General features: G+C 40.4%; 2 protein-coding genes across 9 annotated transcripts in view; one reads left to right on the plus strand and one right to left on the minus strand.

Moving 5' to 3' along the window:
* Positions 1 to 618: 618 nt before the first annotated feature.
* sorbs2a (sorbin and SH3 domain containing 2a) lies at positions 619 to 55,948 on the minus strand. 6 transcript variants are annotated; one of them, XM_085356851.1, is made up of 26 exons: positions 55,521 to 55,948; positions 46,018 to 46,169; positions 36,172 to 36,227; positions 34,152 to 34,178; positions 33,899 to 34,023; positions 31,870 to 32,286; positions 28,720 to 28,846; positions 28,181 to 28,356; positions 25,941 to 26,007; positions 25,136 to 25,186; positions 24,790 to 25,006; positions 24,535 to 24,649; positions 22,836 to 22,907; positions 18,100 to 18,156; positions 17,240 to 17,289; positions 15,181 to 15,356; positions 11,381 to 11,457; positions 11,050 to 11,096; positions 10,547 to 10,661; positions 10,308 to 10,436; positions 9,528 to 9,722; positions 7,840 to 8,880; positions 6,558 to 7,019; positions 5,653 to 5,690; positions 4,346 to 4,452; positions 619 to 2,967 (listed from the first exon to the last, which is right to left on the minus strand). In XM_085356851.1, exons 3-26 carry the CDS (start codon positions 36,179 to 36,181, stop codon positions 2,906 to 2,908), a joined length of 3,960 nt encoding a protein of 1,319 aa, XP_085212977.1. In that variant the 5' UTR covers positions 36,182 to 36,227; positions 46,018 to 46,169; positions 55,521 to 55,948; the 3' UTR covers positions 619 to 2,905. The 6 variants fall into 6 exon arrangements, with proteins under 6 accessions (XP_085212977.1, XP_085212976.1, XP_085212981.1 ...); XM_085356850.1 differs by having other exon boundaries at positions 11,050 to 11,147; XM_085356855.1 differs by lacking the exons at positions 36,172 to 36,227; positions 46,018 to 46,169; positions 55,521 to 55,948 and adding exons at positions 6,009 to 6,092; positions 12,910 to 14,742; positions 35,386 to 35,783 and having other exon boundaries at positions 11,050 to 11,147.
* Positions 55,949 to 70,983: 15,035 nt separating this feature from the next.
* Positions 70,984 to 72,089, plus strand: part of tlr3 (toll-like receptor 3) — a 6,285-nt gene continuing 5,179 nt past the window's right edge. The window contains exon 1 of one of the 3 annotated variants that reach the window (XM_085356856.1): positions 70,984 to 71,250. In XM_085356856.1, coding sequence (XP_085212982.1) covers positions 71,077 to 71,250 — 174 coding nt within the window. In that variant the 5' untranslated portion in view covers positions 70,984 to 71,076. Of the gene's footprint in view, positions 71,251 to 71,316; positions 71,462 to 72,089 lie in introns of those variants that run through there. The other 2 variants (XM_085356857.1, XM_085356858.1) reach the window with 2 other exon arrangements.

Here is a 72,089-nt window from a genome sequence, read left to right on the forward strand (position 1 = left end):
GTCAGCTAGCACTAATTAGTAGGTACTCGTGTCCATCTAAATTATATGTCCTACCTTAGCTAGGGCAGGCAACAATAAAATAATTCAAGTCTGAGAGGGAGCGACCCGCCTCCAGCTACTCTGGGCTCTGTTTTCTGGTTTAAAAAACAAAAGAAAAAGCATCCGACACAAGATTTCTCCAACCACAGGGCTTTTCACCGGTTATACATTGGTAGTTTCCAGTAGTCGTGTATACGTTGTAGCAGTTTACTGTCACCAGGGGGCGGTGTCCATGACAATCGGTCTGTTGGTCCTTTAGCTTAGCGTCTACTGAGAATAGGGCTGAAGTAATAATAGACAAAGACCTTCTTAGTAGTGAAGTGAAACCAAGTGTTAAAAACGGTTTAAACGGTTGTTCTCTGCAGGTGCTTCCTTTGCTTTTCGTGCTGCTCTTTTGATGTTTTACGTTTTAATGAAGGGGGAAAAACCCTTCATGCTGAATTCTGACGTTACTCGCTTTCGTATTCCAGCCCACATTTCTATCAATCAGCTTTCAACCTATGCTTAATGTGAGCACCTAAGAACATCTGTGTAGGTTGTATACCCAGAACTTTTCACTCTGTTCAGTCCAATACCGATGCAAACCGCTTTGCAGTTTTTAAATTCTGCTTGACGTCAAAAGTGAACATTAATTCACGCGTGTGTCCTGTGACCTTCTGGTAGGAGAGGATTTATGCCAGGGATTTCTAGATTTCTGCCTATGGCACCTGAGATTTTCATTTCAGGTGGATGACATAATCTTTTTCTGTTGAGCTGAAAGAAAAAAAATTGTTGGAATATTTGATCTACCAGCTGGATTTTATTAGCAATACAGCCCCTTAAAATCATCCAACAAGTCCTACAAGAAATACTCAGGTCCAAGAGTGTGCATTGAGTTCAATAATAACATGAATAACATAAGATTTACACCTTCATACACGTATAAACATATCAGCAATCAAATTCATCTCCTTGCTTCGAATTTGTTCTTACGCTCGTATCAAAGGCAGGCAGAGGGCCTAACGTTTAAACACTGAACACTTTGTATGTTCTCTGCACACTTTCATACACTTTCTAAACTACATATGCATAAATTATTCTTTTTGTTTTTGCATCACAGGTTTACATATACATGGCTATTAAATTAGTGAGCTGGATTTAAGGCAGCGATCACCAACTCTACTCGGTCTACCTACAGTAAATTCACTTTAAATACCCCACCAACGTAAAAACGACGAACTGGAGCAAAGAAAATCCTACGAGCCCGGCTACACGAGACGTTCTCAGAAGAATGCGGGTTAGCACCACTGATGATGCGAAATGGAAAGAAAGAGGAAACCAAACGTGATGGTGGATGAGAAAAAGCCGACTTTATAAAGCAAGTGGATGTTGGCCATTTTACAGCTCACATACAAAAACAAAAAAAGGCTTACAAAAACACGACACGCTCACACTCGCACACAGTGAACTCACGCCGGCTGAAATGGTGAATGACAGAGAGTGACGTGAAGGACAGTGAATGATAAAATATTTTAAGGTGCTTTTACATCGTTTTGTTGTCAGTGTCCATTCTTTGTGAAGAAAACAAAACAGAGATCAGTTACTGAGAACGACACGCTAAGATGGAAATTGCCAATCATTTCACAACAGTACAAACATGAGTAATGACACACTACCCACTCACTCTGACAACAGCTATAAAAGATCCAACAGCAGTTCTGTGATTTCCAAAGGTTTTCAAAATTCCCGTCCTGTATCTGACTTAAATAAATTCATCATAAAACAACAGTAAGTTCTTTTTAGCCCATTAACCATTGTGTTTTTGTTTTTCTGTAATCACTCAGAACCTGGACTTTGAATAATGATGACCATAAAATAACAATCATTCAAATGTAAGTTAGGTACTGTTAAAATATGCTTAAAAAAAATCCCAAAAAAAACAATGTGGTGCTCCATTCTTTCTAAAAATCATCGTATAACACAGTGAGACCAGCCTTCGTCTTCTAATAAATATAATACCTAAAAAAGGTCAGTAACCTTTCTGCATACACTTTCAACACACTCCTCTCCCCCGAAGCCAGGCGCAGTCAAAATGACCTCTGCTGTGTAAAATCTGAAGTGAGGTTAAAAAAAGAAACCAAAGAGATTGTTTGTGATCAAGTTCAGTAAAAGTGCTTCAATTCTAACGTGAAAATAACTGAACAGCAACAACGTGTTTACTAATCTGGAGCTAAGTCTGTGATAGTGTTTTTCTTCACGTCTGCAGTATTTAAACTTATTGTTCATTTTATTAAATAATATCCCCCAAAGTAAAACAAAAAAACATTTGCTGAACCATCCTTTTACCTGGCATGATGATGCAACACGTTGGCTCCTAATTTGCCAAAACACATCTGGCCTCTGACACAATACTGCTTTCCTTTAACACTCTCTGCACTAAATCTTTGTGGAGACATCTGTAAATAAACACTGAAGTTAACTATAAGTGATTTAAATTTTGAGTTACTGGAGAAAAAAAAGGTATTCTTGGTGATCTTAATGTCCTTAAACAACTGAAAAAGAAAGGAAAGCATCACTGCAGATATACTTCCGTTATTGTCAAAAGTCAAAGGTCACTGGGTGCAGCACAAATCTTCGGTTCTCCATAATAGAAAAATAAGGGTAAAAAGATAAGTTTAAAAAATGCGTTATTACTTTATAGAAGTCTTCCATTAAAGATGGCTAGTTAGAGCTAAGTATTTTGTCTGTGTGAAGCTGACAAGCCACACACATACACGCAAACACAAACGTGTGCTGCAGGTCTTTGTTGATGTCCTGCGGGTGCTGTGCTGAAGAGGGCGATGAACGGGTCATAGAAAGGGGTGGGGTCAGCGGGAGTTTGGAATCATTATAGCTGCTTCACGTAGTTTCCTGGGAAGGTTCCAAACAACTTGCTCCTTCGAGAGGTCCCTTCACAAACACAGAACAATGAAAGGAAACTGTCAGGGCTGAAACACGACTATGGCACAAATGTCAGCTGTAGTCTAGAAATCTGCCAACTGTGGAGATTCAGAACTACACCAACATTTAAGCAGGTTTCATTTTTGAAAAACAAAGAAATGACACTTAATCTGTGCTCAGCTGTGAGGGATATGGTTGTTTTGTCTTCTCCCCCAGTCAGTGCTGAAGCCACACTGACATCTAGTGGTGTGTCTAGTTTTTCTACATTTTTATGCTTTAGTTTTCCTCTATTTTTTAGAAGGTTTTAGGTCGTGTTTGTCTTTACACCCTGACTTTAGACATTAAATTAAGGAGGGGGTCCAAAGTTGGTGTTCTCAAATCACATTAATTTCATGGTCCATTCGGTCCATTGTAACTGACTAAACCTTTAACTCATACATTAGTAATGGTTAAAAAGCTAGAAACCAGCACAAACACAACAGGAAAAAATAACAAACAAAAGCACAAAATGCACTGTATAAAGTGTAAAAGTTCCTTGAGGTAAATTCTGTGATTTTTGTGAGTATCTATAAAATTATATCGATTTTTTTGATATATACAGTGGTGGACAGAGTTATCAAATTCCTAATTTAACTGAAAGTAGTTCAGCACTTTATTGGAGTCATTATCAAGTTAAACATTGACTGTATTTATTTTCTGCATTCTTCCTGCTTATTCAGTCAGTGCGCTCATTTCTGCTTCATTTATTATGACAATTATCGACGTCTTGCTGGTACTTCCTTAATTCTTTGTGCCACAGATTGAACAAAGTGCTGTGGAAACATTCCTCAGAGATTCCAATCCACATTGGCACAATGACATCAACAACCTGCATGCTGCAGCAGAAATCATTTTTTCAATCTTCTGATGTCCAATTTTTCTGAGCCCATGTAAATGGTAGCATCGGTTTCCTGTTTTTAGTTCACAGGAGTGGGTCCCTGTATGGTCTTCTGCTGCTCTTTGTATTCAGAGATGCTCTTCTGCATAACTTGATTATAATGAGTGGTTATTTTAGTTACTGCTGACCTCCTATTAGTTGGAAACAGTCTGGCCATTTTCTATTTTTCAGGCTGTTCTGCAGAGATGGTTATTTGGGAAAATCCTGTACATTTTCATCAGGTCCTCCTGATCATTACTACATGCCTAAATTCATTGAGATGCTGCCATGTGACTGGATGATTGGATTTTATACATTTATAGAAGAGGCAGGCAAGTGTAACAATATAATTCTACTACTTTATACACTTATATAGTGATAAACTCACTTTTAGTTCATCATGTGTTTGGCTCAATGCGTTTTGTATTTCTATCTCTATTACTTTTGTTGGCTGATGTCTGTTCATCTTACCAACAAACCAGCCATCATCGCACTTCTCCATCACATCAACGACGTCTCCCTCCCGCAGCTCCAGCTCATCCTCATTGCGAGGCATGTAGTTGTACAGCGCCTGGTACCTGGGTTGGAAAAGATTAGATTTTTATTCTTTGGCAAGTATTTCTTCACTATTAAGCAGAGATGGGCAGTAACGCGTAATCTGATTACTTTTTTCAAGTAACGAGTAAAGTAAGGGATTACTATTGCAAAAACGGTAATTAGATTACAGTTACTTTCCCGTAGGAACGCTGCGTTACTAAAACCGTGATTTTTTGCGAGAATGTCTCACGACAGTGACGTAAGCGAGTGCGCCGTTAGTGACAACAGCTGTGTGCAGATCAACAATGGATCACATATCGATTGTGGGAGAGAGTATGAGCGTGCAGCGTTTAAAGCGTGGAAGTACTGACCTTACTTTGAGTTTGATTCCATAAAAAGTGACAAAAACATTAGCGTCCATCGTGCGTGGGAAGAAAAATTCTTTTTACAGCGAAAAAACCCCCAAAACTTCCAAGCAAGCACCGAGTAGCTACGACGTAATGGGAAACTCACAGAGAAACTCGCGGATTCTTCAACTGACCGCGGCACACCTGCACCAGGGTAAACCTCCGCCTAACCCACTCCTGCTTTACAGGTGAAAATAGAGCAACAGGACCGCTGAGTCTTTGACTTTATTTATTTCCTGCTGTGTTTTACTTGCATCTATTTGAAAGAGTGAGTGTAAACACAAATTATTTTTTATTTTATGTGCTGGAATGTGCAGAAAATAGGTTTAAATGTTAAACTAATTCAAGTCAGAGAATGTTGCATATAATTTAATTTTTGCTTGATGCATAAAGTTAAAAGATTAAAACTGATAAAACAAGTTTAAAAAAGAGACTTTTCCATTTGATCACATTTTGTATGATGGATTATGCAGAAAAAGTAGAATTGGGCTGAAAGATCTATCGCTTTATCACCTATTCAGGTTGTAAATCGGGTTTTTAAAGAGTAACTAAGTAACTAAGTAATTAATTACTTTTGAAAATAAGTAATCAGTAAAGTAACGGGATTACTTTTTTGTCGAAGTAATCAGTAATTAGTTACTGATTACTTTTTTCAAGTAACTTGACCAACACTGCAGTTAAGTACAGCTAATTTAAACTGGATGGGTGCAGTTGTTTTGATTACAGTTAATGCCACACACACACACACACACACACACACACACACACACCTTTTAAAGCACAGAGAAAGATGTTAATAGCAATTCAAAAAAAAATTAAAATCATACTACTTACGGGTCTCCTCCACCGTGGAGTGCATCTTGTACTGACCGCTGAGTTTTAGAGACAAAGGGAGAAACACAAATGATTAACACAAATTTGTGTTTTGCCATTTGTGGAGCTTTTGTTTAGTGTTTGAGGAGAAAAGATTTTAGCAAGTTTTTTTGCTCTAAGATACTTTTGATTTTTATCTTCTCACAAAGTGAAATTATAAATCATCATATGACAAAAGAACAAAAAGAAATGAACCAAAAAAAGCATACTGTAGCACGTTATCAGTCATGAATGATATGGTTATTCCCAACATCTCCCTCCTGCACAGAGACAGGAGTGCACTATGAGCATGGTTGAATGAAGACATGCCCCCCTACCCTTCGACCTCTAACGGGTGACAGATAGGACCTCCGGGACAAGATGGGGCTACGAGGGGGTTTACCACCAACAATTGGATCCTGCTTAACAGGCAGAAAGACCAGAAGCAACACACCTATAATCTTTAACAGTAACCAACAGCAACCTCGACTCTGAGCTCTGCACACAGACAGAGAGTCTAAAGACATGCTGTAAAACATCATCAACATGCTGATGCCAATAAAAAGCCTCCTAATCACAACACAGTACAGTTACAGCTCACAACTCTATTAACAGTTATTCAAGCATGTATTCTGCTGCCTCTAAAATCATCAGCTGGGTACTTACATGTTAATATAATGAGAATTAGTGCCTGAAACTAACAGTACTGCTTGCATTGCATCTATAAATCTGATTATAAATTGTAATTAATCTTTGATATATATAACCAATCAGTTACTTCTCAATTCAGTTCACGTCTTAGTAGTTAGAGAAATACACTATTATGAGAGTTCTTATCATCCTCATCACCACAAATCAACGGCATACTCGTTACATGCCAGCTTTACCTTCACCTTAGGCGACCTACGTCCTTGATGTGGTACAGTTGGGGCAGTGGGGGGACAGCGCTGAGTGGAGGGTGGAGGGGCAATGTTAGCGGGAGGAAGGGGAAAATTTGGCTCTGAGATGGGACATGTCGTGACCGGACTAGAAAGAAAAGGAGAGCTTGAGGGGTGAGAGACAGACCGCTGAGAGGGATCGTCTGGAGGGAAGTGGAGGGGAGGTGGTGAGACAGATGGAGAAATTGGAGGCAGCAGTGACGTTGTGAGCTGAGGAAGGGACGGAGGACGAGGGGAGGCATGGTCACAGGAAGGGACGATACTACGATTGTGCTGCTGTTGTGTGTGGGAGAAAGAGGATGAAGGGCAAGCAGAGGAAAAAGAAGTGGAAAGCAGGGAGGTCACAGGGGGTGGTGTGGAGGGGGAGGAGGGACCATTGTGGGGAAACTGAGTAGATGGAGACACTTCAGCCTACGGGGTAAAGACACACATGTGAATACTCAAGTGTAATCACGGGATGAGCTGTTCTGTTTGTGATTTACTAAACCCCAGACGGGACATGGAGGAAAGTATAATTAATATTTATATATATATATATATATATATATATATATATATATATATATATATAAAAAACAAAAAAAAAAAAAACAATCTTGTGATAAGTATCCTAATTAACAAAAATATATCCACTAGTTTCCACTGAGTATGAGATGTTTCCAAAAAATCTTGTGATCAGTGTTGAATGGAAATAAGAACACAAGTCTATAATGCGCCCTAGACTAGACTAGATAACAATAATAAAAATAATGTATTATTTTTTAAATCAGATGCCAAAAATAACACAATTTTTAAAAAAACTGGAAAGAGAACTCAAGTGCCTCTTGAACACTAAATACACCCCCCCACCCCAAAAAAACAAACAAACAAACAAAAAAAACAACAACCCTGGGTGTACTGCACCTACAGGAGCTGCTCGGCCATGGAAACCAATGCCAAGAAGCTCCTGGTGAACAGTTTCTATGCTGATGTTAATGCCAGAAGAGGTTTGGAGCTCTGCAGTCAGCATAGTGCTAGCGACTTATACGCACTATGCGCCTCAGCATTTTGCAGTCGCGCAGCAGGAGATGGGAGAAAACAAAACAAAACATAAAAAAAGGACGATGGGACACACTTGCTAATTTTGGCGGGGAATGACATCATACAGTATATTAACTTAATTCCTCAATGTCCCTTCTAAGGCCCTATAGCATTTCCAAACTCAACAGATGTAGTGCACACCATGCTGTACCTGTGGGCTGTGCATCTGATTTAAAACTCTAACATCCTGCTCTTTCTCACTTCTAGCTTCATCGTCTTCTTCAATGAACAACTCAGTGTATTCCTTTGCTTGTACTGACGGTGGTCTATGTGAGTCAAAACGTTGCCCATTCACATTTTTTGACTGCTCTCCCCACGAAACACATAGGGGCTCCATTGTTACAGGCTTGTGAAGCTGCACTGCTAACTGAAAGCTGCCTGTTGAGTTGCTTGCAGGAGTGACCGCTGGGGGCTTTACGTCCGACTGATGGGATTCTTCCGCTTTTAATGGGAAGAGCCTGCTTTGGGACGTTTTGGTCAGCTTAGCTGCTGAAGAATCTACTGGAGATGATCTCAAAACATCACCATCATCTGTGCTGCTGGAACCATCCAAAAACATGCACAACAGCTCATCATAAGGGTCTTTGACTTGCAGTTTAGTGTCCGGGGTTTCCCTGCTTTTGTTTACTCGTACTGTGGATTTGTGCTCTTGTGCAGGAGGTGTGGCTGATTTTATCGGCTCTGATAAAACCTCAGGCGTAGTAATTCCTAAGTTTGAGTCTTCCTCAGTGATATGCAGTCCTCTGCCACAGTTATATTGAAATGAAGAGTCAGGCAGTGGAGAGGTTAATGAGAAATGGGGGTCTGGAGGAGGAGGAGTAGGGGGGGAGATGGGTGAGACAGCTGTGGTGTGACCTAAACTGAGGTTTGCGTCTTTAAAAGTGGGCGTTCTGGAAAATTCTTTGCAGGCTGTGGTTGCTAGGGATGACAAGGTGAAACTTTTTTGTGGCTGTGCAGATGAGAGTGCTTTGGGCTCTTGAGCCTTTAGGAGAGATGCAAGGTCAGAGGGGAGAGGAGGCGGTGTGGGCGGCAGAGGGGTGTTCGTGAGGGAGCGAGCTTGAGTGGATGCTGACGGCTCCACTGTGAGGGACAGCCACTCGGTGGTGATGGCTTGCAGGTCAAGGCTTCTCAAAGAGGGGTGAGGGGAGGGGGGTTTGTGGGTGGTGGGTGGTGGAGGTGGATGATAGAAAGGCTCCATGAAAATAAAGCAAAAAAAGAAGGAACAGTGGGTGATTTATGAAACTAGAACAGAGACGTGCTGTGTGTTTTTATGTACGTTTTGACTCTTCAAGGTAGAACAGAAGACTTACTATAGTTAAAGTATTCACTAATTACTAGACTACCGTTACACCAGAGGGAAGTTTTGGATCTTTATTTTCTTTTTATTTGGGGTGCAAGTTGATAACCAACAGCTTTTTTTAAGATGAAGAAATACCCCCCAAAATCACATCTTAATGAATTTATGAAGCCCCTGAAAGAGATGCATTATTTACATTATTGCACTGTCGTACAGTCAAGTAAAGTTTATTTATAGAGCGCATTTGAAAATAAACAGTGTCCTCTGTAATAAACTTTGACTATACATACATCCCATACAACTGTGAGGAAAACTGCATAAAACAGGAAATAAAGAGACCATCACACAAACACGTGATTTTAAACAGTAACAATGTAATTTAACAATAATTAGGCTCTGATTACTTATAACTTTGATAAAATAAATAATAAAAGCCAAGTTCAAGTATAACTTAATCAATATCTTCAAGGCACAAATCTGATCTGAAGTTGCTCTATTGTTTTTTGTGGCTTGACGAGTAAGCAGGCTCTAGACTCTCTTACCTTGACGGGTGTGGAGCTTGGTGTCCTGTTGCTGGGGTAACCATGTGGATCTATGTGATGGGCGGAGCTTTTGGATGGAGATCGCTTGACAAGGTCAACGTAGGACACAGGAAAGATCCCCTGTTTGGTTGTGTCTGGGATTTTCCCCTCATACCAATTCTGATCCACCTGCCTTATCACAATCACTCTCTCACCCTGCACACATCAGACACACCAACAACACACAAACAAGGCACTTAGCTGCAAATCAGGAACGGTGGAATGAACAGGACCCCACAGCAGGTCCTCTCACACTTACTTAAACCACAATGTGGCTTTTTTCCCCATGTCATTTTACATCATTTTGTCCCACTCTTCTTAACGGCGTTGCTTCAGTTCTTTGTCATCAATTTATGCGCATATCATTATGCACTTTCTTGCTTTTGACTCAATCATTGTAACACATCGATTCTTTTCTTTTTCAGCCTTTATGTTATAAATTTGCTGCTGTGCTTGAGATCATTGTCCTGTTGCATGGCTCAGTTTTGGCCTAGCTTTAGGCCTCAAATCTGATATGAATAGAGGAATTTATACAATATGTCTGCTTTATCAAACTGCATTTGATTAGAAGTTCCTTCCTATGGAACAGAGAATACCGGGAATTTAGTTCTTCAGAGGACTGCATTTTTTTTTACTACAATTTAGTAACATCTTTACCTTTAGATATAACTGCAAAAGCCAGCACTTCAAATATTTAAATCAATGACAAAAACATTATAAACATGCTTTAAGTTGAAATACCTTTCTCAGTGACAACTCCACGTTAGTATCAGCGTTAAAGTTGTAGCGGGCCACTGCCTCTCCAATCTCTCTGACATGTACTGGAGGAGGAGGACGGATTGGCTGCTGCTTCTCTGAAGACGGCATCTTCTGTAAATGTGTGAAAAATGGTGTAAACCTGTATGCGTGTCATGTTGGAGGAGATGCATATTCAAATACAACCAAGCCATATTCAGACCAGAAATCAGCAGCCGACTTACCTCTACATATGCTATAGGAAATATTCCCACTCGCCCACGGTGTTCTCCTTCATACCAGTTGTTATCTATCTGCCTGATGATGTTCACTGCATCACCCTTTTTAAATGTCAGCTCCCTGTAACACAGTTTTATGAGTGAAGGGCCTCTGCATGCATCTTTCATCCACTGCATGGACATAACATAGCAGCTGAACAAGACACGGTGACTTCTGCAGCACGAGCATCGGTGACAAAATGTCAGCCAGGAAAGCAAAATAATATAAGTAATAAGAGCAAAATAATAAGAGACAGCAATGCAGAAAGCAGCTTTATTCATGCATACATCTAAAAGAAAAAAAAACCCCATCAGATTATGGTGGTAAGGTGTTATACTGGTATACATGAAAGCAATATTACAACTACAAAATGTAAATAAAGGACATTGAGTTTGCTGACGTGCAGTTAGATGTCTGCGTTCTTAGACTCGGCTCTCTCACGCGTGCACTCTAAGCTTGTTGTACTCACTTGCTCGTTTGTGCCTTAAAATCATAAATGGCTCTTGCAGGTTGTTTCTGATGGAGGAGAGAGAACAGAATAAGTTGTGTCATCTGTTTATGGGAGACCTAAAAGAGTGGAGTGAGAGAAAGAAAGCCCACAAGCATTACCAGGTATATGAAACACGTATGTAACATAATTATTTTGAATTTTTAAGAATAAATATAAATATCAATGTGCTACAGAACTGGGAAATTAAAGACAAAGACGTTACCCTTTTGAGCACATTGATTACATGTTATTTGAGAGAAATGCACCGTGTATAAATGTGTTAAGTGCACCACCAGTTCCAATGTTGTACCTCTCTGTCAGGAGTGGGTCTTCTGTTCTGGGGTGTGTGGCGTCCATCCAGTGTGGAACTCCTGGAGATGTCCTGGTCTGTGATTAGCAGAGACACATGAAAAGGTTCACAGGAGTTACTAAGCGAACATGCCACATCACCTACAATACAAAGTGTGATCTGGGAAACAGTGATGATGCCACTCAAACAGGTAAATGAGGGAATGGAAGCTTGGGTCATAAACAGGTGTGTTTTATTTGTTTTTCATTGGAGAAAACAAGGTGATTGGACAACAGCACAAATAGACACATGCGATGCTACAAAATACCCGGAAAACAAAATGAAACACGGGGAATACAGAGCAAAAAAATATGGCAAACAACAAAAACGTAGGATCAAAAGGATTACGGGAAAGAAAATGACCTGGTAATAATGCGATAACTATAAATAAATGTTTGAAACAGACAAATGATACAAGAAAAACAAAATGCATTAAAAAAAAAAAAAAGGAACATTCACAACAATTTACCCCAAACATCAACCTTGTCTCTTAGAAGTTATATTTCTTTACAAATAAACTGAAATAACAAATACGGTTTGAAGGAAACTGTAACCAGATTATTATTTCTTACTCTGAACATGAAAGTAGATTTTTTGAACACATTCACTGACAACACATTTAAAACAAAAGTGTTTGATCAATATCCACCTGAAGTAACTACACATCCTGTTCTGTTTTGTGATTTGAGGTTTAGACACTGCCTAAACCCAACTATAAATTCAAGTCTACACGTAAACCTCGGCTTCTGGTGAGAGAATTCAATTCTTTGTATAGCCAAACTCCAAAATCCAGTTAATGACTCGTTCATTAGGAGCCTAAAAGTAAGGTGTAAAGAAATATTACATCTTTGAGACAGGATTACAGAGCAATATACTGTAAATTCTCAAATATCTGTCTTCCAAAATTGCAGAAAACAAAGCCAGCATTTGAAACAATCCCTCTCCTGTTTCAAACCCTTTTCATCAGTGCTAAAACAGACTTATTATACTTGGACCATGTTATTTGTATCCCTCACTGTACTTTTGTACTATTTCACTGTAATAGTTCAGCTTCTCCACTGTTTTCTTCATCTGTTCATTGAGGATCTGCCAATAAAACTCCACATTCTGTGCAGTGTTTCAAATTAAAGCAGAAGCACTGTCCTCTTATTTTACTAAAAAAATAGCAGGAAGCTTCACTCACATTAACTTAACAAAATAAACAAATAGCCAGATTTGTCTCGAGAATTTACAGTAAATGGGTCTTAATCAATGCCATACAATTAAACAGAAAAGCATGGTAATGGAAGTGTCGGCAGATCAATGAGGAGAACTGGGCAACGAGTGCAGACAAAACTGAAAGAGACACTGAGATAAATGTAAGTGGATGTATATGTGCCTTCGTGTATTTATGCTTGTATGCATGCATGTATTTGTTGTGAAACACACTCATGTTAAGTGACTGCTAAGTGTAGTGTGTATCTGAGGTGTTACATGTGTGTTATTTCCACCTGAGTAACAGAGACCATTTCCATTGCCCTGCTCCTCTCCATAATCATTGTTGTTTGAGGTCTCCAACTGTCGTCCATAACAGGCACTGATTGGTGACTGTATCCGTGGTGACTGTAACCGTGGTGTTGAGGGCTCTCCTCTATATGAGGCATACCCAGTGGGGCTACTGTCTGGGTACAACGATGCAGAGGAGTGACCGCCGTGCCAACACCCCCTCCTTCCCCGCAACGAGGAGCTGCGTTCTGGCACATTTGGCAGCAGTTCTGCCAAGATTCTTCTCAGGATGCTATCATCAGGTGCCCGAGGGTTTCTGTGGCCTCTCTCTGCTTGAATGTGCTCATATATGTCTCTCAAAGCTGCATCTAGCGCTTCGTAAATTGCCTGTTTAGACTTGGGTCTGCTACCTCGACCTCCGCCCCCACTGCATCTTCTAGAGGTAGGTGGTGAGCCCTTTTTCCTGCGGAAAGGCACTGGACTGACCAGGAAGGCCAGCTTGGACATTGATTGCTGGGATTGTGAGCTCTGGTTTTGGGAATGGCTGCTGCGGGTCTGCTGTGAAGGTCTCTGGTGCTCCTGTCGCGCGCGTTCCCGCTCATGACGTATCATGGTTGTGAAACGGGTATATGAAGCCGGGCAGCGGCCTTTGCAGGTGCTGATGAGATGGCGGTGTTGGTAGCCTTGGCTCTGACCAAGACTCTGGTGACCAGGATGATGGTGGTGATGGTGGTGGTGGTGACGGAGGTGGTGGTGATGGTGGTGGAGGGTGGAAGAGCCGTATAGGCTCTCAGAGGAGGTTAGTGAGCAATGGTCAAAGTCACTCTCACTGCAAAATGACGAGCCTTCAACCTGAATGAAGTCACTGAGGTCAGAGGCAACAGCGTCTTGTTCACTGTCAGAATAGTCTGGGTTGGCTTGGGGGCCTTGGAGAACAGGAGGAGCGGGGAAGGACCGTCCACGCCCGGGGTCTGGTCCAACACGAGGCTGTCCCTCAGGGGGGCTACGAGGTCGGTGTAAGTGATCCATGGTTTGAGGTACTGTTCCACTGTTTCCATTGTTGTCTTCTTCCAGTAAAGACTCTATTGAAAAACGGCGTTTTGGATAACTGGGTGTGACACCACCACCACTGCTAGCTCGAGATGATGAGCCACCTGGTGTGGTGGTGCCTGAAGGCACCTCGCCATCACCCAAGTTAGGCATGGATTTGGATTTCTGAATAAGACGCTCATATTCAGAAATGCGGTTTGGCACCATATCACGTGGCACTTCCACACCCCAGGAGGGTGTCCAAGGAGAGAGGCGATGCCGAAGCAGATGAGGCTGACGCTCTAGATCCAGGATGCGCGCACGGACCGACCGGATGACTTCAGATGGAATTAGCTGAGCTCTGTCGATCTGGTGCATCTTTCGATAGAGCTGGAGAAAGCCCGGCGAGTCGTGTGCTCGTCGTCGATGGAGACGGGGTAATGAACGAGTAGATGATGATACTGTGGAGAGATTTCCATCGCATACCAGTGACCCAGCACTCTCTGAGCGGGTAGCATTTCGTCCACCCGAGCTAGAACGCCCATCGTTGAGTAGGTCATCACAACTGCGTGACTTTAGCTTGGCAGGAGAAGCTGGCGCTTCCTCTGCACTGCTCCACGTCTCAGCATTCTGGCGTTTTGTCTGCCAGCTGTTCTTACAACAGACAGACTGTTTGGAGGAAGAGCTGCCATCTTGGCTGCCATCCTCATTTGAATTGAGAGGGTCAGATGGGACTGGGGGAACAAAGGGCTGCTGATAAGGACCTGGAGAGGTCAAACTGTTTGAATACATGCTGCATGCGTCCCCACCTTTTAGATGTCCAATAGAGAGCAGCGTGGTGAGAGAGAAGAAGGAGGAAAGCAAGTTAAGAAATAATACCCAGCAAAACAGTAGAAGAGCTGGGGAGAGGGAGAATAAACAGGAGAGAAGAATGGATGGAAAAAACAGATGACTTGATGTTCTTTTTTTTTTTCCTTCAGACTTCCACCAATCAGTGAACTTTAAGGTTTATACCAGAAAGGCATCATATTGCAAAAAACCCAACAAAATCATATAAGCACAGTTCACATGCATGTGTTGGGAAAAGAAGGGAAAACAAACACAACCTGACCTAGGGTGAGCCTTTGGTGGCTAAACAGTAATGGTAACTTTCTTCTGGATTTGCCAAACAGCAAAATACAAAAAAATATCTCTTTTCATGAAATACCCAGAAGTGAAAGAAGCTGCATCTGTGAAAGCGTGGCTACCTTTGGCTCTGGAGGGTGAGGATGGTGAGGAACGAATGACGGGTTTCTTTAGGCTGCTGCTGGGTCTGTAGGCATCCACTGGTTTAGGGGAAGTTGCAGCTCGGCTCTGAGATGGAGCATTCACTTGGGAGCTTGACGGCTCAGACTTCCTTCTCTTCCTGTAGTCACTGGCAGCACTACAATAAAGAATGGGCCAAACAGTCAGTGAATCCAGTTTGCAGAAGGCGAATACAGACACTATAAATCTCCTGTGGGAGCACTGTTTATTTACCAAAGTCATGAGTAGTTGAATTGACAACAGGCAAAAAATAAATAAATTAAAAGTAACCCAGTAGTTTTAAGAAATAACCTCTTTTGTAAGAAATGATGCTACTGACAAAAGGAGATGTTAAATTTACATAGAATATGTCTGTGAAGGTTCTCAGTCATCCAGGTCATCGTAGTCAAAGGAGCTTGCAAAGAAAAGTGTCTGGACTTCTTTAAGTTGCTTGAAGACGTTTCACCTCTCATCCGAGAAGCTTCTTCAGTTCTAAGGTCAAATGGTGGAGAGTCCCAGATATAAAACTAGTGGGAGTAACCCCCCACAGAGGGACAAAAGGACCCCCTGATGATCCTCTAATCGCCTGAGCCAAGGTGTGAGACTGGGTGTGGGTCCCAATCAGCCAGAGTTTCGGGTGTGTTCATTGTGAAACCTGGCCCCACCTTATCATGCGAATTCCTGAGGTCAGATGGCCCAGGATGTGAGTGGGCGTTAAGGCGTCTGGGAAGGGATCTCAAAACTGGATTATAGATGGCAGAGAGTTGGTGTCGTAAACCCCCGCCTCTGTTCAAAGATGGTCGCTCACAGTGGACATAGATGGCTTCTTTCACTCCTCTTTCAAACCATCTGTCCTCTCTGTCCAAAATGTGAACATTGGCATCCTCGAAAGAGTGTCCTTTATCCTTAAGATGCAGATGGACTGCTGAGTCTTGTCCTGTGGAGGTGGCTCTTCTGTGTTGTGCCATGCGCTTGTGAAGTGGCTGTTTGGTCTCTCCAATGTAGAGGTCTGAGCATTCCTCGCTGCGCTGTACAGCATACACCACATTGTTAAGTCTGTGTTTTGGCGTTTTGTCTTTCGGGTGAACCAGTTTTTGTCTGAGCGTGTTACTGGGTCTGAAATGCACCGGGGTGTCATGCTTGGAGAAAACTCTCCTGAGTTTTTCTGATACACCGGCTACATAGGGGATGACAATGTTGTTGCGTCTGTCCTTCTTATCCTCCCTCGCTGGTGTCTGGTCTTCTTTTCTGTGCCTCTTTGCTGACTTTAAGAAGAAGAAGGCCCGAAGAAGGCCACTGAAGAAGCTTCTCGGATGAGTAGTGAAACGTCTTCAAGCAACTTAAAGAAGTCCAGACGCTTTTCTTTGCAAGCTCCTTTGACTTTACATAGAATACTTTATAGGTTTTATATATTGAGAGAATGTTAAAATCACTATGATCAATATGAAAACCTTGAATACATTTCTAGTATATCTAAGATCATCATACAAAGTACCAGATTATACTTAAATCCAAAAACAAAACAAAGGGAATAAAGTAACTTGAGTTTTAAATGTTAAAAATCCAAGGGGGCTTTCTGTTCAGGACAGTTAAATAAATGACCCGGCCTATTCATCACATCCCCGCTCTGCCCTCTCTCTTCACAGAGTATAATGCATCTGAATAAGCAGGCCATTGATGAAAGGGAGTGGGATGAGGGGAGGAATGGGGGTTGAGGGAAGGACAGGAGGTGAAGAGCAGCATCAATAGGTTTGCTGGGTTCATTTATTCTGGCTCAGCTCATGAAAAAAAAAAAAAAACGAGGCAAAGCGCCCTACCATCAGTGACAAAAGCAAAATTAAGACTTCACAAGTCATCATTTACTGCACACGCACGAGATGTTTGTGCGAGCGACAATATGAGAAAGACCTTAGTTTTTCTACTGAGCTGAATCACAACACGGACAGCTGCTGGTGAAAGGATGGGGGAGGGGGAAGAGGGGATGAGGGTGATGCAGAGGAAAATAAAAGAAGCAGCAGTTACCTTGCAGGTCTCTCTGGAGCCTTGTCAGCAGGAGTGATGTGGAGGGATGTCTGGAATAGGGCAGACAACAAAAGAGAAAAGTGAGCCCCGCAGGAACAAAGACTTGAGGCAGAGCAGCTTACAATACACAGCCTGCATGCGGTTGTTGCTGTGCCACACTCAAAACACTCCCCCAGCGTAAGGCGCAATGGATGCTGGTTCCACATGGCACACCTGACCAAGAAGAGGCCCTGCTGGTGCACACATACCGAAGACAAATTTCTGGTCTCTGTCGTGCTGCTCTGAAGGATGATGGAAAAGGTGATGCACTGAAGGGTGTTATGGAGGTTCAGCTCAGGGGGGCAAATGTTACCCTGCAAAAACTGGCATGGATCAGCTGGAATGGGTCTTAGTGGTATAGAGTGTTCAACGCTGATGACAAAAGTAGGGAAATCAACAGCATCGATTGCAATCACATTTATACTGGGATAAATGTGTGATTACCCTTGGGTAGGTGCAAGTCCCCAACCCCCATGATCATGAACTAGACTGAATTGGATTGAGAAAAATGATGGGTGGACACTTATGTCTGAAGCATCTATTGGTTTTCTAAAGTTTTGAGCTCATACTGTAATGTTACCAAAGGCTGATAAAAAAGAATGACGTGAACCAGCACTTCAAAGCTTCAAATGTTCAACAGCCTTCACAAAACAACCCACTCAAATTTTAGTAAATGGCTAGCATTTTAATTTAAACTCACAGTACATTCATTTTTAGCAGTCGTATCTTAAATATGTCTTAGCAATCGAGATCCTGATTGCTGTAACGGGTTAGAAATGGTACAATTAACACTACTGGAACACTTGTGAATGTGAGATTACCTCAATGCGCTGGCGAGCGGAGATGTCTGGATTATAATCCAGCCGTTTTTTAGGAGGCTTGAGCCCCAAGCAGCAGCAGTGAGCAGGAAGGGGAGGAGAAGAGGAGGAGGAATAAGAAGGTGAAGATGGAGGAGGTGAAGGAGGAGAAGCGGTGGTGACATCATGGGGGGGAAACAAACAAAAAAAAAAAAAACATGTGGAGAGAGTGACACCTGTTAGAGAATCTGAGTAACCACAGACAACCACAGCACATGTGATTTGCTTGTATCAGACACTTGTGCACTTACACCAACACATTGACACACACCTACATATATCTATTCATCACACACGTTCTTTGATATACACTTTCTAATGTATTCTATTTATTAGTTTTTTCCCTTAAACTGCAGATTGTCGAGGCTAAAACAACGCAGGCCTACTACACCAGTCTATAAACCACACCAGCACACGCAACTGTGCCTATTTACCACACACACATGCAGAGTGTAAGAACAAGCTGTAAGCAAAAGGCAAAGTGAAGCACAAGCTGCGACATTGTGTTTCTTTGAGAGTGCAAGGACTTGCACAATCAAATGCTGTGACTTATCGCCTCAATCGAAAACTGAACACAGTGTGTGGTTCTGACCGTGGCCGTATCAGTCAGATAAAATGTCTACACTCTAAGGGCTTATTGAATGATGTGAAACAGTGAAAACATTGCAGGTAGAAATCTCACAAAACAGCTAAACATGACTGTGAGAAGACAGAAAGTCATGCTAGATCTGAATGTGAAATTTTCACCTGAACATTTCGAATAAGCCCAGCAAGTCAACACCTGATGTCATGCGCTGGCATGGACAGAGGCATGTCCATGTGACACTTTGTAAATCAGACAGGTTGTGGGTAATTTGATCCCACATTTATGACTGGAGGCGATCTCTGTTTCAAGTCACTATGACATTATTACCACTTACATCCATCAGAGGGCACTAAAGCATTTAGCTTCAAAGTATGCAGAGAGTTCCCTCATAGTACTGCAAGGATCAAATGAATAAACAGGGTATGTAAAGGCAGATTGACAAATAAATACTGGCATGTACAGTACTACGCAAAAGTCTTGAGCCATTCTTATTCTTTATGTTCTTCACCACAGTCTGAACTCTCTCAGGCAGCTTTCTTGTCATTTCTTTAAGTAGACTTCAGCAATAGTTCTCCAGGCTGCAGCTCTTTTTTCAGTGTTTCTGCCTTTTGTTTTGTTCTCTGTCAAGATGATACCACAAGGCTTCATTAATATTAATGTCCCGGCTCTGGGAAGGCCAATACATAACTGATAGTGTTTTACTTCCTAGGTATGCTTTACAGCATTGGCATTGCTTTTGAGGTCATTATCATGCTGAAAAATTAAGCCACCAGACGCTTTCTCCCAATACCACAGGCTGAAATGCCCCAAACCATGACAGTGCCTCCACTGTGTTTTATAGATGGCTGCAGACACTGTTGTACCTCTCTCTAGACCTCCTCTGTACATACTGATTACAATTTGTGAACAAAAAGTTTCAAATTCAGATACATGATTATAAAGCCTGCTGCCAATCAGCTGAAGGATTAGCTGCATCTCTCAGGTCTTGTCAGGTCTTTACTGATTTTTTCCTACTTCTCGAGGACATGACTTTTAGCTGTAACCATTTTTTTATGCCTTCTTAGGTCATTTCTTATTTTGTCCCCAACTTGTCCAGTTTCCTAGAAATTTTTAAAACTCACACTGCACACCAAGTTTTACAACAATAGTATGTTATGCCTGTCAACTATTTTCATGGATTTAGCTAAAGAAATGGGAACAAATTATGTGTTTTTTGTGACAGGCTGCTAGTAACAAAGTGCCTAAAGGTAATATTTAAAACTGCTTCTTTGCCAAGTTGTCATACAGTGGGGCAAAAAAGTATTTAGTCAGCCACCGATTGTGCAAGTTCCCCCACCTAAAATGATGACAGAGGTCAGTAATTTGCACCAGAGGTACACTTCAACTGTGAGAGACAGAATGTGAAAAAAAAATAATCCATGAATCCACATGGTAGGATTTGTAAAGAATTTATTCGTAAATTAGGGTGGAAAATAAGTATTTGGTCAATAACAAAAATACGACTCAATACTTTGTAACATAACCTTTGTTGGCAATAACAGAGGTCAAACGTTTACTATAGGTCTTTACCAGGTTTGCACACACAGTAGCTGGTATTTTGGACCATTCCTCCATGCAGATCTTCTCGAGAGCAGTGATGTTTTGGGGCTGTCGCCGAGCAACACGGACTTTCAACTCCCGCCACAGATTTTCTATGGGGTTGAGGTCTGGAGACTGGCTAGGCCACTCCAGGACTTTCAAATGCTTCTTATGGAGCCACTCCTTTGTTGCCCGGGCGGTGTGTTTTGGATCATTGTCATGTTGGAAGACCCAGCCTCGTTTCATCTTCAAAGTTCTCACTGATGGAAGGAGGTTTTGGCTCAAAATCTCACGATACATGGCCCCATTCATTCTGTCCTTAACACGGATCAGTCGTCCTGTCCCCTTGGCAGAAAAACAGCCCCATAGCATGATGTTTCCACCCCCATGCTTCACAGTAGGTATGGTGTTCTTGGGATGCAACTCAGTATTCTTCTTCCTCCAAACACGATGAGTTGAGTTTATACCAAAAAGTTCTACTTTGGTTTCATCTGACCACATGACATTCTCCCAATCCTCTGCTGTATCATCCATGTGCTCTCTGGCAAACTTCAGACGGGCCTGGACATGCACTGGCTTCAGCAGCGGAACACGTCTGGCACTGCGGGATTTGATTCCCTGCCGTTGTAGTGTGTTACTGATGGTGACCTTTGTTACTTTGGTCCCAGCTCTCTGCAGGTCATTCACCAGGTCCCCCCGTGTGGTTCTGGGATCTTTGCTCACCGTTCTCATGATCATTTTGACCCCACGGGATGAGATCTTGCGTGGAGCCCCAGATCGAGGGAGATTATCAGTGGTCTTGTATGTCTTCCATTTTCTGATGATTGCTCCCACAGTTGATTTTTTCACACCAAGCTGCTTGCCTATTGTAGATTCACTCTTCCCAGTCTGGTGCAGGTCTACAATACTTTTCCTGGTGTCCTTCGAAAGCTCTGGCAGGGCGAAGGACACTGTCTCAGCTGAACTATGGACACGCACACACATACATATACTGATACTGATAAGCACTCACTGACGCAACACCCTCCCTACCCCGGCTCCAACGCCACCTCCAACGCTTACCTCCCCCATGATGTGGACATCGGGTCAGCTGGAGGCGCAGTCGAAAGATTGTAGCGGTCCCAGATCAGATGTACACACTGGAACTCTTTCCCATGTTGCTTGTCTGTGTTTATTGTGTTATTGTGAGTTGATACCTGTGCATTCCTGTATTATCCTTTTGTGTTGTACATTTCAATGTTTTTTTTCCTCGCTACCTGGCCTGACCTGTCTCCCCAATGTGATGTTTGTATTGTATGTATGGTCGGCAAGGTCTGTCATCTCGGTTGTGGGCAAAAGACCTGCAACTGACAAATAAAGGCTATCTCATCTCATCTCATCATCTCTTTGGTCTTGGCCATGGCGGAGTTTGGAGTCTGACTGTTTGAGGCTGTGGACAGGTGTCTTTTATACAGATGATGAGTTCAAACAGGTGCCATTCATACAGGTAACGAGTGGGGGACAGAAAAGCTTCTTACAGAAGACGTTACAGGTCTGTGAGAGCCAGAGATTTTCCTTGTTTGAGGTGACCAAATACTTATTTTCCACCCTAATTTACGAATAAATTCTTTACAAATCCTACCATGTGGATTCATGGATTTTTTTTTTCACATTCTGTCTCTCACAGTTGAAGTGTACCTCTGGTGCAAATTACTGACCTCTGTCATCATTTTAAGTGGGGCAACTTGCACAATCGGTGGCTGACTAAATACTTTTTTGCCCCACTGTATGTGTAGAGACAACACTGATTCATTCCTTGACTTAGGAGCCTGTTTCATGCTTGAATGATTCATAGGTCAGCGTTGTGAGGCTTAGCTAACAAAAACACATTCTTCTGAAAATGGTGAGGCAGAATGACTGGAATGAAAAAGCAGATTGAAAAAGCAGCCAATGTCCAAAGAAAAACTTCAGAAAGCCCAGAGAACTAAAGAAATTACAAGAAAGTCTGGCTTCTTAGATGCTAAATATGAAGAATTTAGAAGTGGCTAAAGACTTTCGCAAAGAACTGTATGATAGATACTGAACAAAATTACACAAATTATTTAAGAAAGAGTTTAGAGCAAAAAGTAAATATCAGTCGAATCTCTGCTACTGCATCTTTTTTATTAATGTTTTGACTGTTCATGACCTCAAGTTATCTCAAACGTTTGGAGGCCACTGCCTTTAAACCATTTCCTGCTTATTTTTGAACAAGATGCAGAAATGAACCAACTGAAACAAAAGTGTCGAGGTTCACGTGTGAGCATTTTAGTGCCTGCTAGTCAAAGAACCAAAAACCCAGCAGCAGAGAGATAAACCGCAGTTTGTCACAAAGGTGTTTTGGGGGTAAGGAAGGGGGCACCAAACAAGCACCAAACAAGTATCACATGCCCAAACAACTAGCCCCACCCAGTCTAATAGCACAGACATAAAAAAAAAAGTCCCGGGTGGAGTGGAGATAGTGGGTGTATGCCTATGACAGAGTTGTGTTTAAAGGAGTAGCTAGGCCCTGACTTACCGGCCGCCCAAACTCCAGCTCGGAAAAGAACTTATACCAAGGCTCGTTCTCTAAATCTATGTCATCATAGGTCTGGGAAAGCATGACAGTGACAGAGAGAGGAAGTAGAAGAAAGACAGGAGAAAGGAAGTGTGGAAAGAAGTCACACACAAAGAGAGACATGGTCCTCGTGGTTAGGAATGGGCACAGGTGGCAAAGGGAGATGGGCACAGGATGAACCAGGATGAAGGCTTGCCCATGGAAACAAAAGTGTTGCAGCAGAGCCCATTTACAGCTCAAGTTTCACTCCTACAGTACAGTGGTCAGTCAGTCTAGAGCAACAAACTGCCACAATCCAAAAAGGGCTCAGGCTAAACATGTAAATAATAACTGTAACTGACTACGCTTTTGTGCTGCTGTATGCATTTATACAGTCTATAAACATCAAACACAAACAGCACCATGAACCACTCAGAAGTGAATGTTTGTGAATGAAAAAAGACAACATTTAGATGTTTTTCACGTTTTAAAATGATGTCCATATTAATGTTTTAGTTGCCTTAGTTTTCTTGTATGTCTTGATGCCTTTTAAGACACATTTTAATAAAAGGTCAGCTTGTTTGATTTGTTTCCATTTACTGTTACTTAAACTGTAGAGATGGCATTGTGTGTTTTACCACGCTGTCTGCTCTTTCTAACCCCAATCCCACATAAAATTGAGTTTTCATGCCAAATGAAAAACTGCCAGGAGATGTTTTGTAGGTGTTGTAGTGCTACATCTCTGGCTTAAAAGGAAATTCAGCTTTCAGATGGATGAGTCACCCTGGAAAAAAAAACAAAACAGAAGCCTAGAGCAGAGACTGCCAATCACACAAATGCATTAGGGACACTTGCACACACACATCTAAAGAACAAGAGTAACAGAAAAACATTTTTTGCCTCTTAAAGGCCATAATTACCCAAACGAGTGCGTCATCAACATACAGGTTGTTTTAGGGGTGACACTTTTTTACTTTGGTTAATGGAGAAAAAAAATTATACCGAGCAGCACATTAGACAGCGTGGGTCCTTCTACAGCTTTCTCCTTTATTACCTCTGTCTATCAGGAAGTGACTCATGCATTATTGCCCTGGAAGCACTCTCAGCAGTCATCACATAAAACATCTGCGAAACAGCCTTTTTTTTTTGCAAACACAACTCATTTATAACACATTATTCATTATTCCGTCCTAATCTCAAATACTATTTTTTTCAGTCCCGCCTGTCAACACAGTCAGTTTTTGCATTTTTTTCCTGCTATCTGCTTTGTCCTTCACCCCACACAAACATTAACACTGAGTACTGTCGCTAGCGGATGTAAGCACTGGAAGCTTTTAACGCCCACATTGTCTCTGACAGAAGAAGAGCCATGTGAAAGCCAACAATATAATGACATACTAATGTCTGTCTACCAGACTAGCAAGTTTCAAAAAAAAAAAAAAAAAAAAAAAAAAAAAAGGCGCTCTTGCTTGTGACTATTTTTTCACTCTAAAAACAGCCTGAGCAGTGACTGAATTATTTAATCTTCTACCAAACGATACCAAGAAACACTGTGAGGAAATCACTTGATGTTCTCACACGATGCCAGGGTGAAGATAAACAGGGAGGCATTTCTCTGCATATTTTAAGAGGGGTGGGAATTTCAGTATTTAAAAAAATAATAATAATAATAATTACTCACTGGTCTTTCATGCTCCAAGATAGAGGACTTCCCAGGCTCGTACTCAAAAATACTCTTGGGCTCTGCGCGGTACTTTCGCGTGTCCACTTTTCGGTCTGGAGGACCCCATTCATTGCTGGTGTGAGAGAAACAAACACATGCTTTTTCAGAAAAAAACGCTTGAGATAACTGACATTAAAATAAAGATTATTAAAAATATTACAGCATATCAATATATCATCAATATTAGTTAATATTGAGAAAGTTCGCACTTACGCGTCTGTCAAGTCCCTCTCGCGATCACTGTCTCTCGCCCTCAGTTGGAGAAGGGATGGCATGGGTGGAGGTGGTGGGGGTACAGGGGATGGTGAAAGCTCCCGAGGTCCAAGATGCCCTTCATTGTTATCCGAGGGGCTCTTGGACAGAGGCCTGTACGTATGTGTCCGAGGGGCAGGGTGGGCCATGGTGGTGCTGGATGACAGGCTGTAGTTATCTGGCAAGGACAGGATGGAGGAGAGAGTGGAGGCAGAAGCAATGAGGCCAGTAAGCCAGAAAGGAAGGTTGGGAAGAAGTTATTGATTTTTAGGAAATACAACTTGTGTTACACAGGAGCAGGTCTCACCATTGTTTACGAGAGCATATGAAGCATTGTATGTGTCGGAATAGTCGTCATCTGTAGAGGAAATGTACAAAACAGTTGATTGGGAACACGTGTAAGCACACTTTGTTGTACACAGGGTACAAGTTTGTCCTCAAAGATAGCACTTTTAACCAGCCTGGAAATGAACAGTTACACAAGTGATTTTCTTTTCAGCTACAAGTATATTAAAAGCACCAAAGCAACATGATCCACTTTCCCAGAACTCTTTCTGAACTTTAAAGATGAAAGATGACTGAAATTCTGACTAAAACGAATCAAGGTTGCAGGATGGGGAAAGCATACTACTGCCTGTGCTTCCAGTAAAATCAAAAAAATAAAATGCATCAAGACCATAATGAGCCTTTGGATGAGTTCTCAGCGCACACACCCGTGAAATAGTCTGTGTATCTGAGAGTGCATGAGTTTTTTGTGTGTGCTCTTGTAGCAGAAGGCTGAGCAGTTTAGAACAAACAAGCCTTGTACTGATTCTGTGATTCTGTCAAGCCCACAAAATTAGAGCAGATTTCCCAGGATGGCTCTGTGTCTATTAGAGGTTTCTCTCCATTCCTCCTCCTCTCCAGGCTGTTGCTCGCAATCTAACGAGCTCTGGCTCTGGGATCATCTGGGTCTTTTGGTTTAATGAGAACTGGCATGCAAACACACACACACACACACACAAAATATGCACACGCATACAAACAGCATGCATACATGACCAATTCTGCATGAAATGTCTAATAATCTAGTCGTTGCACATCATTTCAGCACGCTACAGCAGAGGCCTTACCTGCTTTGTGAACTTTGTGAATCTGTTTGAACATAGTTTTGTACCAGTCTTTGGGCCTATCCACCGTCTGCAGACAAAGAAATAACCAGAGTTATGTGCCGTTAAATGTAACACAAATGTGAAGGCTGAATTTAGAAACTATAAACGGACTCACAACATGTTATTGGACATTCTAGAGCTGAAAAAACACAGTAAGCCTGTTGAAGCATTTATACTTCACACAGGGATAATATAACTAATATAAATAATTTAACTAATATAAACAGACTAATACTAATATAACTATAACTAATATAAAGAATAAAACCAAGACTGCGTCTTATCCGAGAGAAATATTTGTATTTGCCAATAAGGTTATTCTGTCATGGCCACTTGTGTGTTGTCGTTTTCTGTTGATTAAACAAACAAACCCGTTAAATTAAGTAAGCACTAATTATGAAACCCGGGCCAACGTTTAGTTGGTGCATCCCTACATCAAATATCAGGCTAGTGTCTGACCACTGGCTAAAGTTGCTTTATTCACACAACTCCTGCTCTGTATGGCTGCTTTTCACATATAGTGTGTTTGTAACTTGTATAACTGTTTTTCACTTGACATTTGTTAAAAGGTTAAGATAGTCTTTTGTTTAGACAGCTTTTAGACAGAAATTTTGATAATATTCAGTAACCATACAAGTCTCACCAAGAACTTACACTGAATATTCATATGAAAAGAAACACAAGAGCTGTGAAAAAACAGATTTTTAGAATATTTGGCAGTGATAGTGTTTAAATATGTGGATAATATGTGGAACCTCTGTTTGTGTCTGCATATTCCTCAGAGACCTTTAGGACATTTTTTGGTTATATCAACTATTATATTGTCATTTTTGCAAGCAAACAAAATGGCTAAAATTACTAAATTTTAGCATTTTGTGCCTATAACACCTTATAAAATCATCTCATAGGTTTAATTTCATGAGAATAACCTTCAACAGATATACACAAAACTCAAATTATGCATGATACATTATTATTACATGACATCATTACTTAGCAATGGGCTAAAATGATCCGTTATTAGCATATGGCCTGTATTTACCACTCCTTTTTTATGCTTTTCTCAGTGTGATTAAGTGTGAACAGGACAAACGATACTGTAGCATGGGCAACTACTTTTGTAATATTCTAAAATCAGGCACTTGCTGCAGCCCTTAGTAGGGCTGTGGGGTCCTTCTTTCTAACTATGACTTTGAGATCTTAAAGTGAGCAATTAAAAAAACATGATGTTTATGTAAGGTCAGAATATTTAAATGCATAGTTTAAATAGCCACAAATGACACACTATCACTTACCTGAATGACTACTATGTCAGTTTGTTTTGGTATGACTATCAGTGCGTATGTTCGAGTCAAGCTGCCTCAGCAGGTTCAGTTTTGAACCACAAAGGTGTCGAATCCTTGTTGGTACAAAGTGGGGGCTCTACTTGCTGTGGCAAGGAGAGACCCTGGTATGTGTGCCTTTGTGTAAACAGTATAGATCTAACAGACACTTAAAAAAAGACCCATCAAATGGCAGAGAGACTTAATCCTCTCTTTATTCAGTAGCACTAAACAATGTGCCTGGATTCCGGTCAGAGAGGAGGCAGTTTGGCTCCACAGAGAAAGAGCATGTGACTGTGCACGCAGCACTGGCACAGCCAAGAGACGCGCCAATTACCACTTCACTCTCCACGGTTACCAAACAGAGTGGCCACAAAAATGTTTGCCCGCTTAAAACAAGGAGCATCTGTTTTTCTTCTCTCCTGCTTTCGTCTCTTTTCAACTCTTTTCGTTTATTGCTCGTCTCTTATTCTCCCCATTTCTCTTTCTCTCATTTTGTAGCTCAGCGAGCATTCCTTTAAATGCTGCTCTTCAACCAACCAATAACTGAGTGAAGTGTTAATACATGGAAAGCCTTAACAGAGATAACACACAGGGACACGCTCCTTGACAAGTAATCAGCAAGGACCTTGTAGTACCAAAGCAAAGACCTTGTTTGAGCTCATCTTCATGACTAGCACACAGAAGGAAGCGAAACTGAGATAGTGAGAGCGGGAGAGAGTCTTTGAACATGGGGTCAAAAGCTGCTGACAGCTTCAAGTAATTCCTTGCTTAAAAAAACCTGTTCACACAAGGAGGCAGGAGAAAATGGCTTCAAAGAAACTCCTCTGCTTTACTACAGCATCTACGAGAGCAGGTCTACTGTACGAGTTCTCTCACCGTGCGGATGGCGATAGGAATGCCTGACTCATCAACTGGGCCGATGCCTTCGTAGTGGGGGGCTTTAACGACCGACACCTTCTTTTCTTCTTCTGAGAAACGGGCAATGGGCACAGTGCTGCTGATGCTGGTGTGCCCTGACATCACAGACTCTCTGGTGACTGTTTCACTGCCCTCTGGATCCAAGAAGGAAGCAGAGAAAGAGGAGACAGACGTGTTAGTAATACAGGTCCTCCACAAGCTCCAGTTAAATGTTTGTAATGGATAGACTGCTACAGATATAGATTATATATGAATCCTGAGACATAGATACATACACCTTACTTGGCATCTTAACGTTTACAGTTACACTGTAAAGATCCTTTTACATTTACAATGATGTAAGCAATGATGTAACGTTTGTTCCTCTGTGAGAGGTTTCAGTTCAATTATCTGACTGAACTTAGGTTCTATTTTCTGCATGTGCTTGTGTAGTCTTAAGTCTAATGTCTTTCAATCTTTTTAGGCATGTCATATATCACCACAGATCAGTGACTCACCTGAACTCCTGCTCTGTCTCTGAAGCCCCGTGTGGAGTGAGACAGGAGGTGGAGGATATGACGGGGGAGACAGCGGCCTATGTGGATGGCTAGTACTTCCATTCATTGCGTGAGAAAGAACCTGGCCCTAGGAGCGACCCAAAACCCAGAAACAGGGAGTGTAAGAAAATCACCAACAGCAGACAAAACCTACACTACTTACAGTTGTAAAGCTCTATAACATTGGCTTAACATAATATATATATTTTTAAAAAATTGTGGAAACAAAAGGATTAGCCGCCAGATAACACTTCATGATAACCATTGCTAAGGATGGATACTAGTGGACTAAAAATCATAAGAGTTGGGAACCTGGACAGTGACGTCTCTGTCGGTGTGTAGTTTTATTGTCACTTGCTGTTTACATTTGTTGTTTGGTTTGGTGCAGGCCCTCAAAATACTGCATATGTTTATGAAAAGATTGTGTTTTAGGTAAATATTCAAGGAACCAATATAAGACCAAGGCTAAAGGACACCTTGTGCATACATGTGAGACACCTGCACAGTTGAATAAACAGCAGCATTTAATCCCCCGGGAGTGAAAACAGGCAGGTTAATCATTACCGAAATGCTAATGCAGTTTTGCAATAAACACATAACAGAAGTTTATAAAATGTTGCTTGTGTTGGTGACATCATAATGTAACAGCTACTAAATCTAAGTTATAACTTCATTAACACTAAAACAAATCATTGTTTGTTTCTAGTAAATTAACCGCTTAGTAAAGATTAATTAACAATCAATTTGTGGTTTATTAGCAATGGCTATTACAAAGTCTTACCATCCAACATTAGTCATCACATTGTTCCAATCAGAGCGGGTAAAAGAACCAGTTCTGATTAAGAGTGGATGGACATGTGAACATACAGTGAACGTGATTCACAGTAAGTTGTGAATCTGAAGTGACTAAAACATAAAGACAGTTAGTGGGGGGAAGGGTCACTCACTGAAACACGTCACAGTGTACATAAAATACATGAAAAAAGAAAAAAACAAAAGACTAAAACAGAGACAGTAAGCCCATTCACATTCACACACATCTCATTATTTAGTTAACAAACATCTGACATAAACAAGATAGTGGACATGATATATTTACAATGGGATGCTCTTCCCATTCAATATGCCACAGGAAGAAGTTACATTAACTGAAAAAGAATAAAAAGTCTGTACAGTGCTGTGAAAACCATTTACCCCCTTCCTGATTTCATAGTTTTGTTATTCCCCAAATTTCTCCCTCTTAAATGATTCAGATCATAAAACAAATTTTGACATTAGAAAAAGATAACCCATGTAAAAGCAATGCAGTTTTTAAATGATGATTTAATTTACTAAGAGAAAAAAAAATGGCATCCATGGGAGAGTTCCAACGAGCAAACCACTGCTGACCGAAAAGAACAGAGCGACTGTCTCACATTTACCAGAAAACATCTTGATGATCCCCAAGACTTGGATACAAAAGACAACCAACAAACCAAACCAAACCAAACCAAAAGGTAAAGTCTGGACTTTAATCTCATTGAGACTTTCTGGCATGACCTTATACGGGTTGTTCATGCTGGAAACCCCGCAAAGCTGCTAAACTGAAATAATTCTTCAAGATTCCTTCATAGCGATCTGACACAGATCATTGACAGTTATACTTGCTGCTGTGGGTGGCATAGTTATATTTTCTGAAACGTGTGAGAACTAAGCAAAGATCTATGAACTCATGAAGGGCGAATACTTTTTCACAGCACTGCATTTCAGTTTTAAAGTTTGCCTGTTCACACCAAAGATTCATGGTGAAGCAAGAGGGAGGTACTACAGAGCCAGAGCACCATCATCTTCGACTCAGATAACCCAAAGAAAGACTGACTAAAAAATGAATTGCTTTTTTAAGTGTGCTTGGCATATAATGCTATTATGTTGTCATATGAATAGTATAAAATTATGTAAAAAACAAACACAAACACACACACACACACACACTTATTTTTATACATAGTTATACATAGGTTCAAGTGAGATTGCCTGCCTGTAGTACCCTAATCTACTTACACAGAGAATACTAATTAAAGCTACTTATTAGAATATGATTTTTTAATAAACTGAATAAAGAAAGGCCAATATGATATTTTAGTCATAGTGGTCATATAGCAGAAAGATAAAGTATTATTTATAAAGCGCCAATGTGCCTCAATGTGTTTCATGCTGTAAGGTAGGGACCCTACAATAATAGAGAAAACCCCAATATCAGACAACCCCCCTATGACCAAAAACTTTGTAACAGTGGGAAGGAAAACCTCCCTTTTAACAGGAAGAAACAACAAAAATGACTAATTAACTTCTCATGGTAACATTGTATATCTCATTGAAAAAAAAGGTTTGAAGAATTCTGTATTTAGAGTACTTTTGCAAACACTTGTTATCCACATAGTGATTAGCAGTGTAGTTACATGCATTTACAAAGCACTGCATGCTCTCCCCAAAGGCAAAAATTAGATTAAAATACTAAGAAACAAGTTTACCAAAATGAAATCTACTGCTTTCAATATCATACTTGCATAACTGCAAACACAGCATACACATGTATGTTCTCCTAGCATAACATAGAGAAACAATAAAGTAGAATATGTCTATTTGCAGTGTAATATAATGAGCTGAATGGTCACATAATTACAGTCCAAACACATGCTGCAGTGCTAAAAAAAAAGAAAGAAGAAAAACAGCAGGAGTTCAGTCTTTTTAGATGCTAATAACCCATAGCTAATGGCTTCCAGCAGAGTACTGCACCTTCACCTTAGAAAAATCACTCCATTGCATCATGAATTTTTGATATGAACTGGCCTTAAGAAACACGATGGCAAAAACGACAAAAGGAGAAATATAGACACGCATAGACATGTTTGAATGAGTACAGACAGTAACATAATAAGGGAACGAAGAGGGCTGGATTTAATTTCAGTATCTGACAGGTAGGGTGTAGATAACAGTTAGTGAAAGTTAAAAATTGGTAGTGATCACACACTTTGTAGAGTTCTGATTCAGCCATCAAAATGAGTGGAGGGAGCGTGGGAACCAACTGTTCTTGGTAATGATGTATGTTATAGATGTGACTTGGATAATTACATTAGTGAAAGTGGCTGCTGCAGCAGTGGAGGCCACAGAGGTTGTTAGCACATCATCACGGCCAGCAGTGGGCGTGTAGGTAGAGACATGGCTCAGAGTGGGCGATGGCGTGGGTGAGGCGACAGGCGAGTCCAGGCTACAGATCTGCAGCTCGTCCAGCAGACCGACCGTGGATGTCGAGTAGTGGCTGAGAGCTGACACGGTAACGGGGGAAGCCGAGGGCGAGGCACAGCTCACACTGCTGACTGCGCCGTGGCTTGGCCCGCTGGCCGCACCAGCTGTGCCACCAGCTCCACTTGGGACATACGGAGTGGGTGATAGTGCCTTGGGCATTAGACCTGACAGGTAGTCAAGTGACTCTGAGCTGTGGTAGCGATAGGGGGAGTGCCGTGCTGTGGGGTCAGGCGAGGGAGGCCCCTGAGGTTGGAATAAAAGGTAATTCATTGGAAAAGGAGGAAAGGAGGAGAGTGCTTAGTGATATAATTTATTAGACATGGCGTCAAAAGGGATGTGTAAAAATAACATGTGACAACAGGTGAATTACTGTTGTGAAACCACACTGTGTCATAAAGCTGCAGCACCCTCTTCTGAACGCATTAATGCTGGAAACTGAAGATGTTTTGTTAATTCACACTTTACAGAAAAAGCACCAGATTACATGGTAATTAACTGTGGTGTACAACATATTATACACTTGGTTAAAATGCAGTACAAGTTCACACAAATGTAGAATCACTGTTTGGTTCAGTGGAAGGTATTATCAAGAACAAGAATGAACTAAAGGGCAACACACACAAGTAGGAGACATGCATTAAAACCCCTACGGTATATCTGCTTTAACAGAATGCCACAGTCAGACTCAACATATAAGAAAAGAAGCTAGTTTAGAATTTGGGCCATCACTGTAATAGTAGCTTGACTACTTCTGTTATTTCTGGGGACCTACTGCAACCAAGTGACATGATGCAGTTGGTGTAATCAGTCTTGATGTCACCAAGACATAAACCCAGTGTCTGGATTAAAGTGACCTTTAAATGAACACAACTGTGTATTTTGCTCTGCTGTACCGGTCTGTAGTCAGTTATGTACCAACAGTTTTGCAGGAGAAGGCCTTGGTGGAATTGCAGGAGGAGGCTTCGTCATCTCCACCTGGGATGGAGCTGGAGCTGCCATTTGATCTGAGACCTCGAGTTCCACTTTGGAGTTTGTCTTAGATGAAGCAGGATTTTTTTTATTCTCTTTGTCCAAGCGGACAGAAATCGAAGCTGTCTGTGTCACGGGTTGAGATAGGATGGGACTTCTTTGTGGAGGTGAGGAAGTGGGTGGAGGGGACCCTGTGGTTTGGGTCTTACGTTGGGGATCAACACAAGAATTGAGGTGTGCAGGAGGGTCAGGGATGGTGACAGGAGTTAGTGTAAGGGAAGACACCTTACGTTCTTTTGTATTAGCATTGCTTGTGTCATTCGAGACAACGGACTCATTCAGCTGCTGGACTGTGTTTGCACTGGTTTCTGAGTATGAGTAGGATGATGTGCTTCTTACAGTGTAGGACTCTTTCAAGACTGCTTGCTCATTTTTAGTGATTGTTAGCATTCCAGGACTCAAATCATTAGCCAGGCCAATAAGGGAACTGTAATTTTGAGGATTAGTGCCTGCAGGCGAGAAGTGAAAACTCTCTTTTCTGGGGGGTGGCAATGGCAATGGACTGATATCCTTGTTAGCCAATTAGAAAGTGGCAACCAATGTAAGTTCAAACAGCAAAAAAGAAAAACAAAACAGAAAAAAAAAATCATCAGCACAAAGCATGAGATCAGAAAGTTTAAAAGACTTGTTTCAGAATACAGCAACAATATATGTATATTATCCAAATTCCTAATGACGTTAAAAATAACTTTTTTCCCCACTCAGACACTCAAAAGCCAACAGAAGCACATCACATCATGAAATTACACTTGTAATTAAATTTTAAATAGCAACAACAGAAATAAATGCGTGAGTGTCTGTCAGTGTACTGTGAATGATGTTTCACCTGTGAGGGGGACTTTTTGTCCTGCAGATTGGGTCTGACGCTGCGAAAGCCTTTGGCAGCAAGCGATGAGCTGCTAGCATCTCCGTTTTTAAGGCAGTCTGTTGCGCTGTGTGACCGCCAAGAATCTGAAGATAAATTTAGTAATTTTACCATTACTAATGTTTTCTGACCAAGTTTGCTGGGATCATGTGGGATGTTTTACAGCAGTGTTAGGATTGTCCACCAGAAATCACCAAAAGCAGCAGGCACTTACCCAAGTCCGATGAGTGAGAATCACTCCCTGGGGAAAAAAGGACACAGCAATAATAAGCAACATGGCTGAGTGTTCCTTACATTCATCTCTGCAACAAACTCCAATATACACCTACTGTGCAAACATTTTTAAAAAGCTCTTAAACATCAAGATACAATTCACACCTAATTACCAAGAACTGCTTCTACTGCATTTTTAACAGCTAATGATTTTCCCCCCTGCATGCTACAACGTGTCTGTGGGTTTCCTCTTGAGGTTGCTTTCCCGTCAGCTTAAAGGATAGAGACAGAAAACTCATTCTTGAAGCAATTTTCACGCTTCACGCTGTAACAGGAGCATCATCTAAAGCAAACGTTAAAATCCACTATGAGCCACTTCAAGAAAGGCAAGTTGGAGCTTTAGGAAAATATGTGAGATAACCTAAAAATGTCTTTGAGTGAACTTGAAATTATCTAAAAGGAAATCAAAGAAATCGAGACTCTATAGAGACAGTTATCAAACTGTAATATCAAAATCTATGCCAAAATGATTTTTTTCTGCATTTCAAACTCCTGGCATAAAAAAATATCAGCATTTGCTTCAGTGACTGAACTTGCTTCCTATGACTAAAAATACAATCAAATAACTGTAATCTAATTTAACACTGAACTCACAAACAATAGTACTCTGTGGTGAATCTAGTGTAACAGTAATTTCATTAACGATGCCATTTTCTGTACACAGAGTATCTGAGGATAATTTAGCTTAGGTCAAGGAAACAGTGTAATGCCTAACCAAAAAAAGAAACATATATTAAAAAAACCCTTTAAAAACATTAAGGTAATATACACATAGACAGGGAGAAGACATTGTGGGATGTGAGAACATAATATCACTTCTACAAAGAAGAAGCAAAAGAATAACAGCACATAGATACAAATATGACGAATGAGTGAAGGAAGCAAAAGAAGGAAATGAACAAAAGGAAATGAAAGAATTACACAATGAACTGATTAGGAAAAAATAGCATCCCACAATCCAAACATTGCTTAAGCATACCGAGGCAGCCACAGCCTATTTCAAAGTATTTCAAATGTGTTCAAGCCATAACAGGATTTTCAACAACAACAAGCCACTTAGATGTACCTCATGTCCTTGACCGATAGTTTGGCTCAGCCAACACTTGCAGCGTCCTTTTATTTGGGTTATTTTGGGAAATAGTTATGTTCATTTGTATGTTTGTGAGTGTTAGTACCTGTGGCTAGATTTGGTGAGCTCTGGACCCTCTTCATGGGAGAGAGCATGAGTGACAAGGCCACACATTTGCGAGCATATCCTCCGCTATCTGAGAAATCACAGCCAGGCAGATGATCATAGAAGCAAAAGCTGAAGCATACATGCACATGCTTGTGCGCATACTGCCATAAACAAATGCATTCAGCCGGAAAGATAATAATTACAGTAACAATATTGCAAACAAAGGCAGATTTGGAGGCAAAGCACATGCATTTCAAGTAGCTGATTTTTACTGGCACTCAATAGAAAATTAGGAAAAAGCTGTGCAAACACGAGAACTGCAAAAGTGAACAAATCAAAGTCAATATGATTTACTGCATTAGCTTCCACTAACCTAAATATTTACAAGAGATAAAGTGAGACATTAGTTGTTTTTAAATCAACGTGATTCTGAACTGGGTTATTACCAAAAAATAAATTTTAAAAAATCCCAAACTAATGATTTTATGATCATGACATGACGACAGGCAGAAATGTAAAACATGCTCTTTCTTGTTATATTTCTCCCATTTTTCTCATAGATGAATACATTTTACACTTATAACCTGAAGTCTTATATAAGACACTGTTTTGTAGTAAAAGTTTCATGTATGCTCATCACCGTCATGGCTGATAAACCCACATGACAAAATTATTTTAACTTTTCCAAACAAAAGCAAGACATGGATCGGACAGGTGGATGGGGGACTTCCCAACGATCCTGTAAACGCTGCACTCTGTACTTGTTTTTGGATATATACTGTACCTGTATTCATATTGAAGAGCACTTCTTACTGATCGGCAGCAGGGGCACACACTTTCCTAAAAAACAAAACAAAATACAAAGTATTTTAGAAAGAGATTTAAACTGTTTGAATAGAGTTTCAAATCCAAGACCTCAAATAGATCTTCTTGAGGGTAAAACCTCAAAAGCAGATTTTGGAGATTCCGGTGTTAAAACACAAAACTGTAGCGAGGTACCTGCTTTACTGCAACCAAGCATATGACTGTGATTAGTTTTTAGTGTGCTCACTAATTTGGCTTTTTTTCCATTCTGAGAAATGATGGCAGGCTGGGTGCATGATAGTATTTTGTAAACATGGAATAGATCATTTTTCACTGAGAAACAGCAATAAATGATTTCTAAAAAACTATATAAACTATATAAACTATTGGATATACGAGTGACAGGAAAAGGACACAAATCAAAGGCAAAGAATCATTACAACTGACAAGCAAACAGCACACCTGTTTTACAAAGAAACAAGACTCACATCGCTAACACTGCCTGATTCTGTTTAACTCTGTTTTTTATCTTTCTATTCTTAGAGCTGAGGAGAGAAATGCACAGATGTTTGGGCTATATGCCCCATAGCTGTATGTTGCCAGTTTGTTAAAAAGGATGAAACAGATTATATTCACCAACAAAACACATGTATCACCAGACATTTGTTTCAACACTGTGACAGCTTAGGGCCTCTTTGCACGCATGTGAGGTCCTGATAATTACAGCTGTCATTTACTGGTGCTTATTTGGGGGACGGTATGCAATTGTATTCTGACATAAATGTGTAAACTGCCTTAGCAGTTGTCCCCAGTAATGAGTGGCACGAGATGGATGACCCAGCATTTTAGTACATACTGTATTAGACCATACTCACAACTCCAGTCTTAACAAGGAGATAAATACAAAACAGTTTTAATGACAGACTAAGTTTGAAGTAACTAAGAAACATTTATTGCTGCTAACTATACAAGTAACTACAGCACCAGCCTCTCAGAACCATTTCATTTACAACTAAGTAGTTTATGTACACATAACAAACAAAAGACAAAAAACATGCAGCTACAACCATTAACTTGTAATACAAAACATAGTGAAACACATCTACCATCACAGGGACTTTATTTTCCTGTCAGCAGATTCTATTTGATTGCTTGTAATGGTTTTAAGAAATGCACAAGGTGTGATGAAACTGTCTTGGGCCCCAGTCACACAGAGCTTAAACTCATTTGGGGCTAAAGACCATCAGGAAACTACCCGCCATGAGGGAAAAATCTATAATCCCTGATCGGTTAGCAGACAGTTGCTAGCATCTGCTGTGAAATCAATTGACGCAGGCGTAGAGACTGGAGACCCCTGGTAACCACTAGTCACTAGGGAAAAGTGTGTCGTGGGAGCCTGTTGACAGTCGATTTGGTTGCAGGGGTATACAGTGCTGCACGACAAACCTTCTTGTGATTGCTTTGGTTCCCAATTGAAGACACAGAATCTTCTACAAATAGTAACAAACTACTTGCTAAGCAATAGTAAAACTAAGAAGTGTGATGCAAACGGGGGATGGAGACTACTTTCCTTCATAGTAAATGTTTTGAAACGTGTTGGTTGCAGCAGTTATGAACAACTTTTACTATGAAGGCAAACATTCTTTGTTTCCAGATTGTGTTGGACTTTGAAAAGTTTCTCAGCTTGGAGAGTAGACGGCGAGTGTTTGTAGATGAGGGGCATCTGTGCAACAACCTCTTTTCAACTGATTTTTATCAGGCATCAGCCAGATGCCTCCAGCCAACACTGGGGGAATAGACTACAGCAACCAGAGGTTGCCAGGGGGTTGCCAAATGGCCCAAGCCAGTGTGACTGAGGCCTTACCTGATTTGGCCAGTCACCCAATAAGGTTGTCCTTTTAGATCACCCTTTTGGCCTGATAATGCTCCTCACTTGACTGTAAGGAGCATCATCATTGATGAGAACAGCGATGCAGAAGCAGTTTTCAGCTGCATCATATCCTCGACCCCAAGGCTGAGACCGTCAGCTGTACTATAACTGTGTTTTCTAGCCACACAAACACAACCTTCACTCACCACCTGGACTAGGTGCCAATCTTTGCTGCCTGCAACTTCAACCACTTTCCAAAATTCAAAATCAAGCTGAAGGGTAGTCACTTTGACAATGGGGGAGATTCAGCATGCACTGCAGAGGCACAAGTGCAAAAGGATAAAATGTAGCAGGTACACAGTGAGCTCAAAATGCTCGAGAGGTGTGTAACAAGTTGAGGTGGGCCAAATATAAATCAGGTAAGGGTTTTTATTTTGGCCATAGATCTTTATTATCATAACTTATAGATATTTTGCCCTGGCTTTGAGATTTTGAGTGCTGAATCTTTTATCACTTACAGTTACACAATATTATTTTTACTACACTTTCCTCTGCTCAGCCCTGTGTCCATCTGCTTCAGAGCAGGGTAGACCCACAGTAAAGCAGTTATATAAGCAAACTCACCCTGAGATGGAACGAAACAAGAGTACATTAAATAGATAAATTAAATTACAAGAGGTATCCTGCTTATCACCCAATAAGAGATGGGATCAGCATGTTTTTATCATGAAGTAACGTTTACTGACAAATTCTTTTTTAATCTGTATTCTTCTTGACATAACCTTCAAGCACCATGTCTTTGATTAGTTTATCCATATTCACTGCTTCATTCTTCCAAACACAGCTAATTTTGGTTGGCAAATAAAATCCTAATATTTGTGGGAGTGCATGAAGACAACATGGGATACTTTCTGTCCCTCAAGACCTAATCCTCACCCTCATACCCTGTGTCCTCATAAATCTTGCTCTCAGAAACAAACACGCACACATACACACACACACACACACGCGCGCGCAGGCACCCAGGGGTAAATCATGGGTCTGGCGTCGCAGGCTGTCGGCGTCCAAATGATGGTCAGATTATAAACAGCATCATGTTTCTTGGGGACAGATCAGCGGCGACACAGCAGCTGTGGCCGTGGTGTAATATTAAGGCTACACACTGGAAGTAAAACGCTCCGGGCTCAACACCTCAGTTCAACTCTGCCTGCTTGTCAATATAGAGCTTTTTAAAGCTTTTAAATACAATCTAGCAACCCCGTCTAAAGCCTGGGATAGACCATTAGTAGCTCTTTAGCATGTGCCTCACTCTATTTGAAAGAAAGTTTCCAAAATAATCCTGCAAATACTCCCCTAAAATGCTTACTGTGTTGCTTGAAAAGGAAGCCTGGAAATAAATGCAGACAGACCAAACATCTGATACTCTGTCAGCTCTCAAAACCTTAAATAAATACTCAATAATAAAGAAGAGGACTTTGTTTTCCAGCAAGATGCTTTGGATTCTTGTACTACTTTTTAAAGTTGGTATGTCAAGTTTCTTTCGAGACATTTTTTTTTTTTTTTTTACTTTGCTGTGGTTTTTCCACCGACTGTAATTTAGACATCGGTTGGCCACTCTGGAGACCAGTGTGTATATAATTACTGAGTGTAATAGCTGTGGGACAGCAAATATACAACTCAGAGCTAGAAGCTGCAGAAAGCTGTGATGTCCAGTATCGGGGCCATCAAGTCTCGTTAGTCTGCCATGTGGCCCTCTGAGACCTACCTGGTTTACATTATTGGACTAATAGGGCTTAAACTTTATAAACTTTATTTATAGACAAGAGACTGTTACTGTAAGAGGAAGTTTGTGTTGTTTTGTGTCAGTACTAGAAAAACATTTTTGCTAATCTGAGTTTCTCACCATGAGCCGTTTTCTTAATTTTCCTTCCCTTCATCACATGGTAAGCTTAAACAGGAAGACTTTTAATATTGTTGACTTAATCAATCACGTGTTGACACAAATGTCCTTCTGAAAACAACTGATAAGTTTGAGTACATGTATGGGAAATTCCATGTGTAATCTGAGCGCTGTTTTAATTATCTCATAAAATCCGAGCGGAGACAGCACAACAAAGCTGGACCACCAAAGACCGGAAGGAACAAGTGTCTTTGCCAGTATTAACAAAAACAAAACAACAACAGTCACTTAGCTAGGATGCTGTGAAAAATAAAGATATGCCCTCAAAAAGTGTTCAACAGGATACCATTAGTCACTGACTGCTTTGACATAAACAAAACAAGAGTCTTAAGAATAAACATGCCACCATCTTTTAGGGGGAGTACTTAAAGAGCTGAGAGAAGCACTTTTCAATATCATGTGCCTGCTAAACGGACCTTATACAACTGATGGTGTTTTCTTATAAGCTATAACTGCATTGAAAAAAAAATAATTATAAAAACAATACTTTGCTGTTCAAGATTATGCAGAAGAGTGTGTATGGGGGAAAATCACCAGGTGAGAGTGAATGGTCATTAGTGATGAGGGGACATCAGCCTCAAAGGTTCTGGTACTGAAGTGGTCACTCACTAAGATGCACTCACAGATTAAAATTTGTAGCAAATCTGTTAAAAGTGTTGCATATGACCCTGAATGTCCCACTGGAGGAACATCTGAGACCAAAACAAACAGTTGCACTGACCACACCTTTGTGTTTCATATACAACCAGAAACTCTGTGTGCACACAGTCCTGCAAAACACGAAGCCAGCCTGCTTCAATGGCAGCTTTAATTACATTTACATCAACATAAAGGCCAAAGTTAAACCAATGTAAACTCTGGCTGACTGAAACTGTACCTACTCTTTAAATGATCAATTGGTCTTGAGGAAAGAAAATATGTAAATCAATGCAATAAGACCACTGTATATGATAGCTTTATTGGACTATGAGTAATCAATACATTTAATAGGTAGCATTTGCAGTATATTAAATCTCTGTATTTTACACAGAACTGAGAACAACAGACTCAGAGCTGCCCGGATTCATCATCCGTATGATGTCAGAAAAACAGAACAGCTATATATCAACTTTATGTCCAGCTTGGTTTGGCTGTTGCTGCTTACTTGAAGGTGAGGCTGGGCATGCCTCTCCATATAAAGTGACTTTGATATTTTGGGCCTCTGTTTTGACAAACTATAACCGCAGCAATGTCTTCTTTGACTTCTTGTCTGTTTACAGTTGAGATTTGTGCACATAAGTTGCGTAAATCAAACAAACCAATTTTATTGTTACTCTTTATTTTCTGGGGAGACCAGCTGATGTGCCCGACTGCACTCTAAGGGTGGGGAAAATGTTTGATACAACAGAGCATTGAAATATTTTGCATGGCAATATTGTATCAATACAGGGGCACCAAATATCAAAAACTATAAATGATAACTCATCCCAAGATGAGCAAACTTATATTAAATCAGTTCACCTGAAAAAAACAAAACAAAACAAAAACAAACACTGGACACACTTAGCTTGACAAAGTTGCCCTTTTAATTTAGAACAAGTTAACGGCGCAGTCACACAAGTAAAATATGACAGCGGCCTCCGTACGTCACCAAAAGTCAGAGGCAGCCTGGTGATTGTATTGAATTTTCCCCACGTTCTGCCACATAACCCGTGGTGACTACCCAGAACTTGAGGGCGTTGTACACTCACAACCACTCTGATCTGATTTTAATGCAAAAAAATAATAGATGTGAGACAAGTTTGTCAATATCTTTCTTATCCAATAAGATACTGACAAAGTATAACTTTCTGAACATACTTCGCAGTTGAAAAAAGGTGATGAATCACAGTTTATGTTATTGCAATACTCAGCATATTGCAAAATGTTAAAACAGCTTTATCAATGTTCAAAATGCTTGTTACAAGCTTCAGTGAGAAAAAGAAGAAGCAAAAAACAAAAAATACTGCAGCAGAAATATTAATGGACACGAGTTGGAATGTGTGCTCTGCGTATTACCTGTAGGGATGCTACACAGTAACAGCCAGGCCAGTGCATTTTACGCAGATACAACAACAGCAAACAGAGAAATCTGGAAAACCTATCTAGGAGGAATCAGAGAAAACAAACTCCTTTTTTAAACAGGGAAACAGAAGGTCCCGGGAGATTCAACATAAATCTCAGTCAAGACATGACCAGACTGAAACCAAACCGACGGGGACAACAACCCCTCCAAAAAAGGCATGATTTAGCATTGCTTCATTCCTTAATTACTGAAACTGAGCCAAATTTTTTGCTTTTTTTTCTTCAGTGTTGCATTTTTGTGGTAAAAATGTGGGGAGTGTGGGATTGTGGTAAAAGAAACGAAAGAATCAAAACAGTAAAAAGAATTGCCCACTGTGCTTTAAATGGACACTGTAGCCACGTTAGCCCAACAAATGTTAATAAAAGTAAACATTGAAATAGTTTATAAGCCTTTTAATAAAGCTGCAGAGGAAGCGTTAAGAGCTTGTAACCTTTTCCTTTTTCAAATAATGAAGAACATAAAAAAAACAAACAAGTTTTTGTCTATGCTTAATTTAAAACTCCAAGTATCTTGGCATCATTTAGCCACACAAATGTCCTAACAAAGTAATGAAAAATATAACCTCCCATAATGGTGGCAACAAAGTCAGATTTAAATATTACATTCAGAAAGCGATGAGTAATCCATGTCACGGTGATTTTAAGCACTTTAACACAGAGGCATGTGTCAAAATCTCTGCTGAGCAGCGGTGTTAAAAATCCTTTAATGGCCACATCACAATGATTCCTGGTAATATGCCGGTCATTTCCCATTCATATGATTGAGGTGCTATTGTTTCAGCATGCTGCCTTTCCTACATACCTTAAGAAACTTCTGACCTGCAATTCACTTTAGAAAAGCGGATTACTCGAACCATGAAACAGTTTAGGCCCCGCACTCCAGCCTGTTAGAAGTATGTTAAATACCCGTCCATACCACTAAATCTGAATAAATGGTCTTTAATGATTCCTTTAAAAAAACGAAACCTTTCTAAAGTACAAAACGAACAGCTTCAATCCTCAAGCAGAACACAGTTTAAGCCTCTCACAAAAGCTCTAAAGTATTTGTTGTTAGATGCAGGAATGTTTTGTCGGTGCCATGTTACTGTTCTACCAGCACATTACTGCCAGTAGTTGAACAACAACCACTTGCAACAAAGTCTCTGTTATCAGCCTTGTTTGCTCAACCTTGCCACTCATTAGCGGACCCCCCTCCCCTCTGGCTGTAAGAATGGACAGGGGAGGTCAACACACTGACCCTGCGTGCCCACTCACTGCCCATACGGCAAACAACAGAGAGTGTGTTCTCCAGATTGCATCACAACGACGCTAACGAGCACAGCCATTGGCCCGAGAGCACTAATGCAATTATGTAACACAATCCCTGGTACTTTGAGTCGGGGATATGGGAGAAAAAGAATGAATTGGATGTGACACTTGGTGGGTTTGTTATCTCAGTCTTCCTATACAGAATTTATGATGTGCTCTGTGTGTAAGGAGAGAGCAATTTAAAAATAAAAAATAAAAAAGTGCATAGAAATCTAATAAAATCAAGAGATGAAGAGAAAACCTTCCTATTGTGTTGTGTTTAGTGAAGGAAGTGCAAAATAACTGGCATCCTACTGAAAATGGAAAATTATATTAGTTGCATTATGTAAGCTCTGTGCCAAAAGCTGCCCGAGGACACATCTGAGCAGCCCCGCTCAACAATACATTTAGAGCTGCCACAGTTTCATGCCGGCTCCTTAAGAATAAGCACAACACACACAAAGATATCTAACAAAAGCTTGAAAACTATTATTCAGACTGCAGCCCACACAACAAGCTAATATAGGCAGAGCTACGAGAAGATAATAGAGTGAGCAAATGAGAGGACAGTGTGACATTAGGCTAAATGTCAAAGCAATTTCAAAGATGAAGCTTGAGCGTTTCCTGACTTGTCATTTTGACGTAATGTAATAGTCAAGCTCCAGCTTTCTGAGTGAAGGAAGAACAACTGTTGTTCAGCTTGGAATCTGAAACATTTTGAGTTTAAAATATGATGTTTGAACTACAAATACCATCAGCCGATGAAAACTATTCATTACAACTTGGTGTGGACTTCATAAAAGCAATATTTTCCTTTGTGCTTGCAGAGGATGCAGAAGTTAGTTTTTCCACATGCTACGAGTAAACACGCCCATCTCGAGGGCGACAAAGTGTGACGAGGTAAAGAAATGTATCCTGAAAATATGCAAACACGTCAGAGAGATGACAACAAAAAGAAATTCCAAATTACAATATGTAAAACAAAGTGTTTACGTCTAAGACTTTGTTAAGACAAACAGTTCAAAAATATATTTTTTGATTTGAGACAGGAGGTACGCTGAAGCGGCAGGGCTATCTGTTGTGCCCAAGATTAAATTCCCCATGCATAGTCTGGATTCCCCAGGTACCAGTGTTAAGTGTCGAGCATGAAGACAAGAGGAACTTGATTAGAGGAGGCGCTATATTTAATGCCATTAGCCGTGACCTTTTAACCTCGAAGCTGGTCAAGAACATTAGAAAAAACTTTTTCCTATTTCCAGGATTCTAGATATTTGCATGAGAGCCTCAAATAAGAGCCTTGCATTCGCTTTGATTCAGTAAAATAAAAAAATTTTCAGCTTTAGAACAAACAACCAGTAATCAGGAATGCGGAAAAGAAGGGCTGAAACAACAGCCCGGGTAAGCTCATAATCATAACTACCACAAAATATTCTATCCTTAATTATAAACACAGACACTGCAGAAAAAAAAAATCCCTGATTTCATGCCAGATTCATTTAATTTTTCTAATAACACCAGCTTCATAGAACTGCCACTCCACATGACACACATCTAACCAAGCAAATGCCATCAGCTGAAGAAGAAAACTATTCATTACAATGAAGCGTGGACTTTATAAAAGCAACAAAAAGATTTATCTAACCAAAAAACCTTTACAAAAGTATCGCTGACCTCTGCAATCAGTTTTAATGAGGCTGGAATGACGCATATGAATGAAGAAAAAAAAAAAAAAAAAAAGAAGAGGTTGCCCTGTGACGTTTGCAGGGAACGCACAAAGTGACTGTGTATGTGAGATCCGGAAGAAAACAAATCCAGCCGCCCGTGATACAAACCGAGGCTGGGAACCACCCCTTACTGTGTACCCAAGGGGTCAAGGTGACATTCCACAACACCTCTGAGATTGGCCTAATGGAGGAATTGGTGCATGGCTTTTGTTGAATAGGAAATAAGAAACCATGAAAAAAGGCTGTAACAAGAGACTGAAGTATGTAAAAGGGCCCGAAGAGGGAAAGGATTCTGGGGCAAAAGTTAAGAGGTTACGGAGTTCTTATAAATATATTTACAAACAAACAAATACACAAAAATCTGATAAAGTCATGCTCAGGAAGTTAACGCTCACAACTGTAATCTAAGCTTTTTTTGTGATCCTATTTCTTAGGTGACCGCGGTCAAAACCGCTGTTTTTATTTGACACCATTTCCTCTGTCCACTGTCACAAAAGACAAAAATTCTACTCTTGGGCTATAATTTTTGGTTTTGGCAGCACAGATAAATACTATTCCCTTTGGGTGTTTGGGCTGTAAAAGCTATTCGGATCTCTTTTAATTTAAATCTTTTTAAAGCATCTGTGTTCATAACAAGTAAATATAGACACATGACAACCGAGTAGACAGCGCTGCAATATCTGCGTGCCTTGAAGAGGGTCTTTGAAGAAAGCAATATAAGATATTAGGACAGGTTAAATCCAAAATATCCACACTCGGATTTAAATTTGTTTTAATAAAAATGGTTTTCCTGTGAACGCCAACGAAATGCAATCCTGCCCCACTGCAGACAACAGAGTGCAGGTGCAATGGTCCATCAAGTAAAGTAAATGTAACTCTTACCGTCATAAACCCAAAAGACTGGAGAAGTGCTAAGAAGAGTCACGTATGGCGTTGTGACTTAAAGTCCCCCTGTGCCTTCCACTTTCTCTCCTCTGCTCAGGACAAGTATCTCCTCCCGCTCAAGCTTTAGTCCCAAGATCCCCGTTCAATGCCTGGGAAGCACAGAGACAACAGACCGAGGAGAAAGTTAAGAGACGGAGTCGAAGAGTGGGAGTGACAGGGAAAGAGAGTTGCCTGTTTGGGTGAAGCAGTGATCAGATACGGTTATTTTCAGACTCTGGCATGCTTGTCTTTGAGACTGGAAAGTAACCCCCCGGTGTGGATGGGTGGGGGATAAGTGACAGGCCTGAGTATCTCTATTTTGCCACACACATGTTTGCATGCATGCCACGCAGTATAAGCGCACGCATTCCCATGAAGACAAACTACTTCTAAGCACACGTTCACACAATTCATACATTCCAAAGGAGTCGCAGAGTGATTCTACTGTATGCTACATCGGGTAGATACACCTTTCAGATGTTAGGCTCGCCTGAGGTGTGAGAAGGGTGTAAGAGAACCTCAATGTACTCATCTCCTCCTAACAGGTTTTATGTCACAGTGGCCAGAGTTGTCAGTTTGTGGCTATGTAAAGTGGCAGCATCCACACAGAAACTGACAGGAGTCTTAAATCCTTCTCACATGAGATTTTCTTTCTTTCCTTTTTTGTTGTGGTCAGCTTGACTTTGTGTCAAGAATGCTCCCTCGGAGATGTGAATATCCAGCCACATAGACATGACATGCAATTGCACTTTTTCTTTTCCCTTTTTAAATCCATGTAAATACATCTTGTACTGTCAACGTCATACCAGGCTCTAAATATACAAATTATATGACCACTCACCTGTACCATTAATAATCTTTCCCGCGCTGTAATCCATATGGGACTGTATATTTGGAAAATGACCACACACATGCACACAGACGCCGAATATACACAGGAGAGAGGTCAGCCAGAAGCACCTCTAGACCCCAGACTCCCTGCTATTCCTAGAATGATGATGTAACTACTGCTATTAGCATGTCATATTTAGAGCCTGGATACCTAAAACCAGCCAGGCAGCTACTGTGTAACATGCTATTTGGACAACATCCAACGCATCCACTTAAAACAAGTTTTTAACAATAAACAGAAGAGGCGCAAGAATCCGCAACTTACAAATTAAAGTGCGGTAAAGGCTCGGGCAGAGCCGAGGTGCCACTACAAAAGAAATTAATTAGCTTCCATAAACCAAATCCTGAGATATGACAAAAACAGATGAGATTCATACTACAAACCTTCCACCAAACAGTGGGCGGATCTCTTTAGTTTGCTGTCATTTTAAATGTATTTATCTTACTCTACAGTAGCTGACCAGCAACTATTTTAGTATAAGGCCATAAATTAGAAAAAAAAAAAAAAGCTTCATAGGCTCTGCCAAACCTGTTGCCAACTTTTAAATCAAACATGGACACAGCTAAGTCTTGATCAACACTCTCTGTGCCTGCTGTCATCATGCAGATGATGAAGTGGTAATGTAAAAATCCTGTCTACATGGGCACGAATGGATCCAGTGACGAGTAGCGCTCCTCCAACTATGTCTCCCAAACACCTAGGCTTCAGACTTTAGGGTTCCTGAAAGCCCCACAGCAGTGATCAGTGTGTCAACAAACATAATTCATTCATTCATTTCATTCATTCATTTATTTATTCATTTTCAGGCACAACAAATACCTATATTGAACATAAAATACACAAAACAAAAAACAAAACTTGCCTGAAAAAGGAGTGGGACGAAGAAAACTTATTAAATCCCACCCCTATACTCACTCATCAACAAAAAAAAACAATAAACTTCCCGCAGCTACGCCCATCATTGCATACAGACCCATCAACAGCCCCGGGCAGATACAAGCATCTAAGCGGCAGCTCGCAACCAACAATTAGAGCCTTCATAACTGAATACAGAATATATAAATTATAAATTGCATTACCACAGGTAACAGGCAGTAATAACTACAAGTAACAGACACACATACATATACATACATATATATCTACACACACAAGTACATATATGTACATACATACGCACACTTTATTTTTTATTTTTTATTTTGGAATCCATACCAGCAATGGTAAGAGGACAGACATTACAGAGCACACTAAAACCCATCATTGAGTATACTGTGACCAGACCAACTGTTTGTAGAGAAATTTAAATCTATGAATATTTTTGCATTGTTTCAATTGTAAACTCAGACTGTTCCAGATTTTCACACCACATACAGACACACAAAAGCCTTTACGGGTTGTTCGAGTTCTGGGTAATTTGAATTCTCCAAAGCCTCTCACATTATAAAACCTTTTCTCGAATTTCAAATCTAGTTTGTAAATTTGCCGGTAAAAGTTTAGTAAAAGCTTTATACAAAATTATGGATGTATTGTAATTAACCAGATCCTGGAATTTAAGTAACTTTGCCTGAAGAAAGAATTTGTGAGTATGATCTAGATAACCAGCCTTGTGAATAATACGCAGTGCTCGTTTCTGTACTGTGACTAATGGATTAGTTGTATTTTTATATGTATTTCCCCACACTTCCACACAATATGTAAGATATGGAAGAACCAGGGTACAGTACAGAGTACGAAGTGCATCTTTATCAAGGAATTGTTTCACTTTGTTCAAAACTGCGAGGCTTCTGGAAATTTTGGTTTTTATGTGTCTGACGTGGGGTTTCCATGAAATTTTGTTATCAATTATAACTCCCAAAAATTTGTTTTCACTCACATTATCAATTGGTACACCTTCAATGATAATTGGTAATTCTATATTATATTTTAAATTACCAAAAAACATTGCTTTAGTTTTATTTATATTTAATGATAATTTATTTATGTCCATCCATTTTTTTATTAATTTTAGCTCCCTGTTTACAGTCATTACAAGATCAGTATAATCATCGCTACTGAAAAATATGTTGGTGTCATCTGCGAACAGTATGAGTTTAAGTACTTGAGAAACATCAAAAATATCATTTATGTATACATTGAAAAGTTTTGGTCCCAACACTGACCCTTGGGGAACACCACATGTAATACCAAGTTTCTCTGAATGGTAATGCCCTATGCTAACATATTGTTCCCGACCTGTTAGGTAACTTTTTAACCAGTTACCAGCTTTCCCTCGAATACCATATCTTTCCAATTTATCCAGTAAAATTGAGTGATTGATTGTGTCGAAGGCCTTTTTGAGGTCAACAAAAATACCAACTGCATATTTATTTTTATCCAGTGTATCAGTAATTTCTTCTACTGCCTCAATTATCGCCATTGAAGTGGTTCTTTGCGTTCTGAAACCATACTGACCAACATTTATTATTTGATGTTTTTCAAGGAATTTTTCTAATCTTGAATTAAAAAGTTTTTCTAGAATTTTTGAGAATTGAGGCAGTAGAGAAATAGGCCTATAATTGGTAAAACTGTGTTTGTCATTACTTTTATATAGTGGTATTACTTTCGCAATTTTCATTTTTTTTGGAAAACAACCGGACTGAAATGATAAATTACAGATATATGTTAAGGGACTAGCAATATTCAGAATAACCTGTTTAACTACAGACATATTTATGTCATGATAATCCATTGAAGACTTACTTTTACATTTTAATGTGATATTTATTACTTCTTGCTCATTTGTAGCTGAGAGGAACAGTGAAAAGGGATTTGATTTTATATTACTGATATTTTCATTTTTATGACACGGGATGTCCGCTGCTAGTTCAGGGCCAACATTTATGAAGAATTTATTGAACCCATCGACAATATTACTCATGTTGTGATTTTCACCATTTGCATCAGTAAAATATTCAGGATATGATGTTCCAGAAGATCCTTGTTTAATTAAGTTGTTTAACACATCCCAATAATCAAACAGCAGTTGCCCCCCCAGAAACATCTCATCATGTGGGAAGGATCACTGAGGTATGGTGAAAAGCTGACAACTGACAGGTGCTAATGATGCAACCTTGAGGCCAAAATCAGGGCAGTACCAGGGGACCAATAAAGTTCTATCATAAGTGCTATCAACTATAGACTTAATCTTGTAACCTGGCATGACAAACACAAGCAGCAGGATCTGCATCACACATCAAAGCAAACAGATTTTTGACCACATTCCTTACTTGAGATCATATTTTGGCTCTTCTAGGTGTGTCCTACTTAGTGCTGCATGTGGAAGAATGATTTATAAGACAATTTAAAGTAAACGGACAGAGCAGCAGCTTAGTAATGATCTTATTAAAGTACCAAAGCAAACTATTTTTATAGTGACTGACACAAACTCACACTCAAACGCACCGACACTTTGACCTATGAGCCACTCTGGACTACAGTAGCCGTGTCGACATGCTCTCACCCGTACAGTTTCAACACCTAATTCATTATCAGCTTCTCCAAGGCCCTGCCATTCCCAGTTAAGTAAGTGGTAGGATATAAAAAGCAGAAGAGCTGCGCATGTAGTAAGTGTCACTTACTGGAAAACACTTAAATCTGAAGATCAAAAAAGGAAAAGCATATTCACAAAGCAGCGTGCTCTTTAATAGAGATATAATAGTTTAATAATATTTGTTTTTCTACAAACTTTTTTTAACATGTATTACATAACTGGTGTTGTGAACTCCTTCAGTATAACTCATACATTCAGATCTGGCCATTTTTGAGTGGCCAAGTACTGTACTGGTTGGCCCTCTCAAAGACGATTCTAGATTTGAACCAGCTGGTCTGATGGGGGCATTTGCGTGATGAGTTTGCACATTCTCCCTGTCCCCGTTTGGGGTTTTGTTCAGGTTGCTCCAGCTTCCTCTCACAATTCAAAGACACAAATACTAGGTTGGTAGATAATTCTAAAATTGTCATATGTATGAGCGTGCATGTTTGCCTCATGTGGTAGCCCTGTCTATGACGGTATAGTGACTTGCTGAGGGTGTGCCCTGCATTTTGCCCTTTGTCAGTGGGGTTAGGCCTCAGCCCCTAATGATATAGGGATACACGGGGCTTAATCTGATGTATGACAAGCTGGATGTGACCACAGCAAGTAACTGTGGTGTTGCACGGGCTTTTGGTCCACTTTTCTAGATTTACCATAATTTGAAAGCACCTGGCAGGACTTGAATAACATGAAGTGTAACAGAGGTATAGCAGGCCCACTCAGTGTACTCAGAGGCTTAGTGTTTCTGCTGTTTAACAAAGCTGGCTGTGTATTACTTTCTGTGTTTAGCCTTTATATTTAGAAACCTGTGGTTGTTCTTACAACCACTGAAATAGATTAAAAGGCCTCATGACTGAAATAGGATTGACGTGCAAGGATTAAATTAGGGAAAGATCTTGGCTGGAAATACAGGTGAAGATATACTTGTCAACTTGCAGTGTAAGTTTTTAGACTTTTAATTTTCCAGATACAGTATAATTTGAACATCCCTAGCGGTGTATAGATGCAGAGGTTTTTCACAAAGCCAGAAAAATGTGTTCAAGTCCATTTTATAAGATCAGATATTGCCATTTTTACACATTTGATTATTACACATCACATACATATGCACAAGTTTGCCACTAAGCAAACCATATTGGGTGGGATTAAGGTCCCTGTATGGTCATCCGCAGGTGCAACAGAGGCTGGCTGACCTGCGTCTGTGTGCTGTCGCTGTGTACTGTCTCCAGGGGGCAGTGTAAAAAATATGTGGAACAACCGGTAATGTGGGCTCTTGTTTGCACTCATGTTAGTCATTTTGGTTTGGCCACTGTCAAGTCATGATCTACTAGAACGTCTCTACAATGGAGTAGGACTAATAAAGAATCAGAACTGTCCATCACAGCCATTGTTTGTGTTTCCTATCCATGCTTCTTTCATCTCTGTTGTTTTTTGCTTTTCTTTGTCTTTGTGGTAACTCAACTACATTGCACACCACAATCAGCATTTGGCCTCGACAGCAGCTTTTTGGGGCCGTCTCTGTTGCACAGCCAGATAACTAAGCAAAAATGATTCCAATGCAGGACCGTATCAAGTCTTTTTTTGTGCTACAATGTGTTGCTTATTTGTCAGAATAAAGTATCTCTGGTTCAGTAACAAAGAATTACTGATTACTGTGCAAAAAAGAGGATTTCTTTAGATAAAAGTGGCTCAGCAGATGAGATTTAAAAAAAAAAAAAGTCATCAGCATGACACTTTATGATGCACGCTACAGGACATTGTTAATGGGCTCTGGGAGCAGGCACACACCACTTCTCAAACACTACTTGAGCCATGACATCAGACTCTGGAGAAGGGCACAGTGAGGGGGAGATAAAGGAGGAAGCAGAGCAGAGGATACAATGAGAAAAGAGAGGGCACCAAAACAAAGAATAGACATGGGAAAATGAGTGTGAGAGAATGATAGAGTGAAATAAAGGCCACTGTGATAGTAACCCCCTCTGCTACATTCTGTACTTTCAGAAGAAAATGTATCACATTCGCCTATTCCCTGACAACCTGCCTTGATCCTCTTTCTTTCTCTCTCCCTCTTGGACACACATGCACCACACAGCTTCTCTCCCAGTAACTCTAAACTAGCAGGTGCAACTGAGTTAGCAACAGAGACACTTAGTTTTGGGCTCTCTGGCCATTAATCAAATCAAAAATGCTATGATTGCTCATTATGAGTGTATATTTAAGTCCCTGTTATTGGTCCTCTGCGAAACAGTCAGTAGCCAACTGTTGCTCGTCACACTGCATCCTGCCCGCTGCTTCCTCATCAGAGACAGAAGTGTGTAGTCACAGAAATACAAGAAAGACAACATCAGAAACACCGGCCAGTATGGCCTAAGGCACACACACACACACACACACAGCAAAAGACACTCACAAGGCAGGTAGAAAGGTAGGCCTCACTGGGAGTGGTATGTGGTTCCCGGAGTGATAGTGTTACAGTCTGTGCATCCTGGACACATCCCCATTTTCCCTGCTCATCCAGCATTCATATGCATCTTACGGATACTATCCGTTGCCCCTCATTACATCATCCATTTAACCAAGTTAGAAGACTGGACAGAAAAAGCTGTGTTATCCGTTTTATTTTTGTTTGCTTGTTTTGAACTGGGACAGCAATGGCTTTGAGGAAGTCAGACAGCAAGGCAGCAGATGAGTTTTCCTATCTGCATAGAGACTGACTGATAAAGCTTTAATGGCAGATGAATGTGAACTCAGGAAGCAGGAATAAGGAAAAACTGCAACTCAGTGATGACTGTAGGGTGGCCCTGCGCTAGGGCTGAACGATATATCGCATTTGCGATAATATCGCGACATGATCAAGTGCAATTTTCTAACCGCAAAGGCTGCGATTATACTCTGGACATGTCCAAATTCATGGGCTGCATCCTCCTGAGGCCGCATTTGTAGACCGATTACGTCACAGCGACGTGCCGAAGGCAGTCCAAATTACTACCATATCCCAGAATTCATAGCGCGGCCCAGCCAAACTCCAGTTTCCAACAATGGCGGCCGCTACTAAGTTTTAAAATTACTCATACTAATCTTTCTGGGTCACAAAATAAACTTTTAACATATTTTCAGGCGAGAAAGTAGTTGTGTAAACATCAAATATCTGCTCGGTTTATCAAGATATCCCATATTTGCAAAAGTGCTTCGACGTTTTCAGAGGCGTCTGCTACCCACCAGCTCGACAGCTAGCCGGGAGCTCGAGGGTTACTGATGCGGCCGAGAACGGCACAACTCCCGGCACATCATTTTCAGATCACCGCGGAGTTTCGCTGCTCGGGTTAAACGTAATATATAAGTCACTTAGACAACCTAAAAATGTTATTGTTGGGCTTTTTTCAGTGTTTTGTTTGTTCGTGAGTAAATCGGTTTGGCTGAGATTAAAGTTATTAGATTAGATAAAATAAAACTTTATTAATCCCCCGGGTGGGTTCCTCCTTGGTTTTCACACAGCTGACTAAACGTCAAACAGAAAACTTATTAAACAGAAGTATGAGACAGTCGAGAATTTACACCAGTGTCTGGTTATATTTTAGATAGCAAGAAGCAGACGGCCGAGTTTATTAAACTCCACCGAGACAGCGGTGACGCTAATCAGAAGGCTAGACCGTCCAATTTCACGCCTTTAAATTTTAAAGGCGTGTTTGTGTGTGTGTTTATACAATTGCTATTATGTTTGCACTTTATGTGTAATGTTACTGACTGCAGAGATCAGTAAGATGTGTGTATTTTTTATTTATTAGTTTTATTTATTTAATATTATTTTTTAATTGAATGACTGTCTAGTAGTTCACAGATGTCGAAAAACTGAGTGTGGTAAAGCCACTGATTTTTTTTATGTATATTTCTGCAATCTGCACATTGTACTGACTTTCATTTTAATGTTTACACCAGGGTTCCTTGTCAGCACTTTATGCTCAGATGTTTGTAAGCTAAAAATAAACTATTGTGTATGTTCAAATATACTGTTGTGATTGAAGAAGTTAAATAAAAATGTCAGTCATCAATTCATGCATCACCTCATGTCATCATAACAGAGGTCTGTCTTCCAGGAAAGAACAGTTTAAAATTAATGTAATATAGTATTGGCCATACTATATGATGTATTGCTTGTCTTTGTTTAATAATACAGAAGACAAAGACCTTAAAAAATAATCGCATATCGCATCGCAATCGCAATATTGGGGCAAAAAATCGCAATTAGATTATTTTCCATAATCGTTCAGCCCTACCCTGCGCAGAAGCATTGCTCTACATATTACACACAAGATGAAATGAAAGAATTGCAGGGTAACAGTGTTACTATTATCATCATAAAACCAAACTCAATAAGTTATATGTTCTTCGTCCAGTTAGAAAATAAATATCTGCTATACGCTTATATCCTTTTTTCTTACACATACGGGAAACTGTATTGACCAATGCACAAGTGCAAGCTAACAATAGAGATTATCCTAAGCGTTTAAGATCTAGGTTAAACGTGGATATTTCAGTTCATGTTTACAACTATCAGGAGGCTGCATGTTCTTCCCACACTGCTCTCATAATGTCGGTCCTTACGGTTTTAGAAATATTCTTTGTAAAGCTTAAAAGCTTGTGGTTTCGTCATTTATCATCCTCCCAGTCCCAACCGCATCTTCCTCTAATGCACTGGAGACACCAGTCCACCGGAATGCACTTTAAATGGAAACCGAGTCGACCCGACCGCATCCCGGATAAGCCAATTCATTTTCTCGAGTTTCGTCAATTACAACTGCAGGGTCATAACTGCTTGTAAGGCAGTTAAAACAACCCAAATAGCCTTGTTTACCAGCTCTAACACCACGAAATTAAGCCGAGGGTCAGATCTAGTGCTGCTGCTGCTGGTGCAGCTGCTAAAAGCGACGCGGAGGGAGAGATAAATATATAGCCCCCCTGTGTTTTTTAAACAACAAACTGGTAGTGTGTACTTACCTTAACACAGCTGCCACCTCACCGGACAAATTCCCGAAACATGTCTAATAACACGTCTTTTCCATATAAAACGAGTGAAGTCCTCGGACAGGCGCAGAAGTGACACACACCGTGAAGCTACGGCGGCTTCGGGAGCTACTGTGTGATGAAACCGTACACCTGTTTTCAACGCGCATGGATGTTGTGCCAACCTTGACTGAAGGCTACTCCCTCTCTCCCGGGGGGTCACTGGGCCTCGGACAGCAATGCGGTGAAAATAACCTGTCCCCTCTCCTTAAGACACTCCAAGGAGAAGGCGGCACAATTAAGTTACCGCCTGCCTTTCTTTCTCGACTACATGCGCGAGCCGCGCCGCAGTCCCGACCCTAGCGACTCTGGAGAAGAGAAGCGGCGTCAGTCCAGAAATGGACCGGCTCTGCCTCCGTTTCCGTTTTTCGTTATTAGTGAATGATGTCTTGGCTTCGTTCGCAAAATGGCCTCTGTTATTTTCATTCAGCAACAGTCTACCGCGAGCTTCTCATTGGGTCTGCGTGTAGCCATGGCAACGCCCGCGGTTCAATCAGTGTTTGCAGAGGACACACACAGCACACGGGAGGCCTGTGTACGGCTCACCAACAGGAAAGTGTCACTTTGCCTTCTATCTGCAGCAGAAACACACAATAGACTGACCTCAGATATGAGGCGGGGTGCTGACGGTTTGTTTTAATGGTTAGACCATGACACAGGCTAAGGCTCGAAGCCTAAATAAGAAATGATTCATAGATGTTTGCTAGGAATAACTTTGAAGCTGTGTTAAGATTTATATCTATGCTGTCCTGGTAGCATTTTGTCCATCACCATGCTTGTAGGTTTAAATGAGTTCTTTTAGCTACCATGTCCCTACCGTGAGCTGTAGGTATTTGCTTCTAGATACATTTGTTTCTACTTTTTATTATTATTATTTGGCAGCGAAATCTTTTAATTATCAGGAAATACTCTGCTGTGATAGTGTGGGTTTATTTGAGTGCTGACCATAAACTGTATATAAAAGATGCACATGTCCACTATGACATCACCTGGTCATAAGTTTGACATTTTGGCATGCACCATCTAGGTTTTTTGATGATCATATTTGGATATTAGTTTTGAGCTCTGTGTCATCAGCTAATGCTAGCTACCTGTTTTGCGGTTTGGAAAAGGCCTTGGAGGGGACTGGCGTCGGCTCTTGGGATGGGCAGATACACATGCACTTGTGAGAAGTGAATAAATTGAAAAAGAGAGGGAGGGTGAGGAACAAAAATGAGAACAAACTCGTAGCTTGTAGTGCAGGGGCGTCATATATAGATATATAGACAGAGAAGCAGAAGGGGAGTGTACGAGGTGTGGTCCTGCATTTGAAATTTAGATAAATTATCTAAGGTGAGATCTAGCAGAAAGCCAGCAGCTACAGATGCTCAAAGTGGCTACACTCTTCATGCATGACTTTAGGCCATAAAACAATTAAAACAGGTCAGTTTTAATTGTTTTATACGCTCACTGGCTAATGACTTGTCAGTCACATAATATAATCCTCCTCTCTGACACCAGACTTTACAAAACGGACTTAAGGTTTTTTTCATTATGCCCCAAAACATGCAACACAAGTCAGTTTTTACAGAGGTAAAGGGAGAGTGCTGTTATCTCATAGATTTCTGTAGGATCTGAAGCCTTTTATGCAACTACAGGTGTCACCCCCTGGTGGCTGTTAGAAAAGAATGCCTATTTAGGGCACTGCTGCATTGGCTTCACTTTGGAAGCTAAGTGCATTTCCCCCAGCCCCATCCGAACACACCCAGCTATTAAATAATATATAAACTTGATCTACTATAGGCCTTTATAGCCAACAGAAGATATTCTTTATGCACATTTAATAATTTGTCTTTAATGTGTCCAATAATAAATATCTATCTATCTATCTATCTATCTATCTATCTATCTATCTATCTATCTATCTATCTATCTATCTATCTATCTATCTATCTATCTATCTATCTAATTTAATACCTCTTTGTTGTGGCTGGTCTATTTATCTATTTAGGTCTCAGTGTAACAGAGACATAGACTGCAGATGTGTTGTAACTCTAAAGTGAAAGTAAGCAGCTTTTGCTCATAAATTCTTAAAAACCTTTTGAGGGCCATTAGACATGGTCTAGCGAGTTGATACAGAATCACACACAAAGCCAAAAATTTGAGTTGTTCTAATTTTCTAGTAATATGGAAATTATTGAAAACATTATATGCAGGGTTTTCATCTTTAGATGCCAAATTTATGTTTAAACTATGTCTGAATTTGATTTTCAAGTGAGTTTCTTTACTATACTGCACATTTCTGATACATTTTCACTGTTTAATGCTTCAGTAAGAGTGATTATTATTTGTGTCATCTTATAACTTCAATCACATTAACAGCATTTCATCAGCAGCGTTAAAGCTGAGGTGTTATGTTGCCGTTAGCACATCCATAAAGAGCCCTTTCTTCTGTCAGCTTGAAAGCTGTACGAATTTAGAGCATTATTGATGGCTGACCTTTGTGAGGTGTCAGCAAGACCACATCTGTTAGTGTGTATGTGTGCATATGTGTTTCTGTGAGCGCGCGTGTATGCAGGCATCTGCTCGGTCTTTTATCACCAGCACTCATGTGCTGTAAAAGCAGCCCTTACTGTCTGTTACTGTGGTCAAGAGGGTTCCTTTTTATAGGTGATATGTTATCCGCTGGCATACTATCAGGCATGCATTCTTACAGGGCCAGGGAAGACGATGATGATACATTGTGTCTGGTATGCAGAGATCCACAGGAGGTACAGGTATAGACATACCGAGGGAAGAAGCTATGGACTTTAAAGATTCAAGTAATAGAAATGAAATAACTAGGCTAGAATGCCCACCTGGTGGTAGGTTTCAGCGAGTTTCAGCGAGTCTGTGTAAATTGTAGCCTCAGTTTCCTGTTCTTAGCTGACATGTGTTGGTGCTTTTAGGTTCAATGGGCTGTGTGCCCTGAGATGCTGTTCTGCATACCTTGGTAGTAACAAGTTGTTATTTTGACACAGTGTAGCCATTCTCATCTGAACCTCTGGGATCAACAAAAGCATTTTTTTTCCAGCTCGGTGGATTTCTTTTTGCTCTTTCTCAGACCACTATCTATAAACCATAGAGATGGTTGTGTGAGAAAATCCCAGCAGATCAGCAGTTTCCGACGTAAGCCAGTAGCTTAACCAACCTCGCCACATTTAAAGTCACTTAAATCACCTTTCTTTAAAGCTTTGAGCTTCAACAGAACATGTTGACATGCTTAAATGGACTGAATTACTGCAATATGATTGGCTTTTTTGATATTTGGAGATGAACAGATGTACTCAAACAAAGTGGTCAATGAATATAATTGCAAGAATCCTTACCAGTCTCCACTGACGTTCAAGAATCATCCTCAGTGCGGGTGGCTCTCATAGTGCATCGTTCATTTAGTAAAGTCTTAAATGCATTCCAAATACTGACATTAAATACAAGACACACTGAAGCTGGCCACAGCCAGGAGACAACACGCTGCACGTCACACAGAGTATCCCTGTACCTAACCTTTAAACAACTGCAACTGTTTCATTTTCTCATGATTACAGCTACATCATACTGTAGAACTCATTCTAAATAAAATACATAAAAGTTCCCACAAGACACCCTCATAATCTACTGATGTTTTTATATAAATAAATGTATATAAATAAATATATAGCCCTAACATACAGTGTATACTAAAAGCACCCTCGCAGTCTCTCTCAGAATAGCCCACGGGACAAAGGACAGCAGGGTGGCACACTGATCTTGTGAGAAAATGACTCTTTTATCTGAACAGTGGCACTCTGTCACATCTTTCAGTCATTGCTATCCAAGGAGATCCACATTTGGAACAGCTGATACTGAGGTCCACTCGTCTGGCCAGTGTTAAAGAAGTGGTACAGAATGAGTGCATGGCGTATGAGTACAGGAGGACATTGTCTGGGAATGACATCATGCTACTTTCACTTCTATTCCTGACTTACTTTGATGTCTAAGAGCTGAGCAGGTGAAATGCCAAAGCAGATCTGTAAGAGGGCGATGATGTTGAAGTCTACGTCCTCTCTCTGTTTAGCAGAGTCATTAGAGACAGCTCAAGTATTAAAGTAAATCTTTGACCCCCTAACTTCCATTTGCTCTTATTTATTTTACCCAGCGTGACTGCAGTTAGTCAGATAACTATCTTAATCAAGCTAGCTGTGTTTTAGCTGTGTTTTACTTGGTCAAGAGTCAGTTTCCACCTTACACAGATAGAATAAAAAGGGGAAAAAAAATCTTTCCGCCTCCCATCAATCATCCAGTGGATGGTATAATTTACCGTGAACCCAGCACTTTGGCTTCTGCCCTGCTCCTGTGCTGTAATCAGTCAGAAAGAGTGAGCATTGCCCAGTGTGAAAGCCAGTGTCACTCATGACTCTTCAGTTTGAATAAAGTATTGCTCTTCCAGTGCTTTGACAGATGTTAAGGAAACGCTGATGCAGCAGAAAAAAAATGGTGCATGAGAGAAGTTCAGGAATACCAGAGAATTGAAATATAATAGCAATATAAAGGACTGTGAAGAGCTCAGAGGACGAGAGGGGAACCAGAGGTTGATGCCATAATAACAAAATTATACTTGATAGCATGTTGCTGCATGCAGAAATGTAATTGAATTAAATTATTTTGCAGACATGTGAAATGTTGAGCATAACCAACGCACACTATCATGTTTATTATATTTTGAATTAATTAAACAGATTACGCATTTCAGCCTTTTTCCTCGGCCATAAATTCTCACCTAGGCTCACTCGGAGGCAGATTCTCAGACTCTTATTGCCATTTGGATGATAAAATCAATCATGGCTCACTTTTTGTAGCATACTGCTACAAAACCGCTGCCGACTCGGTTTTTGATATTTTGCAATTACCAGTAATCCAATAGTGCTGAAGATGTTTGGCACAGTCAGACTGGAGGCAGAGGGAAAAGAGGCAGGACTAAATTAATTTTCTGCAAGATTTCCCATGCACGTGTTTTCAGTATTGTAATAGATCTCCCAAATGAATTTGCTGACTCAGTGGCTTTAATAATCTATCTGTAGCTGTTTGGAAATGCTCCCGGCAGTGTCTTTGGTCTGCTTGCGGTGCTTGTGAAGTCTTCAAAAAGTCCACTAATCAATATGTCCTATAACAACAACGGATAAAATGACTATGTGTATTGTGTAAATTGCCAAAGCTACAGATTGTTAGACCTGACTCTGCAGTACTATTGAGCTTTTTAGGCTAATTTCACTAATTGTTTTGATGGTACTGTCCCCAGGTTCCACTCTCATAAACTCATCTTACAGGGAACTGTTTTCATTCAAATAAATGAATAGAATAAAACAATACTGGACTTAACTTAAAACACAGAAGCCAAAGCAATCTCTATTTCTGAAGAAGCTGAGGTCTTTTAATATTTGTTGGATGATGCTCAGCATGCTTTGAGTCTGTGGTGTCCACGGGCAGCAGACTGAGGGTAGGGGGCATCAACAAACTGCTGCTGGCCCAGTAGGATCGTGGCTGTAGAGCTTGACTCTCTGATGTCAGTGTCAGAAAGGAGGATGCTGTCCAAGTTAAGCACAGTTTTGGATGCTTTACACCCTTTCCGTGGCATGTTGAACAGTCACAGCAGCATTTGCAGGAAAAGACTCCTTCCACCACAATGCAAAACAGAATGCCACAGGAAGTCGTTCATTATGGCCATCAAACTCTACAACACCTGACATCCTGGACTATTTTTTCGCTTGCCATTTTTTGGATACGCTACCTTCCCGGCACTACAATTCACAGAGACAAAGTTAGGCACTAGCTGTGTTTCCTTAAACTATGATTTAGCAGCTATTGAGCAATCAGAGGCCAACAGAGGGTGTAGCTATATAATTAACACTGTAATTACCGCAGCAGGGCACAAGGATGCGTTTAAGATAACTACTAACTTCTGTCTATATCATTCCCTCTTCTAATTTGTGTGATGCTACATAGGGGGATCAAACTTACAGCTGACATACAGAGATAACCTTTTAAAATGAGGAATAGCATGCTTTCTAGAAGGAAATAGCCAAATATTGGACATGTTAGGCAATGTCATCAAGATATTAAAGATCTTATGTCTCTTTCACTCTGAATGCTGGTAAGTTTCTCATATTGTAATAAACGTTTAAGGCAGATTAAAGTTCAGCTTTCACCCAATTTGAATAACCAAATTATCCTCACCCTTTAACCCATCATTATGGAAATCATTAAGTCCTAATAGGCCTATCTCTTTTTTTAGCCATGATAATACATGAATAGGCTCTTTAGCACAGTTCTATTGAGTGAATCAGTGTTAGTCTGTTATTTAGCAGGTCTGCTGTGGTCCAGACTGAAATATCTGACTAAATATTGAACAGATGAGCCATTAGGTTTGGAAGACCTTTCCATGGTGTCCAGAGGATGAACTGAAATGACACTGGTGACACTCCTGAAAGGGTAGCAATAAAGTGAATCATTATGTGTGTTTTGTTCAGTGCCTTCATTTATGATAGGCCTGCAAAAATGAATGGCATTCCATCAGTGTCAGATTAATACACACACTTAATACTTAGTAATCACATGCATGTGTAATTGTTGTCTTGTCAGTGTTATGAAGACTGCAACACCATTAAATCTGATCTAACCCTGATACTGAAACACACAATCTTACATTTGAAACCTTTGGAACCGCATCCACCTCTCTCCTTTTCCTTATCAGGGCATGAAAGGACGGCAGACTATCTTGTGCTCCTTACGCAACATAGCTACCTCTTCATGTTTCCCACGTGCGTCTTCTAAGCGTAATTGCTGACAGACTCTCTGGAACACATTTCTAATACACCTCTCTACTCTTCACTGTGGGTAAGCCAGGCCTCTCCTGTGTGACTGCTGAGTGGATTGATAAGTGGTGCTGCGAAATGTGGCCGGTTGCTGATGCAAGCTTTGTGTATATGCCAGTTGGCAGAGCCGATGCAGAAATGAGAACCAACAAATACAAAAGCAAACTTGATAGATGTGCAGCTGGGTGGGGGACCCTGACAAAAAAGAAGATAATGGACTATTAGCAAGTGCACTGAGAGAGTATGGAGAAGTAGAAAGTATGAAAAGTGACTGATAGTTAGAGGTGCTAGGCAAGTGGGGATGCCAGCTGGCTCATAGTTAGCCATTCCTCGCACATCTAAGTGTTTAGTGAGGATAGACACCCCTTCTCAGCTCAGAGCCTGAGTGTTTGGAGAGTCTTTGGTTGATTTTGTAAATGATTAGCTTACATTGTAATCAAAAGGCCAAGGATGGGGTCTTATTACAGTTCAATTTAAGAAATATTCAATATTCAATATTTGATAAGTTAACACAACATCTCTACTACTAACTACTGACGGCATAAACATTTCAAGTGTTTGCAAACTCTTTTAGCAACCTCTTTTATTTTACCATGTAAAATAGCAGAGTTTGGTCCATATTGACACGATAGCATCACGCTGTCGCTGCACATTTGTCTGCCGCACATCCACAATTGTACTGAGATCTGGTGACTTGCATGATCAACAAACCAGTTTGAGATGATATGACAGTGACATGACGATGCAGCCAGCAGGGAATGGGTGCATTGTGGTCACAAAAAGCGATAGACATGGTCAGCAACAATACTTAAGTAGGCTGCGGGATTTAAACAACTCGCATTTATTATGCTTGTGATTATTTGGCCCCCGCCCCTCTGCTTCCTTTAAGGTGTGTTCATGAACAAGTTGGAGCCCAAAGTGTGCCAAGAAGATATCTCCTACGTCATTACACTACAATTAGTTGCCTGAATTGTTGATACAAGGCAGGATTGATCCGTGTCTTTATGTTGTGTATGCAGAAATTGATCATCATCAGCCCAGGCACCATTTTTCCCATATTCTATTTTTCAATTTTCATGAACCTGTGTAAATTATGACCTCGGTTTCCTGTGTGGTCTTCTGCTGCTGTAGATGCTCTTCTGCATACCTTGTTTGTAACTTGTGTTTATTTAAGCTACTGTTGCCTTCATTAGCTTGAAAAACTCAAGCCACTCTCCTCTGACCTCTGAGGAGCTTGCTAACTGGATCATTTATCTTTAAAATGCGTTGTATAATATTCTGTAGAAGTATAATCTCAAAACATCAACTGTTGATCATGCAAGTGAGCTCGCTGTACTCAAATGTACAGTCACCAGATCTCAGTACAATCGTGGATGTGTGGCAGACAAATGTGCGGCAATAGCATGATGCTATTGGGCCAACATGGACCAAACTCTCTGCTATTCTACATGGTAAAATAAAAGAGGTTGCTAACAGAGTATAGAAATACTTAGACATGATCTCAACTCTAAAGCAGTGTTTACACCATCAATAGTCAGTAGTAGAGATGTTGTGTTAACTTAGCAAATACTGAATATTTCTTTTCAAAACTTTTTTGCATTTGTAATGAGACCCCATCCTTGGTCTCTGAGTTCAATGTAAGGTAATTATTTACAAATTCAGCAAGCAATGAGAGTGTAGCAGTGAACCATTATGCCAAAAGTCTACAGTCTAAGCCTACAGTATGATGGAACAATTGCACTGCTTTTTTTTTTTGCAATTTAGAGCTACTAATCCTGATTGAACATTTTAATCATAAATTTATTAAACCATTTTCACATTCTAACAGTGAGTAATTACTGTAATGCTCCTGACCAGCATTGGAAATGCTACCTGGATAGCAGAATCAGCAGCAACACCAGCTCTTTCCTTCATTTCCTTGCTAATGATCCTGTTAGTGGAAAGCAGTTATGAAAAAAATCTGTCCTTGATTTATGGGAAGAGCTGTAAATCCTCCTCATAGATTTTCAGCTTCTTCTCAAGCCTGTAATTAAGTAATGGCTCGATTAATCCTATCAAACCGGGGGGGGGGGAGGGGGAAGCAGGGATATTTATTAGAAGCCAACAGGAGGAGACTAATACAGGTCAAACACATGATGGTGCTGGTAGACAAGTGTGCAGTCGCAATCACGACAACGCACAGTTTGCAGTGGGATTTGAAAACTAGGCGACCAAACAAAATGTCTAAGTTCATTCAGAGACCAACAAGGGGATGCAAACAGTAGCAAAAGGGCAAAGTGTTTTGTGTATAAAAAAACAGTGCTTACTTTTAGTTTGCCTAAAAAGGGAGAACTGCAGACAGAATTGTCAGCAAATATTGACTATCTCGTTCATCAAAATACTTTTGCTCTCAATTTTCAGTGTCCTTCGTTCTGGTTCTGTTGCATTAGGAGTAAAGCAGTCTGTCCATTTTTTTTTCCAGTGTGAGGAATGTGACCCCTGAAACTCCCTCTTCCTTCTTTGGTAACATTGCTGCTCTGCTACATCAAAAGAGACCTAAATCGCTAAATCAGTTTTGACCACATGACCCAGAAAAAATATTTGTGTGTTTAGCCCAAAGGGGATGAACTTCACATAGCAGTGAATGAAAGTATTTTATTTAATTTATCAGCTGAAAATAAGACATGTAGTAATTACTGCGTTGAGCCTAAATTGTTTTTTCCCGTTGTTTTTCTGTTTTAGGACAATCTTCCCTGTTGGACATTAGTTATATTGTAATTACACATTAATTACATGAAAAATACTAAAGGAGGATCTGCAGGTGGCTGGACTTTACTGTGCTCTTACATTAGAATTAACAAGACTGAAAAAAAATGTATTCTAAATATAATGCCCTATTTTTAACATAAAAGCAAACCACTGACTCTCAGCACTCACTCAGTCTGCTTGGCTCTTTAAATCAAGGCATTTAGTCCCATCTGCTAAACATAACAGGCAGGCTGGGTTGTTAAGACTGCCAAAGCTTAAGGTGTTGGAACAAAGCTGTGGCTGCCTCCTTTACTTTAAGGCTGGCGCTAGAAATGTGTCACATGCTTTCTCAGATCAGCCTGAAAAAGCTGCACACTATCAGTAAGTCTGCTTAAAAGGAAAGCCACAGCCAATTTTTAATTCCTTAAAGCTGCTCTAATTTTTTATTTTATTGTAACACAGAGTGATAGAGATGTGAAATTATCACATGACTGCCAGTTTACCTTCTCAACTACAGCCCTAAGACAAGTTCTTCAAAATATGTTTAACTACTGTTTCGACCTACAGGTGTTCAGTACGTGGACAAACAAACCTCTGATGCTGACTCACTGCCCAGACAGCAGTAACTGCTGTTTGGTCTAAATGTGGCCCACATCTGCAGTTTTCTATGGGCCACTGAGAGAGATGACTCACTTTGACTCAGACAGAAGTTCCACCTTAAACGAGCCAGATGGAAGGTGTATTGCAAATTTTAGGCCACGCATAAAATAACAGAACATTTTCTAACACTGTAACTGAGGATAAGAACAAAAATCAATAGAGATTAATTCAAATGTGAAAGAAAGAAAATTAGAAAAAGGAAAAGATTTCTAAAAACAAGAAGCTGATTTCAGGTCCTTCAAATCCATACATGCATATGTCTGGCATTTTATTCAAACTGTGCCTCTTACACACTGAATATCACTGAGCTGCACTGCACACTGCAAAGAGTTAAGAGTATGGTAGTAGATCCATGCTGCTGATTCCAATTCAGTATTGATGTCCTGTCACCCCCGGGGACTACTTCTAGTGAGAACAGACCCGAGTAAGCACTTAGTGAGCACTAGCCACTGATGAGAAACACTCACATGCAGTAATTATTTTGTTTATTCCTCAACAGCACTCTTTTTAGTCAAAATAAGGACAAAACTGTTAAAAATCTGAGTTTCCAAGTGCGTGCAAAAATTATCTGGCCACATCTCTGTCGTCTGACATCGGCTGCTCGTTTTCCTGCACTGAAGACAAAACAGCCGTTTCTGTGCGGGGTGACACATCATGCAGTCATCCGTGCTGAGCAGCTTTATTTTTTGGGTAACAGTATGCTGAATGCATATATTTGCACATTTTTGCTCACTAGCTTCTCAGCAGATGGCATAAATATGTGCATATATTTTGCTTGTGATTATTTGCCCCCCCTCCCCCGCGCTTCCTTTAAGGTGTGTTCCTGAACAAGCTGTATGTCATGGGGCTGACAGCAGAGCTGGGAGTCTGACCTCCAAACATCATTGGTCAGCAAATTGGGGAGGGGGAGATATGCTGCAGTGTCTTTTTTTTTCTGCAGAGGGAACATGCTACAACATTGCTTCTACCGCCTGCACATCTCCTTGTATGTGCATTAGCCGTTCCCTTCTTCCCCATTCCTCTCTGCAAAAAATCTCTTCATTCCAGTTTTCCACTTCACCTATTGTGAGAATTTATCCCATCGCTGCTAAAAATGTCAGGCTAACAAAGACTTAAAGTAACACTGCTTGTCTTTTTTAAGTCCACACATGTCCACCAAACAATGGCAGTATGCTGCTATAAGACTGCAACTCCCTATAACTACGCACACAATCATATTCTGGGAGTAAATAAATGGATGTCCAAAGCACAGGTGTCACTCAGTCAGTGTGTAGTGAGGGTTTGGACACGCTGATGATGAAGATTTATTTGTGAGTTAAAGCTATTGACATAATTACATAGCACAGGTTAACAACCGCTACAGCGAAGAGCCAAGAGGGCAAACTCACCTTTTGTGTTAGGGCATTCCAACACTCCGGAGACTCAATCTATAAATGAGGGAGAGGAGATTAACCCAAGCCGCACACATACTCCCACTGATGGAGCTGTTGCCTCCCACCAATTATCCCTTTTGCATGAGTGCATTCAATCACACGCGTACGCACAACACGCACCGGCCACAATCTGGCAACAGTAAGTGAAATAAGTACAGTAACGCCTGTCACTGTCCACAGGTAAGTAGGGGTGCTTCTCCTTATTCTTAATCCCTTATTCCAGCGCCAAGTTGTTCCTCTTGGTCAGAATCAGATGGTTACCTGATGGTTACTTTTCTTCTCTTCGCGAGCTGATCAAGGTGCATCTCATGAGTTAGTTGGTGTTATGGCAGAGGCTCCTGTTCTCATCACAGCCCTTTCCACTCCATGCGCCTTTGATCTCACTTCATTTGATTGCCCCTATTCCTGCCCCCCCCCCTGCTGAATCCTTTCAATCTATTCTTCCTGCTTTTATTTATTGCATTACTAGCTTGACCTCCACCAGCACCACCACAGTGCTGACCATGCCAGCTGTCTTCAGTTTTTGCAGGTCTTCAGCAATCCAGGAGTTGGCACAACGCCCTGTAAGCTGCCTCAGCTTAAGTGGTGGGGTAAACCAATCAGTGGCCTCAGGTCTGTTCCAGGAAGTACCTGCTCTGCAGCCCAATAATCTGAGGGGGGGATGAAGGAGAAAAGGGAGGTGAGAGAATGGTGTGTTTACATATCTTCGGGTCTGACTACAGAGAGAAGAAGGCTTTTCTTTTTCCAAACTGAAGCAATGTAATGTTTCCTCCTTTTCATGCAACACAGCTGTCCTCATCCATAGCACTAATCCAGTTAATAGACAGAGTAAACATGCTGTGTTAAAATGTTGCTGCAGGGTCAGTGACCTTCCTTCATCCATCTCTGCATAATTAATCGATTAGCAGTGTGCAGGAGAGATGGAAAATGAAAAAGACAGGAAAAACGCTGACACGGTCTGTGGAGTTTAAGAGATTTAAGATGTTAATCGCACGTTGCTATCTCCACATTTAAAAGATAGTACTTATGTATGCAGTTCTATGATACTATAAATCCAGAAAGTGCACAGCTGCAGCTCTCTGAGGCTAAATGTTAACACGCTCACAGTGAAAATTCTTAAGATTGGTCCATTTTTTTCCTCTTTTTTTCAGACCACAGTTAAAAAACTAAATGATGGCTGAAAATACAGGAAAAAATATTTTTAAAGTTCAGTGAAAACGATTTCAGTAGCACTTCATTGCAGGTTTGAACTACGGCAGTGTTGTATGGCAAAAGATGGGACATGCAACCCCCGCAGTATGATAATTGATGTTAAGATAATGAAAATGCTTTGGCTCAACTGGCACTTATTGTATCTTTATGCTTCCATAAAAAAAATAAAGGTTTTTATCTCAAGTGAAATTCAGTTTAAAGAATAATTGTCAGTCTAACATTATTGCTTTTAATTTTTTTTTATGTAACTTACACCAGCTGTAAGTAATTTCTGATTTTCTATCACTGCTGACCTTTTAAAGGCCTGCCATGGTGATTACCTTCAGATTTATAGGTATTTGGACTGCCTATGTAATGCACTTAGCTGCAGCCTACAGCTGCAATCATAGTAACTTATACTTTAAAATGAAATTACCTGCACTGTACATCTCTGGTGGAAGTCATACATCTTTGACTCCCTGCATTAAATAATTAATTTGAACTAAAATAAATATAATCAGTGTCATCGGTTGCAAGAGTCAGGAGTGAAATAACATTGATGTTTCATTTATGTCCATAGTGTAGATATGATTGCGTTCTGAACTGTGTTGTTCTGGGTCCCTACCAAAAGGACTTCTTATTATTCTATTTTCTAATAGAATAATAAGAAGAAAAGTTATGTGGGGTCAGATAATATATTCAATTAAAGCACCCTGCAAAACAGAAACAAATCCATAGATTTTAGCACATTATCCAGTATGTGTAATGCAATCTCCAACACAAAGATGCATACAAACTGTATAATACGGGCTCATTGACATTTGTTGTGTCATTCTGTTGAAAGACCTGTCACTATAAATATGTGCTGTACCCTGAAAGAGGACTCATAGCGCCCACCAACAAACAGCACAGCATTACTTAAGCTCATGGTTTAATAGCAGCGTTTTACTGCCCTCCAGTGGTTACTAACACCAAGTTCAGATTTACAACAACAAGATTTCACTTCTCTGTCGTTCTGAATAAGGACATATCAGGTCATGTAATGAGATGTCAGTTTGTACGCTGCAGTGTTCCTGCAGGCCTCGGAACAATCAGGGAGAACTTGATACTCTGTGAATAAATGTAATAAAATTAAAGCAGAGAGAGAGAAACTGTAAAGTGTGCTTTCTGTACATTTGTTTAGGGTGTACTCTTAAATATAACTTAACAAAAACACAGTCTTAAATGACTGTGTTTATGCCTCTAAATAACAAAGGTTGACCAAAGTGCTGTACATAGTAAAAAAGTAAAAAGCAGAACAAACACACACAAAGAATCACACAAAAGCCCAGTCACAATTAAGTGATGATGGGTTTTTAAAAATGTCAAGTGTTGGAGAGATCCTAATATGAAGAGGCAGACTGTTCCAAAGTTTGGGCACAGCAATCGCAAAGGCCCTAGCTTGTTTCTAGGGACAACTACAAGCAACTTATTAGCTGACCTGAGAGTAGGTCTGAGAGGTTTGACGGAGCTAACCCGTCACAGCTAATTTAGAGACTTAAAAACAAGAAAGAAAATCTTAAAATCGATTCTACAACGTACTGGAAGCCAGTATAAACGAGCCAAGACTGGACAGATATATTCATGTTTACGAGTGCCTGTCAAGGGTCGGGCAGCTGCATTCTGAACTAGCTGAAGATGAGAGAGCAGAGCCTGGCTGATACCAAAATAAAGAATATTACATGTATGAATGACCATGAGGGAAAAGCCATGTAGGAAAAGCTTTAAAACACAGTTGAAAGTTCAAAATTAAGTTTTTCCAAAGTTATGCAGTGGGTTGGATTGGACTCTTAGCAGAGCTTATTCTGGCACCCAGGCCTTGTGTTTGTGACCCCAAATCGAAACCTCATCAGGGTAAGGGAAACCATATCCCACAGGTGTGTGGTTCACTTGCTATAACAAGTGCTTAGCTATAAGATGCTACTCCTCTTAAAAGAGAAGCAGCAGTTGTTGTTTTTTTTGGATAGTGAAAACCTCGTATTTATTCTGGTCCTGTCACTATAATAAGTGTGCGTTTTAGAGTACCACATATAAACTTTGAGCTACCTAAATGACATCTGACTAGTTTCATATCCTAAAAAAAACGAACTAACTAAATAAATATAAAGTAACAATTTTTTTGTTTTAATAACTTATAACATAATAAATATAATTAACTATTAATTTAAAGGATGCCTAAAAGAAAAAGAGAAATAACTACAGCTGTCTGTTGTTACCTGCACATATTTACGACACTTTTCCTACACAGCAGTGTATTTGCTCAGGCGCATCTCAGTCGCTGTTTAACTCACCGCGGATGTTAAACATGTTTAAAGAAACGGTTCCCGGTTTAATATATGAAACCACCGACAAATGTTTCAGAAGGCACGAACATAATAGACGACCGGCTGACTCAACCTGTTTACACCACGCCTTCCTGAATCCTGTCTACGGTCTACACGCAAGTCCAAAAAGTTTGTTCGGAAACTAGACGTCAAATCACCCGACGTGTCTCTGGAGTGTAGGATATGATGCATATAAATTTTATGCAAACTTAATATCTCAATATCTGTGGCTATCCGCCTGCGTGAAATGGTTAGCTCTCCAGTGGATACCCACCACCGAAGAAGAAACGAAACCACAGTTTCATTTCCTCATAAGCGCCGCTGTGGCTGTGTGCGTTCAGCGATAGAAGCCGTGCAGCTGCAGGGGGAATCTTCTGTCTGGACTCTGACTGTCGAAGGTATTGTGCAATGTTCACATCTGGTAAGAAATCTGTATGGACTGCATTCAAAATATTAGTGTGCTTGTAAGGTCAGCGTGGGAGCGCTGTAGTCACCCTGTAATTACGAGGGCGGATATTTTTGAAAGCTTTCAAAGTTACAGAACTGCGCAAAGGGCTGGATCCACCGCTCATCTCTTTATATTTTGATAGGAAATACGAAAAGGTTGCCGCGACTTATTGAAACATGAAAAGGTAAAAACAACGAGCTCGACAGTGAATATTTGGTATGATCATCGTTGCTTTAAACATAGCCCGAGCTCTCTTAGGCAGCTTTCTTCTAATATCTTTAGGTAGTCTTCAGGAAAAGTTCTCCAGGCTTCTTGGAGGACATTCAGAGCTCTTCTTTGAATGTTGGCTGCCTTTTGTTCTGTTCTCTGTCGAGATGATCCCACCCTGTTTCAGTAATATTGAGGTCTGGGCTCAGTGGAGGTCAATCCATGACTCGTGATCTTTTATTGTTTATTTTTCCATTCAGGTTTATCCAGCCTGTACTGCAGGCAAAGTCTAGTAAACTACTGCCCAAGAATGTTTGGCTCCTTGGAAGTAAACTACTTGTATAAAGAAGTGAGGGATGGTCCAAGACTTTTGCACAACAGTGTTTACTAGTTCTACAGTGTAGTGTCACAATTGAAATCGTTGGTACATTGTTTTTGTAATTTTCCCAGTATACCAAATATTATATTTTTATATAAACAAATTGTGTAGAGTTATAATTGTTATTAATATAGAGGAAAGTAAAAAAAAAAAAAAAAGTAAGAAAAACATGTCTCAGTTCCACCCAGCTCCACAGAGGGCTTCTCAGCCTTTTCTTTAGTCTTAC

The sequence above is a fragment of the Diplotaxodon limnothrissa genome, linkage group LG6 (genome assembly GCF_057381915.1).
Source record: "Diplotaxodon limnothrissa isolate DT_005_m linkage group LG6, D_limnothrissa_male_GT1.1, whole genome shotgun sequence".
NCBI classification, from domain to species: domain Eukaryota; kingdom Metazoa; phylum Chordata; class Actinopteri; order Cichliformes; family Cichlidae; genus Diplotaxodon; species Diplotaxodon limnothrissa.

Excerpts from the sequence above, each read along its gene's own strand:
- sorbs2a (XM_085356854.1), bottom strand. The coding sequence starts at position 35,635 with ATGTGCTTTGCCTCCAAATCTGCCTTTGTTTGCAATATTGTTACTGTA. Across the intron at positions 8,881-9,527 it reads CAAGCTCCACACCCGTCAAG|CCTTTCTATCATCCACCTCC; the intron begins GTAAGAGAGTCT and ends ATTTTCATGGAG. Across the intron at positions 7,020-7,839 it reads ATCAGATGCACAGCCCACAG|GCTGAAGTGTCTCCATCTAC; the intron begins GTACAGCATGGT and ends TTTACCCCGTAG.